The sequence below is a fragment of the Quercus lobata genome, chromosome 11 (genome assembly GCF_001633185.2).
Source record: "Quercus lobata isolate SW786 chromosome 11, ValleyOak3.0 Primary Assembly, whole genome shotgun sequence".
In the NCBI taxonomy this organism is placed as follows: Eukaryota; Viridiplantae; Streptophyta; class Magnoliopsida; order Fagales; family Fagaceae; genus Quercus; species Quercus lobata.
Window position 1 is genome coordinate 7,087,523 of NC_044914.1, and position 71,764 is coordinate 7,159,286.

At 33.7% G+C, this 71,764-nt stretch overlaps 5 protein-coding genes across 9 annotated transcripts in view; 3 read left to right on the forward strand and 2 right to left on the reverse strand.

Moving 5' to 3' along the window:
• The first annotated feature begins 1,742 nt into the window (after window positions 1-1,742).
• LOC115969546 (probable serine/threonine-protein kinase clkA) lies at window positions 1,743-6,250 on the forward strand. 3 transcript variants are annotated; one of them, XM_031089219.1, is made up of 11 exons: window positions 1,743-1,825; window positions 2,126-2,649; window positions 2,765-2,930; window positions 3,620-3,696; window positions 3,790-4,003; window positions 4,300-4,376; window positions 4,470-4,683; window positions 4,980-5,056; window positions 5,150-5,371; window positions 5,660-5,736; window positions 5,830-6,250. In XM_031089219.1, the coding sequence occupies exons 2-11, from the start codon at window positions 2,140-2,142 to the stop codon at window positions 6,041-6,043; spliced, it is 1,848 nt and encodes a 615-aa protein (XP_030945079.1). In that variant the 5' UTR covers window positions 1,743-1,825; window positions 2,126-2,139; the 3' UTR covers window positions 6,044-6,250. The 3 variants fall into 3 exon arrangements, with proteins under 3 accessions (XP_030945079.1, XP_030945080.1, XP_030945081.1); XM_031089220.1 differs by having other exon boundaries at window positions 5,150-5,363; window positions 5,830-6,029; XM_031089221.1 differs by lacking the exons at window positions 5,660-5,736; window positions 5,830-6,250 and having other exon boundaries at window positions 5,150-5,162; window positions 5,300-5,336.
• Window positions 6,251-8,266: 2,016 nt separating this feature from the next.
• Window positions 8,267-10,665, forward strand: LOC115966332 (YTH domain-containing protein ECT3-like). Its single transcript, XM_031085580.1, has 3 exons — window positions 8,267-8,320; window positions 8,643-8,855; window positions 9,691-10,665. Exons 1-3 carry the CDS (start codon window positions 8,267-8,269, stop codon window positions 10,105-10,107), a joined length of 684 nt encoding a protein of 227 aa, XP_030941440.1. The 3' UTR covers window positions 10,108-10,665.
• A 7,718-nt stretch (window positions 10,666-18,383) lies between these two features.
• On the reverse strand, window positions 18,384-31,674 carry LOC115968486 (glycogen synthase-like). Of its 2 annotated transcripts, XM_031087897.1 has the most exons (16): window positions 31,589-31,674; window positions 31,280-31,512; window positions 29,752-30,273; window positions 29,297-29,395; window positions 29,090-29,142; window positions 27,909-27,966; window positions 26,735-26,817; window positions 26,353-26,430; window positions 24,114-24,193; window positions 23,486-23,682; window positions 23,284-23,358; window positions 21,634-21,674; window positions 21,250-21,355; window positions 20,782-20,864; window positions 19,664-19,737; window positions 18,384-18,848 (listed from the first exon to the last, which is right to left on the reverse strand). In XM_031087897.1, the coding sequence occupies exons 2-16, from the start codon at window positions 31,448-31,450 to the stop codon at window positions 18,736-18,738; spliced, it is 1,833 nt and encodes a 610-aa protein (XP_030943757.1). In that variant the 5' UTR covers window positions 31,451-31,512; window positions 31,589-31,674; the 3' UTR covers window positions 18,384-18,735. The 2 variants fall into 2 exon arrangements, with proteins under 2 accessions (XP_030943757.1, XP_030943756.1); XM_031087896.1 differs by having other exon boundaries at window positions 31,280-31,622.
• A 2,205-nt stretch (window positions 31,675-33,879) lies between these two features.
• On the reverse strand, window positions 33,880-51,818 carry LOC115968900 (choline/ethanolaminephosphotransferase 1-like). Of its 2 annotated transcripts, none has more exons than XM_031088439.1 (20): window positions 51,702-51,818; window positions 51,361-51,501; window positions 50,414-50,423; window positions 50,247-50,297; window positions 48,393-48,470; window positions 45,792-45,867; window positions 45,666-45,688; window positions 45,486-45,586; window positions 44,909-45,003; window positions 44,571-44,639; window positions 43,445-43,514; window positions 40,128-40,191; window positions 40,004-40,044; window positions 39,829-39,913; window positions 37,993-38,055; window positions 35,719-35,777; window positions 35,559-35,611; window positions 35,208-35,280; window positions 34,388-34,429; window positions 33,880-34,202 (listed from the first exon to the last, which is right to left on the reverse strand). In XM_031088439.1, the coding sequence occupies exons 2-19, from the start codon at window positions 51,495-51,497 to the stop codon at window positions 34,408-34,410; spliced, it is 1,170 nt and encodes a 389-aa protein (XP_030944299.1). In that variant the 5' UTR covers window positions 51,498-51,501; window positions 51,702-51,818; the 3' UTR covers window positions 33,880-34,202; window positions 34,388-34,407. The 2 variants fall into 2 exon arrangements, with proteins under 2 accessions (XP_030944299.1, XP_030944298.1); XM_031088438.1 differs by having other exon boundaries at window positions 51,361-51,507.
• A 13,276-nt stretch (window positions 51,819-65,094) lies between these two features.
• Window positions 65,095-71,764, forward strand: part of LOC115968523 (TMV resistance protein N-like) — an 11,228-nt gene continuing 4,558 nt past the window's right edge. The window contains exons 1-4 of the mRNA XM_031087933.1: window positions 65,095-65,503; window positions 65,767-65,919; window positions 66,005-66,504; window positions 70,592-71,681. Coding sequence (XP_030943793.1) covers window positions 66,032-66,504; window positions 70,592-71,681 — 1,563 coding nt within the window. The 5' untranslated portion in view covers window positions 65,095-65,503; window positions 65,767-65,919; window positions 66,005-66,031. The remainder of the gene's footprint in view (window positions 65,504-65,766; window positions 65,920-66,004; window positions 66,505-70,591; window positions 71,682-71,764) is intronic.

The following is a 71,764-nucleotide window of genomic DNA, read 5'->3' on the forward strand; positions in this document are numbered from 1 at the left end:
AAATAGATAAAGTAATTTTTAATAGAGTTAAATTATTAAATTTTTAATTTCATTGCTGCATAGGCCTCGTCAATGGGTCGGGCCGGGCCGACCCGGCCCGCTTTTACTTGGCCCATGGGTCTAATGGGCTGGGCTTAATGGGCTGTTGACTAGTCAATGGGCTGGGTCGGGCCGGGCTGGATGGAAAAACCTAGCCCATGGCCCTACCCATGGGCAATGCCCACTTGGGCTTTAGCGGGCTGGGCTAGTGAGATGGGTTTAATGGGCTACCCATGGGCATTTTTAACAGGTCTTCAATGGGGTTATAAAAATTTAACCAAAATAATTATAATTATATATTATTACAAACTATCAAATTGAACAATTAAATCTACTAAAAAGATTCTATTAAAAAAAATACTAAGACATACCTCTTAAAAAGGTACTAAAATAGGATTAATTAACTTGTATTGATAAAAATAAATAAGTACATTGAAATTTTCATGAATATATTAGATTGAAAATAGTTGCATCACTACAAAATGTGTACATCCCAACTAGGTTGAACAATATTTGATTCTTCAAATATTTAAATATTTGAAGAATCAAATATCAATTCTTAAAGGAAATATTTAAGAATTTTTAAGGGAAATTTCCTTTAAGAATGCTTACCGTTTGAACAATATCAATTCTTGAAGAATCAAATATCAATTCTTAAAGGAAATATTTGAGGAATAAAATATCAATTCTTTAAGGAAATATATGAAGAATCAAATATCAACTCATTAAGGAAAGAATTTCTTCCAACCAACGGTAAGCCTTTTTTTTTTTTAAAGAAATTTCTACTATGATTGTAACTTGTAAGGAAAGAATTGGAATTTATCAAAGGAAAAAATGACTTTCTTTCCAAAGGCACAGAGGTAGGGCAATAGTTATAGGGCAATAGTTATCTTAGTAACTTTGTTTTAAAAATCAAAGTTACTAGACTAATACCAAAATATATATATTTATTATGCATATTGTATCACAATCATTCCAAGTATTTAGTGGTTAGGTGTGTGGTCTTAAAGTTTTTATAATGTCTAAAGTTCAATCCCTCACCCACCTAACCCCCAAATTATTTTGTTATAAATTTTGGACAACGGGTCGGACTAAGGGGCTGGGCTAATGGGCTAGGCTAACGGGCCGGCCCACCGGGCGCCCATGGGTAAAGAAACCAACCCATAGCCTGTCCCATTGGGCTACTGGGCTGCCCACGGGCTTCAATATTACCGGGCCGGGCCGCCCATTAGCCTGGTGGGCTAGCGGGCTACTGGGCCAGTCCATGGGTCATGGGCTATTTGATGACCCTTACTGCATATGGTCGCAGGTAGAAGCGTACAGGCAAAAACTTGCTTTTAAAGGCTATTGGTAAAGCGCCCAATAAGCGCGCTTAAGCACAGGCTCTGGGGCCTTCTTTTTCTCATATAAAGCGAGGTGCCTTTGTGAAGCTTGCTTTGAGCTCGCTTTTTAGTTAAGTACAAACAAAGGGCGCTTTTTGTAATTTAATTTTTAGAAGATCTAAATATAAAATATGGTTAATTTGGGGCTTTTATTTTCTCCTCTAAAGCGACGTGCCTCTGTGAAGCTCGCTTTGAGCGCGCCCTTTTTTTTTTTTTTCTCTTCCAAGAATAAAAAGTCAAAACCTACCTCTATGAAACCATTATATGTTCAAAATTTCCAACGGGTCTTCTTTCATTTTAAACTCTTCCATTCTTTTTCTCCAAAAAAAAAAAAAAAAAAAATCTCTTCCATTCCGAAACCCACAGGCTGACAGCTCTCGGCAGGGAAACGTGAACCTCAGCAGGTATGCCTTACTCCATCTTCTTCCTATCTAAACTTTTAGTTTTGCTCTTTCTGAAACCTAATCCTCAATCATCATCATCTTCTTCTTCTCTCCTCAAATTTTCCCCTCATTCTGAAACCCACGACTCCTCTCTTTCTTAGTAGTTAACGTCATTCATGAAAATAATAAAAACAATTGTATGAGTGTATGAAATTATTTATATGTGGTAATTGTTTAGCTACTTTAACTTAGCCTCATATTAAATTTTCTTAGACTTAATTAAGTGTTAAGTTACTAACTAATATTTGTAATTGGCCATAGGGCATTAGTGCGTTATGGCTACTGGAGACTCAAATTCAAGAAAAGATATTGCATGGAAGTATGCGTATCTAGCTGATCCAAACAAAAAAAATGATCTGACTTGCAATTTTTGTGCTAAAGTTGCAAAAGGAGGGGCTTATAGACTTAAGCAACACTTGGCTGGAGGTTTTACAGCTATTTCTAGTTGTCAAAATTGCCCTCAACCTGTGAAGGAAGAAGTTCGACGATATATGTTGAAAAAAAAAAGGGAGGGCAAAAAGCCAAAGGAGAATGATGCTTACAGCGAAGAGTTGAGAGAAAAGGCTTGTGTTGATATAGCAAGGTGGCTGTATGAAGCAGGAATTCCATTAAATGCTGTTAATTATGATAGTTTCAAAGTTGCAATTCAATTCATTGGACGATATGGAATTGGTACGAAGCCCCCAAGTTACGATGAAGTGAGAGTTCATAGTACTGAGATACTTGGCACATCAATTCTGGATGCAGGAGAGAGATCTGTTAAGCCAGATAAGCTGACAGAGCAAGTACTTGCTTGCAGTTTTTTCCCCCCTAAAATATTGTATATGCTTGTTTCTATATATTTTGGTGAGGTTAGGTAAATATGTTTCTTTAGCACTTCATTTTGTAATTTATTATCAGCCACTTTCACCCAAAGATGCAAGGACTGTTTCAGCGAATCCTTCTCCGGATGCAGTCATTGAAGGGCCGTCAAGGGATGTCACCAAACAACAAGAATCTACAGAAGCAGTTAATTTCCATCCACTCAATGCCAATGTTTCTCACGAGCAAAATGTATCATATGGTGGTTAGTTTCTAGATCTTATGCTGCTCTGACCAATTTAGAATGAAGCTTTAACTTGTGGTGGTGGGGTGCGATCTGCTGTTGTAAAATTGAGTACTGTGGAATATAAAAATGGTATTGTATTAATACCTATAGGAGGATTCATTCTAAAATTGAATTTGAAAACCTTTTCATCAATAGTGGTAGTCATTACAGTGTTTAGTCTAGGTTGTGTTATTTTTTTTAACATAAATCATTGATAATATTTATTACAACAACAGCAAACAACCAGAAACCCTTAGTCTCAAAACTTTGGGATTAGTTATGGATACCTAACAAGCTAATTGGGGTTGACTATATGTCTTCTTCACCTTTCTATTCTAACCAAAATTATACTCTCTGTTATTTCCTTAACTAACATGTCCTCACCTCTTTTCGTTCTATCGACTTGAATCAAATCACTCTTCCTCATTCGTGCATCAATTCTCTGCTTTGCACATGATTAAACCATCTCAAGCAACTCGCCTTCATCTTTTTTTAATAGGAGCTACACTTTCTTTTAATGAATTTCTTCATATTGTCTCCTATGTTATATTGTATTGCCAGTTATCCATCTTTACTTTTTGCATTTTAGCTGCGCTCATTTTATGATTAATATTATAAATCATTTTTAATATTAATTAATGTTCCTAAAATTTTCTCTCTTGATTCAGGTAATGCTAATAACAACGGTATTTCGGATGGCCATTCTCAGCATGCTATTACTGGAGCCATACATGTTGAGTCACAGGTGAGGATAAAACCCACACTCATGCATTTTATCAGATTTTAACATTTCAAACTAAGCTCACCATGTTTTTCTTCTTATTTTAACCTGTTTTAGGTCATCTGCAATGGTAACCCATCTGCTGTATTTAATTCCTTTAATCACTTCAATCCTCAAATGGTATATGGACAATATTCTTCAGTTGCTACACCACTGCCGCCTTTAACTAATGCTGATAACACTGGTATTTGGGATGGCCATTCTCAGCATGATGAGGAAAATGATGAGGGCTACAAAACTTGTGATGATGGTCCCTTGCTTGATGATGATGGTGATTATGTATATTAAGATTTCATTGCATATTTGCATCGATTACTTGAATCAAATCACTCTTCCTTACTGTTGCATTAATTGCTCTGCTTTGCACATAAATAAACCATCTCAAGCGACTTGTCCTCATTTTTTCTTTAATAGGAGCTACCCTATCTTCAAATGAAATTCTTCATTTTGTTTCCTATGTTTTATTGTATTGCCGCTTATCCGTCTTTACATTTGCATTTTAGCTGCGCTCATTTTATGATTAATATTATAAATCATTTTTAATATTAATTAATGTTCCTGATTCAGGTAATGCTAATAACACTGGTATTTGGGATGGCCATTCTCAGCATGCAATTACTGAAGCCATGCATGTTGAATCACAGGTGAGGATAAAACCCACACTCATGCATTTTATCAGATTTTAACATTTCAAACTAAGCTCACCATGTTTTTCTTCTTATTTTAACCTGTTTTAGGTCATCTGCAATGGTAACCCATCTGCTGTATTTAATTCCTTTAATCACTTCAATCCTCAAATGGTATATGGACAATATTCTTCAGTTGCTACACCACTGCCGCCTTTGACTAATGCTAATAACACTGGTATTTGGGATGGCCATTCTCAGCATGATGAGGAAAATGATGAGGGCTACAAAACTTGTGATGATGGTCCCTTGCTTGATGATGATGGTGATTATGTATATTAAGATTTCATTGCATATTTGCATTGATTACTTGAATCAAATCACTCTTCCTTATTGTTGCATTAATTGCTCTGCTTTGCACATAAATAAACCATCTCAAGCGACTTGTCCTCATTTTTTCTTTAATAGGAGCTACCCTATCTTCAAATGAAATTCTTCATTTTGTTTCCTATGTTTTATTGTATTGCCGCTTATCCGTCTTTACATTTGCATTTTAGCTGCGCTCATTTTATGATTAATATTATAAATCATTTTTAATATTAATTAATGTTCCTGATTCAGGTAATGCTAATAACACTGGTATTTGGGATGGCCATTCTCAGCATGCAATTACTGAAGCCATGCATGTTGAATCACAGGTGAGGATAAAACCCACACTCATGCATTTTATCAGATTTTAACATTTCAAACTAAGCTCACCATGTTTTTCTTCTTATTTTAACCTGTTTTAGGTCATCTGCAATGGTAACCCATCTGCTGTATTTAATTCCTTTAATCACTTCAATCCTCAAATGGTATATGGACAATATTCTTCAGTTGCTACACCACTGCCACCTTTGACTAATGCTAATAACACTGGTATTTGGGATGGCCATTCTCAGCATGATGAGGAAAATGATGAGGGCTACAAAACTTGTGATGATGGTCCCTTGCTTGATGATGATGGTGATTATGTATATTAAGATTTCATTGCATATTTGCATTGATTACTTGAATCAAATCACTCTTCCTTATTGTTGCATTAATTGCTCTGCTTTGCACATAAATAAACCATCTCAAGCGACTTGTCCTCATTTTTTCTTTAATAGGAGCTACCCTATCTTCAAATGAAATTCTTCATTTTGTTTCCTATGTTTTATTGTATTGCCGCTTATCCGTCTTTACATTTGCATTTTAGCTGCGCTCATTTTATGATTAATATTATAAATCATTTTTAATATTAATTAATGTTCCTGATTCAGGTAATGCTAATAACACTGGTATTTGGGATGGCCATTCTCAGCATGCAATTACTGAAGCCATGCATGTTGAATCACAGGTGAGGATAAAACCCACACTCATGCATTTTATCAGATTTTAACATTTCAAACTAAGCTCACCATGTTTTTCTTCTTATTTTAACCTGTTTTAGGTCATCTACAATGATAACCCATCTGCTGTATTTCATTCCTGTTATGACTTCAATCCTCAAATGGTATATGAACAATATTCTTCAGTTGCTACACCACTGCCAACTTTGTTATGATTCAGACGACCTCAGCAGACCACTAGGAAAGTCATTTTGTTATGATTCAGACGACCTCAGCAGGCCACTAGAAAATTATCGTTGCATCCATCCTTTATAAAACCACAGCAGACCAGCATGTGCGTGTAAGAGGACTTCGACTCTCCATGTGAATTTGAAATTAAATATTATGAAAAATAAGTATTATTAGGAGCAGTTTAGGAGTTTAAATAAATTAGTTGTTTATTAAGCCATCCCTATTATGTAAGAGGAGATAAGTGTAGATTGGTTGTTATCAGCAGTTGTTTTGTAATTGTAATTTGAATTTCTGATGCAACTATCGAATGCCCTGTTTTAAAAGGCAGAATGTATTAATGAATGTAAGCAGAAATTTATCTTAAATTCTCTTTCTTATTCCCCATTCAGGAGAGTGGTTATCTCGAATACAATCAACAACCCTTCATTTAATTCTACAAATGGTAGGGTTTTATCACATTTGGTGGAGGGAACCTTTCTGGAAATCTTGGTTCTAGTTCTCTAACTTCTCCAGTAACTTATCAACCAATGGGCATACTTGGATCGTATGAGCACAATGCTGGACGGATTTGTTTTAAGTTGATTTTGAAGATTGTCATTCCTTGATAGTATGAAAACTTTGGCACTAAAGGGCATGCTGCACTGGTTTATATCCCAGACGGGCCAGACCATAATGCTCCCAAAATGAGGTCTGACTCATTCTAAGATGGGGAAGATAACACCAATGAATGGCATAGTAACTAAGAAATATTGATGAACATTTTTTTAAAAATGTTCTTTTTTTGCAAAATTTAATTCAACTCACACACTCCATGAAAGGCTTGAATCTGTGACCTTGATATCCCCCCTGTTTAGTATTTAAAAATTTATATTGCAATGGTACAACCATATCTCTTATTTCAGAGGCCCTAGTGAGCAACTTAGGTTTGTCATTCCTTTTACTAATATTGTCTTATCTTTGATGAATCTAAGATTATTGAAAATATTCCCAAAATGATAATTATTAAGGAGTGGTTTGCTACTTTTGTTGAGTATTTGAACATATACCTCTTTTTTAAGAAAATTGTTAAAAGTAGGTGGTTAAATGATTAAATTTATTATATTCTAATAATTTAAACTTTTGGGATAATTGGTAATTTAACAAAAACTATTTGACATATATAAAAAATAAAATCACAAAATCACAAAATGATCTCTTCATTCAAAAATTAAATAATTATTTTATCTTTTTAAGTGAGTTTCCTGGGGATATCATCTTTTCAGGGTCATATGAGGATACCCACTGGAATCCAAAATAGCAGGGAATCCACTTTAAATTATTTTGCTCCTTGTGGGGACAAGAAATGGACTGCGCCTATTTACATGCTTCTTCATGGACATCAAATTCCCAACTATACACGCAGAACATTTTTGGATACGAACTATACTAAGGGGCTAAATTTTGACTGCAATTTGAGCTTTTGAAATTAAACATTGGGGTACTACTAGTCCATTTACATCTCTTAAGTAATTTTCCCTGGGCTTACTTGAATCATGTAGGCATGTACCGCTACTTAGACTCCTAGCTCAATCACATTAAAAAAAAAAAAAAAACTGTCCTTGCCATTTATTTGCTCCTCTGATTATGAGGATCAACGTAGACATTTTAAACTCATGTCTCTGACATTAATTTGTTATTTAATTCCAGATTTCTCAACAACCGAGACCGATGCAGCAAAATGGGTTGCGGCCATATAGTATACTCTACCCACACAGTAGTTCTAAACAAAAGTAAATTGCTATGAAAGAGAACTTCATCACAATTCATGTTCTAAGTAATTTATGTTTTGATCCTTTTTCTATTTGGTTTAAAAGCTTTTATGTACTCTCTCTCTTTCTATTTCTCTGTCTCTGTCTTTTTGGCTATCAAAAGTCCTACTCTTTCTTAAAAAAAGGTTATTTAGGAGTCCTAGTCTTTCTAGGAAAAGGGTTTCGCAATCGCAATACCCTATTTAAAGGCTTTTATTAGTCTATAATATAGATAGTGAGATTGAATTTAATAAAATTCCAACGGCTTATATTAAGCTTTGAGGGTGTGATTGTTGAGGGATTATCTTTCTTTGTTTCTTCTTCAATTTACTATTGCAACATCCAGTAGACATCAAGTGATCACTTTCAATTGTTTTGAAATGCAAGCTCCTTCCTGTTCATTCATCAGACCTAAAAACTGTTTACACAATGCTGATGGGAATACTCATTATTCACTACTGTCCTTTATGGTGGTAGATGAGAAGTGTTGTTATTATTATATGTTTTTGGCTGAAAGAAGATGACATGGGATGTGTTAGACGTATCACATATGACTGTTAAGTCAGTTGTGCATGTAATTACATTTCAAGAAAAATCTATGGGTTCATACACTCTGTGTTGAATTAATTTCAAACTTTAAATTCTTTTTGGAAATTTGTTCTGCTTTACTATTTCTTTCTACTATAATGCCTGGCTTAAGCAGTATTAGTAATTCATGGCAACATATCAAGGAAATAACTTGTTTCACTATTGTTTTTTTGGAACTGATAACTATTATCAAGTTAATTTAAGCCATTATTTCAGTCACTCTGCAGATTTTCTGCCACTATGTCTGAACTTGTCCTTTTTCCTTTATTTAATCAGTCGTCTTAGATTCTTGGTTAAAATTTTTGCAGGTTAATGCTAGTGAGCAATTTTGTGGGGTAGCTGAAATGGTTGGACCTGTAGATTTTGAAAAGGATGCAGATTACTGGCAGCAAGATAGATGGAGTGGACAGTTTTCAGTTCGGTGGCACATCATCAAAGATGTTCCCAATATTCGTTTCCGTCACATTCTACTTGAAAGCAATGATAACAAGCCTGTTATTCACAGCCGAGATTCTCAGGAGGTAGCAGTTAATTTTATATATAAATATGTATGTATGTATGTATATGTTCAGATATGCCTAAACATTGTTTAACTGAATGCCAATTGCCACATCTCCTGAGGAACACCATGCCTTCGTTGATGTTTCTTACTATAGTGCAGTTCTGTTTCTTGAATAAAATATCAAGTTTTCCATCTTTTGATGGATTTGTTACCTCAGGCCCTGGTCTGAGGAAAGGGCAAATCACGATTTCCAATCGTGATCCTAAGTGCTCTCACATTTACCTAGTGGAAATGTAGAAATCTAAGATTGAAGGGCATTATAGCATATTGTTACCTATCAAAAATAAAAAGGGCATTATAGTATATTGTGGGATGGAGGATAGTTGAATCGGTTACCGTGCTAGATTCTAAGAGCATACTTTTTTTTTTTTTTTTCTTATTTTGGATATATATATATATATATATTCATTTCTATAGTATCCCTAGCTGTCCACTTACATGTGTCCTCACAAATCACAAAGTTAAAGTTGGTCTTGTGTTTAACTGTTAATTCCTCACTTGCAAGTCACTCTAAAGAGTGAATATATATTTGTGTTCACTTGGCCTAATTATGGGTCTTAACTACTTTTGATGCTTATTTTATATGACATTAATTTTTTTCTAGTGGCCCTTTTCCTTTCCAATACTTTCACTATTCTTTTATAGTAATTCAACTGGTGTCAAACTTTAATCTCTATATTCCCAACAAATTCAATATTGAATTTTTCCATTTGGAGTAAACCTTTGGCTCAGTTGTTAAATAATAAAGCCACATCTGCCTAATATTTTCTCTATTGACACTGAAATATTTGCAGGTGGCACTGAAAGAGGGTATTGAGATGTTGAAAGTTTTCAAGGATTATGATACACGAACATCCATCCTAGATGATTTTGAATTTTATGATGAGCGGGAGAGAGTCTTGAGGGAAAGGAAGGCCAGACAGATAGCTTCTTCAACAGCAGATGTTTCTGATTCACCTGCTGATGAGTCTGTTAATCAAATGTCTGATAGTTTTGCTCAAGCCCTCAAATTGGATGAGAGGAACAACAAAGAAGTTCCTGCAACTGAACAAGGTGGTAGCTCAAGATCAGATGCTCCACTTTCACTTTCCCATGATTCCGTGAATCAAACGTCTAATAGCTTGTCTGATAGCTTTAGTCGAGTTGTGCGGTTGGAAGAGAGTAACAATGAAGTATTAGCATCAGAGAAAGGTGGTGGACACAAAAATTGAGTCAGTCAAAGATGGTAACAGTTGGTTTGAGTGCTAGCAGCATTTAGTTGGTGTGGCCAGAATCTTTGTCCTACACTCCTTGTACCTTTGGGATTTTATGAAATTTTGGCGCGCTGACAATATTTGAGATCAAATTTCAGGTATCTCAAACAGTGAAGCTGCAAACTGACCTTTATTTTTTGGTTTTTTTTTTTTTTGAGTCAATTGTTCAGAGAAGTTAGGAGGTAATCCAGGCATGCTCAGTTGGGAGGAAGGCTGTTTGATATCTGATGCCTTATTTTCCTTTGAGTTTTCTCACAATTGTTTCCTCTTAAGGTAGATGGGTATTGGTGTTGTGGAATTAGTTGAATGGTTGATGTTGTTGGAGCAGCTTCTGTATACTACGGCTGATGCCTTGTGGCTGTAACTTTACATTCTCTTACTAGTTAATTGTGGGCTGCTGTGGGTACTGGAAGGACAGTGAACCCCCTTTTAGGGAGGCAATTTAATAAAGGATTTCAGCAAAATGAAATTTTATAGAAATACGATAAGGAATTGCCTTGATTGTTCTTTTGTGAATGCGAGTATCTGTATGATAGGTGCTCTGTTTCTTCTAAATTATGCTACTAGACCATTTGCTATATTTTGGCAATGACCAGCTAAGACTCATGCAGATAAGTTACCATTGCAGCAACGTCTACAACTTTGCAGAAAGAAAATGGGTTTAATCTTCGCAATGATGTGTGAGTTGGGATCCATTTTGAGGAACATTGTTGCGCTTCGCATTTGTAATTCTTGTGGCATGGTTAATTGTGCATCTTTTGTGTTGAGCTTCGCATTTGTAATTCTTGTGGCATGGTTAATTGTGCATCTTTTGTTGTTGTCTATTTAATGTTTTCTGTTTAGTATTTCTTCTGCAGTTAGTTTTATATTTATTTCTGTGTTTTTTGGAAAGGGAAGTGTTTTTAAATTGAACTGCATTGAGCCACAATGGCTGAAAAAACTATAATGTTGAAAATTCTTTTGGTTTTAGACACTTGCTCGTTTCTCTATATCTTTAGACCAGATTGCTGATTCACTTAAAATCGTCTAATAAATGTTGTGGTTCAATATATTTGTCCCTTACCAGTTTGGTGCTTGCTTTCATGATTCTTTGTATGGATTTCAACCTTGCATACGACTATACGAGTAACTTTGGCAATTGTAATGACTGCTCTTAAAAGGTTTTAACCGCTGAAGCTGGTGTCATCTACATGTCGTTTGCCCTCTTGATTTGATGCTTTCTAGTTTGTACATCTTCTCATGTTTGTTTTAGTTACAATGGGAGAGAGGAGATTTGAATCTTAGATGTTTATGCTGAAAATACCATAAAGTGTTAAATAAGATAATGCCTCTTGGCATACATCTTACTCAGTTACTCTTGAATTATTGAGAGTTTGTTCTTGAAAAGCAAGGCTGCAGAGCTTGATACAAAAGTGGGCTTGATTCATATGTAGGAAGAGAGTTGTCATGTAAGAATGTTGACTCATGAGATCTGAAACAACATTTTTGCTATACTGAACCACTTTTGTTGAACTAGCTAGAATGGTACTTGGAAGTGTTCTGTGCCTTGCGGATGCCAGCATGCACTAAATTATAGAACTAGGGCTTTAACTCACCTACACTCACTGTCAGCACTCAGCAGAACTTCAAGCGGATTTGCTGTGTCCATTCATGTTGCTGCGATCAATTAACTGATTAAGTTTCAATAACTACTATGCAGTAAAATTAATAACCAAATAGAAGAAATTGTAAGAAGGGGTTGATAGCAAACAAGTGATTTGACAAAAACGTATCTACTCTTTAAGTGATATAAGTATATCGAATATGTTAATGGGTGTTGGATTGCACTCGTTAAGGAGGAATTGAGCGGATCCTATTACATTGAGAAGTAGCAAAAGTTAATAAAAGAATACCCATAAGTTTTGTTTGGATTGCGTCTGTGTCTTCACGCAAGCGTTTTTTTTTTTCAGTGCTTGGTGCACTGTTCATGGGACATGATGAACGGTGCATTTAGGCTTATGAACAGTAATTTTAAAAGTGAACAGTAACCGAAAAATAATTTTTATTATTTTCAGTAAAATAAGCAATATCTAAACGCACACTTAACTAAATGTTGTAAATTCCTAAAAAAACTGATCGATTACAATAAAAAAATTCAACATTAACTAATGCATTTCGACACTTGTTAACTAGATCTAAGTATACAGGGACCACAGTCACTATTCAAAAAGTTGGTTGAGTGGACATGTTCTTAGGGTTCTCACTCCATTGCCATAGAAGTGTGGTTTGTCTCGTAGCACTTAATGCTAGGAAGTAGGGCTAGTGAGGGCAATTAATGTTGATGTGATAGATTGGGAAACTTCTTTCGGATTAAGATTTGATACAATAGCTACCACCTCACATGAGATGTAAAAATTAATAAATGTAGTTTTTTTCTTAATTTTTTTTTACCATACTAGCTTTTATATCCCACATAGAAATCATAGTTGCATGGTGGAATAGCTAGCCTATTGCACCAATGCAAATCCATTTCTTTCATATGCTTCCCTAGAAAGTTGTATAAAATAAATAAATAAATAAAACATTTGCTATTTGGCCATCGTAACTGTTTAAACGTATCTTTTGTTAGTGGATTTATTACCTGCTCGAGTTAATGGGCTCTTTGTGGGCCAATGGCAACCCCTTTCTGGGCCATTGTGATTCATCCCCTACAAATGTCCCTAACTCCTGAGTAATGGAAACCATTATTGCTGGTCAGTTTGGCTCAACGAGATCAATGCCAATTAGTATGATTGCAAGTGTCAATTATGGAATGAAAGTGTGAACTGTCTATGTGAAGATGATGCCAGTTGCAACAAGAAGTTACAGGATTTGGATTTTTTTATAAGATGTTTTGTTATGATCTCCATTGATTGGTAAATTACACACTCTAATAAGATTTGAATTCACAACTCAACCTCCACTCATTGTTTTAGAAAAAGGAAATGTCATTTTAGTTATTAGAGCTCAATAACTTACTGTTGTGACTTGTGATTCCCTACTGTATAAGTCTATACAGGTTTAAAATTTTCTACATATTAGAAGTCCACTAATTCTTGACAAGAGAGCAAAATTTTAGTAAATTTCTTAAAATTTCAAACCCTCATTTCACAAGAAAGACAACAAGACCCTGATAGAAATCCTAAAGGGTAGGACCCTTTTTAGCACCCAGCTTTCATATATTTAGCTCGTAATATCATTACTTATGGTGTCAACTTATGGGAAATCTCATTTTACAACATTGCTAATCATAAGGGTCAATCTTTTGTTACAATGGTAAAAGTCTCAAGACTAAAATGAGAATGAGCAACTGCAGGCCGCAGCAGCTCATGTCTCGAGAGCAGTTCATGGTAAAATGCGGAATAGAAATCATAGCCAAGCCACCCTTCCCAGGTCCCCACCTAAATGATAACAATGGGTAAAAACAAAAGACTATCATGCATATCACATTAAAGAAGACATTTATAGAGTAAAAATTAGGAAGGTTCAATGCAGATGACTTTAAAGAAGACCTTTTATAGAGTAAAAATAAGGAAGATTCAATGCAGCAAGTGGATGAAATTGACATCTTGGCTTACCATATCACCTAATGTTGAATTGACCCAAACCAATGTTTAATTGACTTGATAGATCATAACATGGCAAGCAATATTTATATGGAAACAAAAATTTTTATCTAGTGCCACCAATGTTCCCGGATTCCCTCCCATTCCCTCTTATGCCAGATGTGTGACATGTAGCATTTATATTATTATTATTATTAAATGCCACGTCTTACATCTAAATAAATACGAGCCGCGAACTTGCGCATTGCGCGTGATAATTATTTTTATGATGGTTTTATTAATTTTTTTTTTTTTACAATTTAAACTAATCTAATAATGAGTAATGCATTTCGTAATTATATTTTTATTTATTATAGGAACAATCATAAATGTAATATAGGAACAATCCAAAACACCAAAAAACGTAAACTAAAAAAAATTAATAAAACTTAACAATGATTAATTGAACCAATATTAGGATAAAATTTTGTTTTTGATAATCTATTAAGGTTATTTTCTTTGTAGAAATTATAATTTCGGCCGCCCAAAACATATTATCAAATAAAAAATTATTAGCAAAATCTAAGAATTAAATTTCTATACATGCATTTTTATAAAATAATAATAATAATAATAATAATAATAATAATAATAATAATAAAATTGCAAAAGTTAAAATTTGTCACCTATCCGATTATTTTCTTTTGGCTAACCTTTGCTTTTTTTTTAAAATAAATGACATTATAGAGTACTTTTCATACAGCTATTAAGAGTACTTTGTTCACCACAAAGGATTAGAAAATAAACAAAAATTAGTAAAGTCTCATAGTTTAACGTCTAAATTGAGCACTATAAAAAATATGCTATGTAACAGAATAAATATTAAATTATCCAAATCATGCTATGTAATATAATAATATTATATTTTTATATGCTATATTTAATTCTTTAGAACGCAATAGGATAACATTTAACAATCAAAGAGAATAAAAAAAAAAAAAAAAAAAAAAAAAAAAAAAAAAACAACAACAATTTAAAAAACTAAACTAAATCACAATTTAAAAAACAAAACTAAATTGCATTAACCCAAAATAGAGTTTTAAAGAATATAAAAAATTATTAACCTAAAGTAGAGATGCAAGAAAAATAAAAAAATCCACCAAAAAATTTAGAGAGAGGGGGGGGGGGGAGGGAACCTTTTTTTTTTTTTTTGTGAGGGAAAATTATGCATAGAATAGAAGAGATAGTGATAAATTTATAGTAAGAGAGTATGAATAAGAAGAGACAAAAATAAAGGAAGATGAAGGGAAAGAGGAAGAATGATATAAATGTAGAGGATAATGGGGAGATGAAAAAGTAAGAGAGGAAGAAAGATTGAAGTAGTGGGGAGATGAAATGGTAAGGGAGAAAGAAAGGTTGGAGAAGTGTAAATATTAAAAAAATAAATGTTAAAAACAATTATAAGAAAATTGAAAAAAAAAAAAACTAAAGCTTGAAAGGCTTCAATGTTTTTTTTTTTTCCCCTTTAAGCTGAAAAGGCTCACACAAAACCCTAAAACTGAATTGAAAAGGCTTTGGATTGGGCTTGATAGTGGAACTAAATAAATAAGAGGTGGATTGAATTAATTATACAGATTTATTATAGGGTGATAGTGGAAGTAAATAAATACATACTGGGCTGGATTTATTACAGGGTAATAGTAGAAGTAAATAAATAAGTAGTGAGCTGCATTTATAGGGCAGAAAATTGTAAAAACTATTTTAAAATTGCAGAAAAAATTATATTTAAAAAAAGAAAAGAAAAAAAAGAATGACGTGGCAGCTGATGTGACTCAACGTGAGAGTAGCAACATTAAATGCTATACTTCAGCTTTTAGTAATATATAGATTAAGCTGAAAAGACTTACACAAAACCCTAAAATTGAACTGAAAAGGTTTTGGATTGAGCTTGATAGTGGAACTAAATAAATAAGAGGTGGATTGGATTAATTATACATATTTATTATAGGGTGATAGTGGAAGTAAATAAATAAATATTGGGCTGGATTTATTATAGGATAATAGTGGAAGTGAATAAATAAGTAGTGGGCTGCATTGATAGGGCTGAAAATTGTAAAATCTATTTTAAAATTATAGAAAAAATTATATTTTAAAAAAGAAAAGAAAAAAAAGAATGACGTGGCAGCTGATATGGCGCAACGTGAGAGCAGCAGCATTAAACGCTATGCTTCAGTTTTTAGTGATATATAGATATAGATTAAGCTAAAAATGCTCACACAAAACCCTAAAATTGAACTGAAAAGGTTTTGGATTGGGCTTGATAGTGGAACTAAATAAATAAGAGGTGGATTGGATTAATTATATAGATTTATTATAGGGTAATAGTGGAAGTAAATAAATAAATACTGGGCTGGATTTATTATAGGGTAATAGTGAAAGTAAATAAATAAGTAGTGGGCTGCATTTATAGGGCTGAAATTGTAAAAACCATTTTAAAATTGTAGGAAAAATTATATTTTAAAAAAGAAAAGGAAAAAAAAAAGAATGACGTGGCAACTGATGTGGCGCAACGTGAGAGCAGCAGTATTAAACACTATGCTTTAGCTTTTAGGAATATTATAGGGTGATAGTGGAAGTAAATAAATAAATACTGAGCTGGATTTATTATAGGGTAATGTGAAAGTAAATAAATAAGTAGTGGGCTACATTTATAGGGTTGAAAATTGTAAAAACCATTTTAAAATTGTAGGAAAAATTATATTTTAAAAAAGAAAAAAAAAAAAGAATGACGTGGCAGCTGATGTAGCGCAACGTGAGAGCAGCGATATTAAACACTATGCTTCAGCTTTTAGGAATATATAGATTGGATATTACTCACTCCATTGCCATAAAAGTATGGTTTGTCTCTTAGCACTTAATGCTGGGAAGTAGGGCTAGTGAGGGCAATTAATGTTGATGTGATAGATTAGGAAATTTCTTTCGTATTAAGATTTGATACAATAGCTACCACCTCACATGAGATGTAAAAATTGATAAATGTAGATTTTTTCTTAATTTTTTTTAACGTACTAGCTTTTATATCCCACGTAGAAATTATAGTTGCATGGTGAAATAGCTAGCCTATTGCACCAATGCAAATCCATTTCTTTCATATGCTTACCTAGAAAGTTGTATAAAATAAATAAATAAATAAATAAAACCTTTGCTATTTGGCCATCGTAACTGTTTAAACGTGTCTTTTGTTAGTGGATTTACTACCTGCTCGAGTTAATGGGCTCCTTGTGGGCTAATGGCAACCCCCTTCTGGGCCAGTGTGATTCATCCCCTACAAATGTCCTTGACTCCTGAGTAATGGAAACCATTATTGCTGGTCAGTTTGGCTCAATGAGATCAATGCCAATTAGTATGGTTGCAAGTGTCAATTATGGAATGAAAGTGTGAACTGTCTATGTGAAGATGATGCCAGTTGCAACAAGAAGTTACATGATTTGGATTTTTTTATAAGATGTTTTGTTATGATCTCTATTGATTGGTAAATTACACACACTAATAAGATTTGAATTCACAACTCAACCTCCACTCATTGTTTTAGAAAAAGGAAATGTCATTTTAGTTATTAGAGCTCAATAACTTACTGTTGTGACTTGTGATTCCCTACTGTATAAGTCTATACAGGTTTAAAATTTTCTACATATTAGAAGTCTACTAATTCTTGACAAGAGAGCAAAATTTTAGTAAACTTCTTAAAATTTCAAACCCTCAGTTCACAAGAAAGACAACAAGACCCTGATAGAAATCCTTAAGGGTAGGACCCTTGTTTAGCACCCAGCTTTCATATATTTAACTCGTAATATCATTACTGATGGTGTCAACTTATGGGAAATCTCATTTTACAACATTGCTAATCATAAGGTTCAATCTTTTGTTACAATTGTAAAAGTCCCAAGACTAAAATGAGAATGAGCAACTGCAGGCTGCAGCGGCTCATGTCTCGAGAGCAGTTCATGGTAAAATGCAGAATAGAAATCATATCCAAGCCACCCTTCCCAGGCACCCCACCTAAATGATAACAATGGGTAGTAACAAAAGACTATCATGCATATCACATTAAAGAAGACATTTATAGAGTAAAAATAAGGAAGGTTCAATACAGATGACTTTAAAGAAGACTTTTTATAGAGGAATAATGTTACAGACATAAACTATTTTACAGTATTTTTACAAACTGCTAATATGACAAACTCTTACTAGTTCGAATATAGGCCTATCATTAACATCATATTTTTACTTACAATAACTATTTGGAAAATACTAAAGCCACATCAACAGTTTGTAAAAATGTTATAAAATAGTTTGTATATGTAGCATTACTTTTTATAGAGTAAAAATAAGAAAGATTTAATGCAGCAAGTGGATGAAACTGACATCTTGGCTTACTATATCACCTAATGTTGAATTGACCCAAATCAATGTTTAATTGACTTGATAGATAATAACACGGCAGGCATGATTTATATGGAAACAAAAAATTTTATCTAGTGCCACCAAAGTTCCTGGATTCCCTCCAATTTCCTCCTATTTTTAGCCAGATGTGTGACATGTGACATTTATATTATTATTATTATTATTAAATGCCACGTCTTACATCTAAATAAAAATTGGAGGATCCTATCCAGCTAAAAGTGGCTCCATGCTACGGTAGTTGTGGAAATATTTGCACCTTATTGTAGGGAAAAAATGGAAACATCAATGTACCAGAGTCGATTTCAAAAATCATTCATGAGTATGCATATTTACATACACCACCACGTGGAATGATGCGAGTAGTTGACACTGGGGTGTCCATTACAAGTCAATGTAATTGTTTTATTGTGTGCTTCCTAGTCTCTCTTCCGTCTTTTCTGTCTTGTGCTTCATTCCATAACAAGAGCATTGCTCCATGCGGAACCTCTGGCAATAAACGCAAACAGGAGGAAAGTTGATTTCTTTATCTTTGATGTGGCATTCCTTTTGTTGAGTACCATCACAATCTCACTCTTACTGAGTTGTATACCTCAATGTATTTCCCAGCCGTGTTGTTCCAACTATTGTCTAACTCCATAACCTTCTGTACATTGCCATTCCATTCATCTGGTTCTGCATTCATCAACGTAAACAAAAAATTTGAGAAGAAAAAAGATAAGTTATCTTTGAAGTCTAAAAGTTCAGGCAGATATATTCTAGGTGGTAAAGCCTCAGATTTTTCATTTTCTTTTTTCTTATTTGATATTTTCTATTTTTTGTCTAGCATCATACCTCCCATTTCAAAGGTTAAAAGTCTCACATGTTGGGCAACACTTATTAAGGGGAAGTTTGGGCCACACATGAGGGAGAGTTAAAATAATGGTTAAATTATTAGAAATTTTTCCTTATAGTTTAAGTTTTTGGGATAAATGATAATTTAACAATCTCAAATAAAATAATTTCAACACCAAGGTTTTGCACGAGCCATTTCCCACCCTTCAGTTAACTTTTTTCTTCATTTTGAATAGTTCTGAAAACTATTTCACCCCTGATTTCACACCAAAAATATTTTTATACATATTAACAAATATTTTCCAACTATCAGCGGTGGTTGAATTTTGTGAAGGAATGTAATTGATACTAAATTGAAGAACTCCAGGGAGGTTGGTGACAAATTCATATTTTTGGTAATACCCTTGTGCCAAATTAGAGTCATATCACAAGCATTCAAAAGAAAACACCCTTGAAGATTTAAAAGACTAATATTAATTAGTCTGGCCATGGCCAATTGATCACACTACTGGCCCTCAAAACCTGGCAGTCTTAGCATTGATCCTTATTATAGGAGACTGAAGTAGCCTATGCAGCTCTTCAGCCTAAGAATTAGTCAGTTGTAAGAAAATCATTAGCCACGAGATGATATACAGCCTAACTTAGATTGAACATACTCTGTCTGTAGTGAGCCACTGCACGGTCTAGAGCTGAGTCCAAGGATCCTTCATCAATTCCTTCAAAAACAAACCTGAAATTTGAATAAATAAATGTGCGAGTAAATAAATACAAAATCAGTAAAGCACTTGCACCAGCAGAATTTGGGACATGTATAACCAAGCATATAAGGCTAATTGTTTTCATTCTCTTGACATAAACTAGTAATTGGACACATAATTGTTGATTCATTTACACAGTTAAAAAAAAGAGACAAATAATTCAATTCAACTAATTCATCCCAATTATTCAAGATCAAGAGTAATCCTTTCTAGCCATTTGTTCCCAAATTGTAAGAGCATAAAATCTGAAGAAGTTAAATCTTTTGCTAGAAAAGATCACAACCCCTCTAAAGGACACTTAAAATGACAGTAAAATTGCTTATAGTCCACATTGAACGATATAGAAAAAAAAAAAAAAACTTGCCTATGATATTTTTATTAACTTAGGATATTTTACCCTAACGCAAATTATTAATATTTATTCTAATAACTTCAGTACATTATTACAAATTTACCCCTAACATGTAACAACTCACATCACAACACACCCTCAAGCTAGGGCATATATATTTTATAATCTCAGCTTGTTACACGGAAAATCCAATCTAGCTAGGGTGCCAAATTTTTGTTACATTCGTAAAGTCTTCAGAGTAGCTACCTGATGCAAAAATGCATATCCAAGCCACCACTCCTAGGATCCCACTTAAATAAGAACAACAATGGGTAATAACTAATAACAACTTACTAGATCATGCATCACAGAATAGAGGACATTGATAAAGTGAAAACAAGGAAGGTTCAATGCAGCAAGTGAATGCAACTGAAATCATGGCTTACAAACTAATGTTGCCTTAATAGATCACAAAACGGTGGGCAAGATTACATGGAAACAAAATTTTTTAACTAAGTTTCTTTAAATCTAAAGAACAAAAGTAAAATACGCCAATGGTCTTTGGCCCAAATAGCATCTCCTAATTCCATAAGACAAGTGGAGAGCTAGGTCATGAGTTCTATCCCATATATTAACTTATCAATAAATAAAATAATTAATAAATGAACATATAAAAATAGAATACCCATTAGCCATTTCATGGTTTGATTGATCATCCATGTCAAAAACTGTATCTGCAAGACCACCAGTCTTTCTTACTACTGGAACCTGCAATAATCATTTAATCCAAATGAGATCTTCACCTTATGTCAGTCTTTCTTGAGAACCTATGTTATGCATACATAGAACACAGGAATATTATCTCCAAAAAAAAAAAAAAACACAGAATCTATGCAAATAACCACAAAATTTATTGTAGCAAACAAGTAAGCAAAATAATAGCATTATTGTGTTTAACTGGAGATGTAAACTTTTTTTTTTGAAGTTCAACTAATCATTGAATCATCACCGTCTTAAGTTCAGATTGTTTCTCCAAAGTTTGCCAGTTACATATGAGCACCAAAAGAGTATTTAAGATTGAACTTTATATATTGTTACTTTGAATGATCACAAGAAATTCGATAGCAGGATGTAATCATTTTATGGTACATACTGCTCCATAACGCATTCCAATCATTTGGGCAAGTCCACAAGGCTCAAACATGGAAGGAACTAACACTATGTCTGCTGCAGCATATAGCATGTGGGACAGTTCTTCACTGCATAGAAAGTATCACAAAAGAAACGTAAGTTCGGAGAGTAATTAGCAACAGTCGTGTACATGCTATTTCAGTAAAGAAACAGTGGTTTATATAAATTATATTGCTAGTGAAGGGACTTCAGTGATAACTAAAGAACAAATTTCTATTCAACCTACAAATAAGTAACGTTCACATGATACAAGAACAATAACAGAGTTCAGACAGCTCTAGAGATACAATCAAAGAAAGTCCAGGATTTGAGTAACTATTGTATTGTATATTCAAAGAAGATTTACCTAAACATCAATAGGATCCGGATGCTAGGACCTTGATTATGCTACAAAAAAGAGAGTACAATAAATGAATGTCCGTCAACTCATCTGTTTATTTGTAATCAAAAAGGAAAAGAGGAACAAAAAGATTGAGAAAAAAAAAATCCCACAAGCTCAACATTTTTTTTTTAAATATTGAACCTGTAAGTGTCACATAAACTTGCCTCAATTAATTGCAAAATTAGCTATATGATATATTTGTGACTTCAATGGTTCAATTTACAAAAATTTCAGAGAAACTCCTAACTCAAAACTCTTAAGTATCTAAAGTTGACAACACAAACAAATTCCAATACGCAATTCCACTAGGATTATTAAAAATTATACATTTATTAATAAAAGATAAAGTAATTAATAATTTATTGACATCTTAAGGCATAGTTTCTTGAGCAGTAGGTTCGTATAAAAAATACCTTCAGGATGACTAGAAAAATTAACAAATAATTGCAACACTAATTTTAGATAAAAAGACTTAATGAGAAAAAAAGAACACCATGAATATATATACCAAAAATATGATGAATTGGAACAAGTTAAATGCAGAAAAAATTGGCTAATAAAAAAGAAGGTAAATAATGAAAACTACTAAAAAAGAATGAGAACTAGACAGTGCTGGTTGTTTGGGGAAAGGTTTCCACATGCATTGGAGAATTTCTTGGATTTAGACTCAAGCTAAGAGGATATCTTCATCAACTAAGTTGGAAACTATCAGCCTCTCCTTCCAACCTGATAGACATGATTTTTATGGATACTCATTTACTGAATATTATAATTTCATTTTACTATGTACTGAAGTGAGTAATTGACTACAGAATCATAAATAATGAACAGGCACAGATGGTGAGGCAGAGAATGGGACACAAAGAGCTCGAGCCTCAGTTGAGGCCTACAACTCTACAAATAGGTGATGCAGAACGGAAAATGTAATAGAATAGATATCATTTTAGCTAGATACAAACCCTTAAAACATAAGGGAATCCTTGAATCTATAAGGAAGAAATTTGAAATCCAATAGACAAAAGAAAATAAGTTGACTAAAATTTTATTGATAATAGACTTCTGATTTTGTTTTACAATTTGGAGGTCAATTTAAAGGCTTCATAAAACTTATTTTCCAAGCAAATATATTAATTAATATCCTAAGGACTCAATTTTGACTAAAATATTCTTTAAAAAATCACTAAAACAAGGAAATACAACCATGTTCTAGAAATTTCAGAAAATTAATAATAATAATAATAATTTATTAAAAAAATAAAAAAAATGAACCCAATTTAATATGAATGTCAATCATATTCTACACGAAATTTTAAAATACCCAAAAACAACCTTGAAATTTAAGCATTTTGTAGATGACAGTTATTCATCTCGGATCATCTTGATATTTTGCAAGCACAAAGGGTAAGGAGGCAATGTAATCCAATAACGAATCTATCAAAAAACCTCACTCTCAATACAAAGCTATCAAATGGTGTAGCATAAAAAAGAATGACACACCAAGTGTAACCATACACACACACACACATATATCATGTTTCTTGGTATGACGTGTCATGTCTATACAAATTATGAATTCTAGCACAATATGTAAGACAAAAATCTCAAATCCAATACCAATTTTGCAAGCCCTTCAAATTCTCTTTCAACCCGACCATCTGATGTTTTCCCAAGTATGACCATTTGAGCACCCTAAAATAAAATCCATTGAAAAAGAAGGAAACCAGTTGAAATCAAATTGTGAACTTGGTTTAAATGATATGGTCAGGCAGTCACATTCAGAAAGTACAACATGAGACATGGAACATGAGACACTTACAAGTTCTTCAACACGCTTGATTGCATGAGAAATCAAATGAAGACCCTTTTGTGGGACTAGTCGAGTAATACAGACAACTAAAGGCACCTTGTGTGTCATATCCGGTACATGGTTACCATCTAGAATGCCATCTGAAGCCAAACCAAGCCCCCTTTGAACATAGTATTTGCATAACTTCTTGCCCTCAGGGTTTTGAGCTGTCAAAAGTAAAATAGAGAGAATTTAAAGGAAACCTACAGCACCTTGGGAATTCATTGTTAAATACAGATAATGAAAGAAAAACTGTTCACACATCAGGAAAAACAAGAACTGGTACTTTGATGAAATCATAGTTGCAACTAAACACTTTCCACCCTGAGATTGGCAGACAGTTGAGTGTACAAATTTTTTCCTGTCTTTAATTATTGTCGACCAGCATGTTATGATAATAGTAGCAGGGAGCCAACAATTCTCTGCACTGCACTTTGTCGAATCAGTTGCAATCTCACAAGTATGCAACTATATGACAAAATGAGGGGGGGAGTTTTTCCCATCTTAGACATTATTCTCTTCTTGCTAATGTGAAATCAAACAAAAATTTAAAAAAAAAAAAAAAATTTATTCAATTCACATAGAAATTAAAAGTTACCATTGAACTTAGCAGGCAAGAAGATGTCAGTAGCAGGGTTCCACATTGCAGCGTCTATCCCATTCACAATACCAAAGTATCTACATAATTACAGAATGCAAGATTGTTACAATGGAAAGAAAAGTATGTACTTTTTTCTATTTTTTGGTACGTAAGAACAGTAATAATTTCTGTTAAATTGAAAAGTCATGTACAAACTAAGGAAGAAGCAGTTAAACACATCATTGCTATTCATAAAGAATAAGTCCCCATTAAAATATTCCCTACAAGATTCACAAGCATATTGGTAACCCAAAGACTCAGACTAAACAAAGAACAATCAGGGAGAAATTTGAAGCAAGCAAGACTGCTACAAGGCAACTGAATATGCACGTGGTAAATAAGAAGCTAACAGCTCCAGCTTTAAAAAATTCATGTCAAATACTATTTTGGTGTTTGACACGGTATGCCAATTTCCATATAAATTGGGATATTTTTCTATTTAGATACATCTTGACATGGGAAAGGGGGTTCACAGGGTAGTGTTTTTATATAGTTTATAAATCCAACTAAAAATATCATATATAAAACAATGCTTGTGTAGAGATGTGTGGAATCTTCTATGCAAGCCTTGAAAAGCCCAATGAGTGGTCCCATCGTACAACCAGAAAAATGTTCCAAGTTGTATTTCAAATAACTACAAGATATCAGTAATATTGCATCGTCAGTTTATTCAAGAATACCTTGATCTAAATTGTAAAATATACTTCATGCAGACATGCCCTAACAAGATAGTAAGTATAAGTGCCTATTTCAAGCACGACCTATTTGTAGTTGAGAAACCAACTGAAAATTAAGTTAATACACCTGAAAAGGGACCATATACTGGTTAAATATTTCCAACTCTCTCCTTTTCTTTTAATTGCTAAGTCACAAGAGCACCTTATAGGTCTTGAACCTATAGCCTAATCCTCCACGCTCTACTTACAAAGGAAGGAGGTGCCAGATCTACCTTAAATTAGGTATACAACTAAATTGCACAAAATACACATTTTCTCAGCCTTCATAAGCCCAAAGAGAGGAGGGGGGCAGGAGAAGCCTTATGTTTTGTGCCTACAACCTGGTGTTGAGACATGTGAGCATATTCCTATAGATAACCTCAGTAGTTAGACAATATGTCATACGTATCATAGCATAAAAATCATTATAGAGTGCTCAAGCTTAGCATCTTTTCTCTCCCACTTTTTCAATAATCAAAGGATGATAACTCTCTTATGCTAGAGCAATGGAAGCAATTGATCTACAGATTTACCATTACTTTTACACAAGCTCTACGCTTAAATTGATCATTATTTATTTTTAGGTAATCATTCAAATCTTGATAGTACTCAATGTTACTACTAAAAGAGGAAAAATATAACAAAAGAATATTTTAATACATTATTAACGGCCTGTTAATGGAAATGGGGCCGTGTACAAGCACCCTACTCAGTTCACCAGAACCTCATCGCCACATGAACTCCTTTGCATTTCTCCTTCTGGTGATTTTTACCTCAATGCTTAATGTTCCCTCTCCTCCGTCCAAAAGTGAAGCCCTAGGATTCTACCCCTAATTAGTGCAGCGTTTCTGGGGTGAGGGTTATACATTGGCAAAGAAATGAAAAAGAGTGTATCTCCAAGAGCCATTTAATCTTCAATATTTCATCTCATCAACTCCCAAAGTTTACAGAAAATATATTGTACTTAAGTAAGATTTCTATGTTCCAGTATTTCTCCATATTTCTCCCTTAACAATAAACCTGAATTTGGCATCAATGAATAAAACAAAGTCATCAGCTGGGTTGAGGGGAATGGAAAGGAATAAAATAAAATCTGACAGACCTCTTCTAGAAATTGCCTGTTTTCTGTAATTTTTTTTGGTCCTTCAATTTCAAGGGCATTTGTGATATCTTTTGCTTCATGAAACTTCAAAGATTACTTCTTTAACACATACAAAGATTTGTAGTCATTTGAAACAATTTTCTGGCAAATGAGTAAGTTCCTGAAATGGAAACTGTCTACTTGAAGATATCAGAATTATTAATGTGAAAAATTATATGTAAAATCATCAAGTGATTACCTATAATGCGACTCTCGATAGCATTGAAGGTGGCCATTTAAGGATATTCCATACTTAACAGGAGATATATATAAAATTTTAATCCCATAACCCAAAGAAACATGTATTGATTATAACTAAAACATGCGGAGTGGAACTTACTTATCCCGATTCCTTATTAAGGTGCTAGCAAGCCATCCAGTGCATAGTGTTTCCTTGAGATATGTTGGAGAGACTGTGCTGAAAAATGAAGGAAAATCACTTGATAGACAATAATATGGATGTTGGAATGAGCTTTAATATATACATTTACTCACACACATCATGTTCTCTCAACAAAATTTACTAATTGTTTACTGAATATTCATCATGCATGCATCTGCGTGTATTTCCACTTGTCAATTTATTAAGGATGTAACTACTTGTGAGAATTTCTCATAAAAAATCTCACAAGTCATCCAGAGCACAGTGAGCCCTTGGGATATGTAAAAGAGAAAGCACCAGATATAAAGGAAGAATCACTAGATATATAAAGGTTACTTACACCACTGCATTGCTGTACACAATTCCACCTTTCAATAAGCTTAATCTCTCTGGATTGTGGCCAATAGTTCGATCGTCAACTGCCTGCATGTAAAGAGAGAACGCAAAGCTAGAAGTTTTAGTCACAAAAGAGGAACTGACTTGGAAATATGGCAACACTTAACAAAAGAATAATGAGTAGTACTGACCACTGATCTGAGTTCACAAAGGTTTTAGCAATGAAAGCAACTTTTCTAGCAGGAATGGAGGTGTATGACTAAAAGAACTCTCTTATCAGTTAAGAAAACTCATTCGCATTGAAAACTAGATCAATTCATGAGACTTCCTGACACACTTATTGTCCAATGAAATCAAATAGCATAACTTATTGTTAGGAAGATGATATCTTGGGGACACTCAAATTGAGGAATTAATATAATATATAGGGACACCACTTTGACCAAAATGCTTCAACCTATGGACACCAACACACATGAATATCCCAACACTTATTATTTTTGGCAAGCAAGCAAAATATTTTAGGAGGATTTCATTCACTACTCTATACAACTACATTTATAAATACATAATATAATATAATATTTGGGTCAGATTCAAGTTACACTTATTGCAACCCTTTTAATTTTACACCACTCAATTGAATTTGATTAAAATATCAATAATCCTACTATTGGATTACACATTTTCTTCATGCCATGCACGCCAATATTTTTGTCAACATATACTATTATCAGTTTGTATTGAGTTAGGGAAAAAATAGTAATATCATTGTAATCATCCCCATATATAAGTAATATTTATGTTTTGTTAGGGTAATTAACTTTGAATACCCTTAACACACTTTTTGAGATAACATATACTATCCAACCCATACACCCATTTTTCATACATATATTTTTAAGACCTAAGAAAACTAAAATTTGAACATTTTATGGATGAGACAATTCTTGCCTCTGATTATCTTAATATTTTGCATGCATAAAGGGTATGAAAGGACAATGTTATTCAATGATGGGTTTGTCAAAATACTCATCCAAAATGAAAGTCATTGAGTAACATTATTTTAACAAAAGTTATACTGTTATACTAGATGTAACTAGCACATAAACCTATTACACATATCATGAAAATATAAAAGAATGAGTCATGAAAGTTCCAGGATATAATGAAGACACCTTTTCTATGGTTGCATATATAAATCCATCCAGACCACTCTTGCTGAGTTGCTCTTGGCTGCAAAGGTAAACAAAGTCATGCCAATAAGAAGTTTTGACAGACTTAAAAAGAACTCAAAAGATTGTTTCAAGACTAGTTTCATTTATAATTCATAATGTTGAATTTGCTAGGGGAATTAGCATCAATCTCATAACATTTTTAAGCATATACAGTTGCAAAGGTCAAAATTTTTTTAATTTATTTTTAAATGAAATTATGGATGTCAATATGTGGAGCTAATCATGTGTTATTGTTATATAAGAATTTTTTAGCAGTGATATCAAATATTCAAGTTTGATGACTAGAGAGTAAAGATACGCAGTTGTGAATTAGAATCATATTTGTACACAATAATTGAGGTTCTAAAATATAACCCAGAACCTGGCCCCATTAATCAAAAGTTTTGTAGAGAGAAGTATTGACTTTAAATGTTTGCTTGTCCACTTTTAAATTCTAATATAACCTCATGGCATTTCAAATTAAAGAAGAATCTGAGTTAAACATATCCATAACCTTATAAAAGGTAAGGAAATTTAAAGATCTTCCCTACAATATGTTTAAAAAAAAAAAAAAAAAACTTATAAATGACTGGATATCTACAGACAATTTCCCTTCACTCTATTAAAAGATGTGCAGATAAAAGTGTTTAGCTTAACAACATATGATCATTTGGTCCTCAGGAGTACATATTTTACATTTCAGTCAAAATAGATAACATAAGTACAGCTTTATCTCACCCTTCTTGACACTCCACCACTGCACTAGGACAGCTCTGGCATGGATACATGCAAGTTAGACTTGCATAAGTATCATGTAGGCTTTGAAGGATTTATTTATCATGTACTGACGCACAAAATGCTGCTCTCCATATACATTCACAAATATAAAACCATGCATTCACGACTGAAAAAGCTATGTCCCATATAATAGCAGACATCTCATATTCCTGTTTGTAGCGCATAGATTTTCTAAAGAAGAAGGGTATAACAACCAAAAAATTTCTTGTACAACTGCTCTCTTTCAATAAGTGACATATGATCGTGTAATGGGGTTAAACAAGCAATTGCAAGTTCATAAAATAAGAGATGGCAGAACTTGCAGAGAGTTGATAACTCCAAGAACAAGAAAACAAAAAACTTACGTACACTCCCCATAATGCTCCATGTTGTGGATTGTCAACACTAATCTTGGCTTCTATAAAGTAAATATATTAACATTAATATCAAATATATATATGAAAGAAAGGTAGGGAAAAAGATAAAAAGAAAGAAACTATTTAACGACATTGTTATCTGTCACAAACTTCAAATAGAAAATGCAACATAGTAGAAATAACAGAAGTAAAAACCTTGAGTGAAAGAGAATGGTACATATCCCAGTAAAGCAGGGGTAAAGCTCCAGTCTGCCATTCATGGACATGAATGATATCAGGTTGTGCTCCAGTCACCTGCTATGATGCATTATCTTGTTAGAATTGGAAGAACATGGTTTGAGATGTCACCAACTTAACAAAATTCTCTATTGCACATTTTTCAAACTAGATGGGTAAAACAAGTAATTATCATCTCTAGCACAGAGTCAGTTAGGAAAATAGAATCGAGAAGAAAAATTCCATTTACATTTCATTCACAGTTATGACAGTTTACGCAGCTTTTAGCTTTAACACATTTTCTTCAATGTCTAAAGACACTCAAATATAAGATACTAATCCCTTTATTGTTTCTACATCAGCAGGCCAACTTGAGCTTTTAAATTAAAAAGCAGAATCAAATTAGAAGATACACCAAGTACTCATGCACAAACCTGCATCCATTCAAGGCTAGCACGACTAAAGAACAAATATGCCTCCAGCTCATTGTATGAACCCCCATATACATTTTGCCCTTTGAAGAACTGGTTGGATGGTTCAATGAATATTACTGAGATGCCTGAAACTACCCCATGATATGCATTAGTTTGGATCCAATTTCCATCATGATAAGAGTTATATGTAGTGACCAATTTCAAGTCTTTGATCTGCTGCTTCTGAATACATTCGTAGAAAGGGAGCATTATGTCCACTGTATGGCCACGCGATAAACATGCACGAGCAAGTCCAGTTACAACATCACCCAGACCACCAACTTTGGCTATTGGTGCCATTTCAGCTGTAATATGAATTATGTGCATGGGATCAGAATCCTTCTTTATGTCAACAGGAACTTCTGGGTTCACGCCCCAAGAAGGGAAGTTCTTTTTCCAAAAAGGGATTTCATCACTAGGAGAAGGCCAAACAAGTTCTCCAATAGCAAAATCTGTTGAACTTTGGCTTTTTTCAGCAGCTACCTGCAATTAGGAGGAGAAATAATAGAATTGAAAGACCATGAAAAGTTTTAGTCAATACTATCTATGATCTGTATATACTAAATTCAATTAATGAACATAGCCCAAAAAAATACAGATGAAATTTTGATTAAGGTAAAAGGCTTAAGCACATATAGGTTGTATGTATATAAAGATGCCCCCAGCCACCAACAGTTGTTCACTTCATAAGACTAAGAGAATCAACAAACCCCACAAAGAATAAACAAGTCTCAAGTTGAAATAATATGTGAGTACGTAATGTAATGCTCCAAGGGCATCACCTTCCATAACAGAAAGTTAAAGAGTTCTAATGTCCACAAATGCTCTATTGTTCTACTCAGTCTCCTCATACCACACAAAGAGGCACCACTTTTAAAGCTTACTCTGGCCTACCTTTCCCAACTAACAACAACAGCCAAGCTTAGTCTCAAATTTCTTGGGGTTGGCTATGGATCATCAATAAATTAGTCAGGGTTAGGGTTAGCCACATGTATTCAAAATCATGCTCTCTATTACTTTCTTAATTGGTAAGTCATTTTTTTACTAATTTTACTAATGTTATTTTTGGTTTTCCTCTACCTTTACCGATCAGTGCACTCAAATTTCCCAATGAATCCAGCAAAGTCCTACAACTAACCCACTGCCAAATCTTCAATGAATTTGGAATTTCAACAAAATTCTAAATTGAGTCTTTGCAATTTCAGGGTTTTGTTTCTATTGCATAGCCAGGACTGTAATGTTCTTCTGTCTATATCAACTAACCAAACCATATTTAATGATATTCTCTTCTAAATTTCTATCAACCAACCCAAATTTGAACCTCAAAACATTGCATAGTGATGGTGCATCCAAATCATTCTGACCCCACTAATCCAACACTAGTTAACATTTAAATAAAAAAGATATTTTTTTCCTTCCATAAAAAAAAGAGACAAGACTAGTTTTTGCGTAATTCACATAAAGGAAGTGACTAAGGCATAGAGAAAACCTCTGATGATAGATGGGTCTGAGCAGAATGAATAGCTTGAATCTTAAATTTGGAATAGCAAAACTTGAACTTGGTGTGGTTGCTCAATTGCTGCTTCCTCTTTCCTACCACTGCACTCCTGGGACTCAACAAGATTGGAGAACAAAACTTGCACACAGTTGCACACTCCATGTGTCACACTCTCCACTCTTCACTCTTTACTTACTATCAGTGATCACTCTCCAAGTAAAAAGCTGCAATAAGAACAACACAATTTCAGACAAAACTCTCAGCTAAAATTATAAAACTTAAATACCCGTTAGTGAATACCAGCGTCTGAGCTTGGATCATGTGCTGAAGAGAATGATTATTAATTATGACGATGGTTGACTTCTGTGCGGATTATTATTATTATTTATTTATTTATGGAAATTAGCTATTTAAAATAGTTGTACTTTGAATCGATGGTGTATCTTTTATATTAAACTGTTTTTTTTTTTTTTTTTTTTTTTTTTTTTTTTTTTTTCTAGGATCTCGCAAGTTTCTAATTCTTTTTAGGTTGTGTTTGAATACTTGAATTTAGATTAGGATTTGAATATGATTTTTAAAGTGATGAATTTGAAATACTTTAATTCCAAATCTATAGGTATTTTTTTTTTGAGCAACAAATCTATAGGTATTGAAGTATGTCTTATGGATTTTTAAAATTCCATAAGCTTAGAAGTTATTTCGAATTCAATAATTTTAAACGGATTTTAAGGTTTAACATCATTGGTAGATTTATCAAATCTAGATCATTTATCCTTTGTAAAAAAATCCAAATAAGGTAATTAGATTTTAATTATCCAAATTCGAATTTATGCGTCTAAATCCTATCATCCAAACACACCATTAGAATCACAAATTTTACGTCAAAATTTAGACTATAAGCAGATATTTATCATTTTCACATAAACCTACCAATCTCCGTCACACTATTTTTTTTCTATTACTTATAGTATGCCGCATCATATCAGAATTTTGTCAAAAGTTATAGCGCAACTAAGGATTAAAATTTTGGTGTAGTTTATCTATAACAATTTCTTACATACAGTGGAAAATGAAATGAGAGTTTTGCAGCAACTAGCGAGGCCAAAATTTTGTTTCTAGTGAGTCATCATTGTTCTGCTTTTATTTGGGGAATGGTAAATAACAATTTATAGAGGACATCAAACATGGTGTGAGTTTGATATTAGCTTAAAAAGAACTATTTATTATTATTTAGATTATTTTTACTATTATTCATAAGTTCTATTACGCTTTTGATATTATTCATGAGCTTTTTAACTTTACTTATAGTACTTTGGAAAAAAAAAAAAAATTTCAATTCCAAGCAAATAAATTGTTCCCGACTTATGGTAGAAAACAAAACAAAAACTGACCTGTCAAAGTTTGGCTGGATCGATGTATAATATTAGAGATTGACAATGTAGTTTTGGTTTGCACTTTCACCGCTGAGTAAGCCAAATCATTAGATACTCCCTGATTCTGCATTTCGCTAGTAATGATTGCCTCACCTGCTGAGGATGCTCATTAAGGTCACCCTCGATTTTTGACCGCAGATGACCACAGGTGCATCACAGGAAGTCCTAGTGTAGGAGAAGTTATGCCTTGCAAGTTGCAACTGGTATGTGTTACCTGTGTCTCACAGCTGGTGAGTCCCACTTGGGACCCACCAATTGTGAGACACAGGTAACATATACCTGTTGCAGGGTATATTTTTCCTTAGTGTAAACACACAATTTATTTTAGAATGAGAAAAATAATTTAAGTTATGAATTAAAATTAAAATTAATAATAATATACCATATATAATTTATTGTAAAAATATTATAGACATAATATTTTTTATTTTATCACTTTTTTTCATTTTATCGCATGTCGTTTTAACGTAATAACCCTTTAAGAACTTTTTATTATTATTATTATTTGATTACTTTTTAAAACATTCAATATCATATTAACTACATTTTATTAATATATTATTTTTTTATCAACCAAGAGAGAGAAATGAGAAATGATCAAAAAATAAAATACATAACTAAATTTATCCATTTATTGTAGCTATTTTACAAATTTACACGTCATTAATTGATGTGAGTGATTTGGGTAAAATTAAGTTCCTTTTCTATTTTGCTACGCCTCATCTGGTTTTGCTGTTTCAAGTCTGCACCCGGTTTTGCAAATTGATCACCAAGTTCCGTAGTAGTAGTAGTAGTTTTTTTTTTTTTTTTTTTTTTTTTTGTAAATGCCTTTTCCTTATTTTGTGGCTTTTACCAGTAATGTGGATTTGGATCCGGAGCTATTGCACAATGTAATTACCACTTCCCTACACCAGATTATACTTCCTTATTTACAAAAGTAGGAGAATTTTGTTCACTTTTAAACCTTGCATTAGATGAACTGTATGACTACTTTAGGTTAATAATAATAATAAGTAAAAACGTTTTATTATTGTTCTTATCATTATTATAGAACTAATACACACACATCCCAAAATGGTATGCCAAAATAGAAGGTACTAAAATATTCCGTCACAAACTGGAATTGGCACCGAAACAGAATTCAGAACATTACTAAAATTATCAAATTACATATTTAATAAAATAAAAAAAGAGACATTGCATGGGTTATGGGTTACTACTAACCAGTGTTATACATGATTCTGAAAGGAAAAAAACACACACACGCTAGTGTTATACATTTGCTTGTATTATATGAAACGAGTTTACAAATCTAAATAAATTAAAAGAAAAAAAAAAAAATTCTATTGCAAAGGTAAGGATGATCAAATTGGAGCTCGAACACTAAAACCCATTGACAACTATGTCATCAATGTTCTATTAAAAAAAAAAAAAAAACCCACCAAAACTTCAGCATAGCTGCATCATTCTGCAACTCACAGCTGGAAGGCAAAAGGAAGGTCGAAATGAGCAGAAGAGAACATGCAAATACAAAAGCACCAAACACAATCAGCACTACAAAATGTTTGGTATAAATGCTAGGAAGCAGAGACCCAGCTATTGATCATAAAATTGAAATCTGTATGGGGGAAAAAAGTAGGGCAAGTCTCAAGAAAGATGGGTGAACCTGGGAAACACTGGCAGAGTTCAAGCTTCTTTCCTAGTTATCCTGTAATTGACAAAGAAAAACATATGCAAAGGTCATACTCTATGTAAAGCTATTATTACAGGGAAATATCTGAAACCTTAATACTGCAGTATTCATTATATTGTGCTATTATAAATTACAATTAAATTGCTAACAAAGTGACATGTAAAATGGTTGTTTTTATAAAAATAAAGATTCAACGTAGTTGAACGTACTTTGTGTTCATTTACATGAAGAGTAGTGCTACAATCTACAAGTACTACAAGTTTTACTGCATTGGGCTTACAAACTAATGGGTCACCAATCATAAAAAGACAATTCAAAGATTCATTTATGAGGTGGTTGAAGCCCATCAATCACATTTATTGTCACATCAATTTGTAAGCTTTATACAGTAAAGCTTGTAGTACCTTTAGCATTTTCCTTACAAGAAACCAAGGAAATATTGGAGGAAACAAATACTAGCATCTCGGTTAGTAATGACTCGCGAGTAAGTATATTAACATCCTAAATAAAACAGCCAGCTGGAGTTAACTAAAACCTTTTTTTGGACTAACACAAGTGTCATACCCACCAAATAAAAATATAGAAAACGAAATTTATACACATTTCATACCACAGTAGCAAACATATTATAAATTTCGATATAATTTGAACAAACAAGTTAAATATGCTCAATTTGGCAAAGTCACAACTGATTTTAAAGTCAAAAAACCCACATCCAATCTAAACCTGATTTGAACCAAGTCGGGCAAAAAGGAAATGTGAAGTTTTACAAGGTTTTTGATGGTAGTCTCACCTGAAGCAATAAATTCCCAACGCAGTTGTGATTTCATGAATGACGGATGTGGCAAAGTGCAAATACAGTACCACTGAGTTCAGTAAAAGAAGATGTCAGGCACAGAACAGAAAGATCATAAAATCACAATATTACATCTCTAATCAATAGTAAAATCAAGACAATATTCCCAAGTAGCCACTGCAGCAGTAAAGATCTAAATATGTTTTCTTTCCATATACTAAGCTCCACCTAGACCTATTTCAAGCAAATAATTGGATATAGGAGTTTGTAAAATGTGAAAAAATAAGTAATTTACGACAGTTGACCAAATGCATTTTTTTTTTTTTAAAAGGGTAAAAGTCACCATACCTGAGAATGCACAGTAAAGAAGAAGGACCAGCCTCTCATCAACTAAAGGGACTCTGCCACAAAAGATGAACAGAGGTTCATGAGTGAAATAGAACCACAAGCATTGAGAATAGAATGGTAAGTCCATTATTCAGCACACGAAAATCAAATTACAACATACCCATCATTTAGTCTGGCTGTGAGTACATTTGCAATGGCGAAAGGGAGATATAGTAGTGACTGCACAAAATAATAGAGATTGTGAATTGCAATAGCTTTTTTGAGGTTGAAATTCAACCCAAGGAGTCTAGAGTCTAGACACATGACATCACCCACAATCCCATACCTAAGAAGCACAGACACAGACACAATGCAACAGTTCTTGAAAATTTAGAACAAGTCATGGCAGGAAAGAGCAATTAATTAATAAAAATTATATATATTTATATATTATTGGACATATATTACATATGCTCTAGGTTTTAAAAATAAATAACCATTGAAATGCAAATAAATGATATGACTTACTAACCCTCAAACAATGGTCTTAACAATAAATGATAATCACATTACAATTATAAGTTTATAACCACTAAACAGTAAGCAGTAAACATATACAATAAACATCACTAAACAGTAAAAATAATAAACAATAACCAAAATTTTCTAATTTTATAACCATTAAAATAAGTGTTTAAACCCCATTGGACCCGTTTCCATCACTCAGAATTTTACAACACTCTAGTAAAAAAAAAAAATCCCACAAAAGGAGCACAACAGGGGCAGGCAAGAGGAGCTAACAGTTGCAGCAAAGCTTCTAGAAATCAGATAAAGCTGCCAGATGGGTTACCAATCTGACAGTGAGGGTTGCCAAGGAGGTGCAAATGGGCTGTTTGGTCCCCTATCTAATTGTGAAAGAGCATATCGATGGCTAATGGTGCAATGCAGATTGAGAAAGAGAGAATTTTTTTTTTTTTTTAAATTTTATTTTAAGCCGTGTAGTCTATAAATCTATAATCATTATTGTGTCAAGAAAGCAAATCGGTGATCTTTTTTAATTTTTTTGTTCAGCCGTGTCACGCTTGTGTCCCCTCCATGTTCGAAATTAAAAATAAATAATAAAAAATTATTATTTTGGGCCAGATACCTTAAGGGTATGTTTAGTTGGGGTGAAAACAAGAAAGATGGAAAATAGGAAGAGGAAAATAGGGTGGAAAATAGCATTTTTCACTATTTGGTTCAAGAGAGACAGAAAATGGAGAGGAAAATTTTCCCTCCAAACCCACATTTTTTTATCCTCCCAATTTGGGAGGAAAATAGGAAGGAAAAAGTGCTGAATGATGTACTTTACACAAATATCCTCACTTTATTCATCTCACCTACCCCTCACCTTATTCATCTCACATGTGAATGATTATTATTATTTTTTTCCATTATTCCCAGAGGTCTTCACACAGCATGTATATAATATAACTAAACAATAGACACAAAAAGTGCAAGCCAATAATTGTTTTTTTTTTTTTTTAAAAAAATTGTCTTCCCAGGCAGTAAGCAGGAGCCATAAATTTTAAATTATTATAATAATAAAATAATTAATATAAATTTACATGTATTTGTGTTAATTTTTATATTATTTAATGAGTGTAAATATATCTATTTCTTATATATTATATAATAAGGACATAATAGTCAATTTATATAAACTACATTTTCCATCCTCCCCTTTTTCTCTCCAACCAAACAAAAAAGTTTTCCACCCTCCCACTTTTCCACCCCTCCAACCAAACACACATGAGAGAAAACCAAATATTTTCTATCCTCCCACTAATTTTCCATCCTCCCATTTTTCCACTCCTTCAACCAAATGGACCCTAAAGACATGCATACAGCCATGTCCCAGGCATGCTTGTGTCTTGCATGACATGCAGACCTTTTTGTTATGTCTGTTCTTCCTACTTGGCAGTCAATAACATGACAGAAACTGACATGCCCTTTTTAATTCTCAATTTCTAGTTTCCAGCAGAAGGCTGGGCAAAGAAGCAACACTTATCTCATGTCAAGCTCTAAAGCAATAAAGCTGACTGATGTTAGAGGAAATGTCAACCCTAACAACCGGTAGAGTAATACCAATTTCCCATTTTTTATTTTTCATGAAAATGGGACCTTATGTGCACCACTGAAAAGTAAAGGAAAACCTGACTTATCTTTGAATAAAATATTTAGCTAAAAAAGTATACTATTTTGAGTTTTCATTCTCGGCTTACGTTAAACTTTTTTTTTTTTTGATAAGTAGGCTTACTTTAAACATTTGAGTAGTTCAAAAACCAGTTATGGTGAAAAGAGACAGATAGGCAACATATTCAGAAACAACGCAGCCAAAAAAAAGCCATAACCATAACCAAATTCTAGATTACCAACTAATTTCAAAGTGGTTTGGTATGAGAAAGCAACATACTATGCACATATTAGTTTTCAAGCCCTTTGGTTCATCACACAAATGAGCGAGGATCATCCTTCCCTGCGAAAACAGATGTAATTCAGCAACAATTCAATGATAAAAAATTTGATTGTCTAAAACAGTAGTGCTCAGGGGAAAAAATTAAAAACTTATACAGCAAAAGGTAGCTATAAGAAAGAAAAAATCAAACATTGAGCAGACATTACAACACCAGATAACAAGGCTAGAACGTAAATGACCATGTATATGTGTGAATTATTTATTTATCCTATATTTTGATATTGTCAATCACATGCTATGGCTTCCAGAGGAAAATCTACAGGACAGCCCAAAATACAAGCCAGAGATACATTGTACCATGTTAGAATGCCACAAACCATAAAAACAAGCTTGATCTTTAAACCACAACTAATTACGGCACCTTGCAGGGTCAATTATACACCATTAGGGTTCTAAAACCCATTTGACTATATTAAGCTCTTTCTACAGTTTATTACCAAAAATTTAGTATGAGAAAGATAAAAGGTTAACATAATCACATATCATGTAACCACAGCAATTCTCTAAGGACTTCATTTCTTTTTGATAAGTACTCTAAAGACTTTATCTCTAACCAATAACAAAACACCAGGTATCTTGTGCAAGTCAACCTACAGTTCTTTGGCAATCTATACAACTGATTACTGAATGTCGTAGTGACTACCATAGCAACTAAAGAAAAACATGCAATTACATGGATATAAAAATTATCAATTTGCAAATTAAGCAGTAACCAACCTGCAAAAAAGTCATCTACAAAGTTGCACCAAAACTACAACTTTATATTGGCACACAAAGGCTACCAAAATTACCATTGCACCATTAAAAATTTTAATTATCATATTTCTAGAAAAATACAGCACAAGATGGTACACATTCTTGATGTAGCATCAATTCTTAGTTGTTTTGGAATCTAAATAGCTGCTATCATATGATCATCTGTTGGTACACGTTCTTGATGCAGCATCAGTTCCTAGCTTTTTGGAACCTAAATCACTGCTTTCATATGATCATGTGCCACCCATAGCTACACAAATAAGATATAAAATGGAAAATATTGAAATCAAGTTGCACTATGATGCAGCTACTACCATAACCACAAAACCTTGATCACCAGCTTTCAAACAGGGATCAACTAAACCTTGACTACCTAAATCAAAGCAGGATCCTCTTAGTTCCTCTCAGCTTTCAAATGGGGATCAACAAACATTGCCAAATTTACAAAAAGCTCAAATATATCACTTATTTATAGCAGATTTATTTGTTAAGCCAAAGATACAGCACCAGAAAACATGTTCAAGTCAAATCCTGATTCTGTCCAAATCTATACCATCAATTTAATTTCCTATGTTGTCCATCATGCAACAACAAAGGAAGTGCAATCTGGGTACAAGAGCACTCGCATTTTCTTTTTATGGGGTTAAATGGGTGAAGCCTAAGACAGTTGTAAACTTCTGGTTTGTTGGCAAAGGAAGTGCAATCTGGGTATAAGAGTGAAATCTGGAAGGTTATTGCATTCTTTACGTGTTGCTCTAGTATACTTCCTGCATGATAATGTTCTCATCTCTATAAATTGATCTTTTAATTATTAAACAGAAAATTCCAATTTATCTTAGCCCGTCACAAATAAGTAAAATATATTTGTTAGTGACCACAGAACAGCAAAACTGAAAATCAAAAAAATTTAAAGAATGCATACTAACAGCAATTTTAATCAAATCAATTCAAGTCAGAGAAGGAAAAATAGAAAATTCCAATGAATGGGGTAGTCACACTAAAACTCAAATATCTTACCACAAGAAAACCAAAGGCGAGTCCAGTTCCCAATACAACTAAATGCGGATAGTTCCCCATTATGTCAGATGGAGACAAAGAGTCCCTGCATTTAAAATAATGCCAGTATGTAAACCCATAAGCCTGTTTTAAGGAAAAACATGTAGAAATAACATATAACAGGTTTGAATCATACCAAACTAGCACTCCTCCCAATAGTACAGCAAAAGGGTAAAGCTGATGAGAAACAACAATAAAATAATATCACATCTCCTATGAGCAACGAAAAAAGATACGTATCCAATAGGTAGCAGTATTACCATTGCTAATGCCAGAAGCATGCTTCCTTTTCTTGCTTGAACTACCTTATAAACATTCTGTATGCTGCAAATAAACACGAAACAAGGGAGATCTTAGCTGCCCTTTAGCAAACAACATCATTAAGTAAAACATGTGAGCTGACAGTAATGTTATAGGTAAAAGCATCAAATTCACCTTTTTTTTTTATCTTTTTTTATAATTTAGATTATAAGACTTTTATTGAAAAAAATTGAACATCATGTTCACGATGGTGAACACTCTAAACAAGAAACAAATATAATATAATCAAGAACTAAAGGAAATAGAGACTAAGAATTCAGATAAAGAAATACAATTCATACACCCCCAAATATGAGCCCAATGAAACAGAGTACCAAAGAGGAGAGATTTTAGATGATCCAATGTTCTCTCCTTGTCTTCAAAAATGCGGGTATTGCGTTCGTGACAAACTAACCACATTAAACATGTCAGGACCATATTCCAAATGGTTGAAAGATGCTTTCCAAACCAGTTTCTCCAGATGAAGAAAAAAGAGCTGATTGACCTCGACATTACCCGCTGGATCCTAAACACCGCAAAAGCTTCACACCATAAGGCGTGAGAAAACTTACAATGAAGAAGAGATGATCCACTAATTCCCCATCACAGTAGCATAAACAACACCTACTAACTAGAGACTGACCTCTCTTAACAAAATTATCAATGGTGAGTATCCCATCATTAGCTATTGTCCATGAGAAGAAAGACACCCGTTTAGGCACCTTTGCACTCCAAATGCACTCCCAAGGAAAAACACCAATGTCAGGACCAGATAACAGCTTATAAAAAGAGGGCACATCAAATACCCCAGACGTAGTCAATCTCCAGACTAGGTGATCATCCCCCTCACCCCTTGGCATAGAGGAATAAATAAACTTAAAAAAGGAATAAACAGTGGCTGCCTCCCAATCCTGAGGACCATGACGGAAAAGTAAATTCCAACTCCTACCCCTTTTTGAAATAGATACTACCAAGTCAGAGACCCATGCTTCCTTAGATAGAGAGCAAGCAAACATAGCATAAAAGAGTTCCTTCGAAGATCATGCCAAAAACTAACACAGCTACCCTCCCCCACATTATACAAAATCTGACTAAAGAACTTATCTATTCCTTCCTTAATACTCCTCCACATCCCACGACCATGAAAACCTCTTACCCCTCTAGCGCACTAGCCTCCTCTCGCCTCACCATATTTGGCTGCTATAACTTGACGCCATAATCTATTACTTTCTTTCCCAAAATGCCACAACCACTTCCTAAGCAATGCCTTGTTAAACAACCCAATCCTCTTGATCCCCAAACCACCACACTCAATTGGCAAACAAACCTTATCTCAAGCAACTAAAGGATATTTAAAAACATCCTTTGAGGCCCCCCAAAGGAAATTCCTTTGAATCCTTTCTATTCTAGCTGCCATAGCCTGAGGTATAGTAAACAAAGATAAAAAGTAGGTGGGAAGGCTTGTGAGAGTACTTTTTAACAAAGTAAGCCTGCCACCTTTCGACAAATAAAGTCATTTCCAACTAGACAGCCTCTTCTCCATCTTTTCTATAATAGGATTCCATATCGACGAATCCTTTTAATGTGCCCCAAGAGGCATGCCCAAATATCTCATAGGCAGAGTACCCACCTTGCAACAAAGGATATGAGCCAAAGCATTCAAATTCCCAACATACAAGCCCGCAACTGATTGAAGTAAAGCGCATATTTTCAGATAAAAACATATAATAAGTTAATAACCTATAATAAAAATATTTATGATATATACCAAAAAAAAAAAAAAAAAAAAAATTATAAGCTCAAAATAATAACATAGTTTTCCTATCAGCTCAAAAGGATGATGCACTTGTACAAAGTTTCTTAAGTTCAAATTTTAACTATATCGTTGAAATTTCTTAAAATTTTATATATTAAATTTGAAAACAATTGACAATATATAATATGATAATAATATATCATATAAAGTTTACGCATAACATTTTTTAGAATCCTCTTATGCTATATAAAAGTACATGATTGATGATAGTTATTATTTCTCTTATGCTTTATAAAAGTACATAACTTTGATAGTTACTATCAAAATGAAGTACATGAAGTACATAATTCAATCTAAATATGTCCAAAAGGCAAAGACCAAGAAGCACAATAACAATAAATTCCTTGTTCGTGTCTTTTTAATATAATATATATTTGATTTTTTTTTTTTTTTTGGTAGTGTATGCTTAGTGTTATTTTTTTTTTTAATCTTTTTCATATTTGTAGTGCAACACCTTAAGAATCATGTTTGTGTAATAAATCAATGGTTCATGTTATTTGCTTCAAGATCAAGCACTTAATTTTAAAGATTCTTATCTTTTTTAACAATAAAATAAAAGAGTGCACCTAAACATGCTTTGTGCTTCAAAAAGAAACAGAAAAGTGCTTCTAAGTCACGCTACATTAAGGGAGCTTCGCTTCAGCAAAATGAAGCGCTTAAACCTCGGGGCTGAGAGCTTTAATCTCTGAGCATGCCTAAGCCCACAACACAAGACACAATAACAGAAATCCTTTGAACTCTTGAACATCAACACTAATGGATACAGATACACATGCACAATTATTTTATTTTAAAAATTGTGTAAATTCACACTTGGTTGCAATATGTCTTGAAGACCTTGCACATATACACGGATATGCATACACATCCCATTGTGGGACAACTACACAGCAATTTGATATCATGGAAATGTTATTCCAATATCCATAGGTCAACATAACAGAAAGAAAGGAAAAACCAAAAAAAAAAAAAAAAGAAGTGCTGAAACTTTAATCTATTTAAGCTTCCCTCAAGTCACTAGCCCTGCCTTCAACACCCACCTCAACATGGTTAAGGTAACGACTTTGGGCATGGCTAGCTCCCACAGTGTGACGGGCAGTGTGTATTTAAACAGTATAAATGATGATCTCTGTCATTTCACATCTAATCAGTAGGTCGCTGAAACTTTAACCTTTAGTCACTTGCTAGCTTAAGATCCACACCATTTCCATTTGTGCCTTCTCTTTGCCCTTGTCTTTGTTTCAATTCTCTCTTTATTTTTTTTTCAAAAAATAAGTCAAGGTTAAATTAATATCATGTGCCTTCTTGTTTCTTTGTTCTTCCTATATCATAGAATGGGAAAGCACTTGAAGTTGCATATGAAACAATCCATCTAAAATGGTTTACATCATACGTTGAAGAAGTCATATAAGATGCATCAAAACTCAGAAAATCATGCAATTTAGGGTATGGAGTACATACTTGAAAGTGATTGTTGGTATAACAGCAAAAGCAATCATCAGAAACAACGCAGCTCTGGATGTGGGAATTTCTGGAGAAAATAAATAAATAAAACTGAAAACATTACATTTCAAACCATTGCAGAAGGGATTCAGGAATTTATTCACAATTATCAAGCAGGGAAGAAAAAGTAGCGCAATGTAAAAGTGAGAAGGTGAAAAACAGGTAAACAGGAAGTATAAATTGCTAATTTAAGCAGTGGTTGAGCCTGAAAGATAGGTAAGTATTATCAACTGAACATTATGAAATGCCTAGTACAAACTCTTTCTACAGAAGTACCACTTAAGTTATGGTGTCTTAAACAGAAAAAATAAATTCTGACTTACCAGCAAACAGCAGCCATATCAAAGAAGGAACATATGAAAGAAAAATGCAGGATGGAAACAGTACACAATTGGGAAGGACACCAAGAAAAGTAATAAAATGAAAATGATGTTGAATTCGTGTGCATATATTACCACATTAGGATCCATAGATGAAATACTCAAATCCTAAAAGCATTGAAATAAATGCCTTAATGAAAAGGTAGAATGTGCCATACCAACAAAGATGACCCTTCAACTACACAGAACCAATGTCAATAGAAGAGGTAAAAATGGAATGGAATGTAATGCATTTTCTCTACAGTTTACAGTGAAGGCCACATGAGAAAAATAAAATTAAATATTTTGGCCAACATATACTAATTACAGCACTTAGCAAGATAAAACCACCTAAATGACATTGCTTACAGGCATAGGGTAATTATGTATAAAAACTTCAAATATTACCCCTGAATCACATTCCCCCATGACCTCACCAAAAACTTTAAGAACACTGCTGTAATCTAAAAGACTTACAGATCATTTAATTCAGAGTCACTAAGAATGAGATGGCTAAAGGAGGACACAATCAAATACAAACAGAAACAGCATTCTGTGAACAAGCCCCAAATAAGATCTCTCATAATAAAAACATTCTGCTGGGTCTAAATATTGTTAAACCATTAAAATATATTATGCATAACATTGAGCATAGTTTTCATATGGTTTTTCCAGATCCAAAATAATGTGTTGTAGGTTGTTGGCCTTAAAAAGAATAGTCTTACCATGAAGAAATGGTACCCAACTTAAGAAGGGTATAGACTTTCCAAACTGTTGAGCCCACCATTCAGCACCTGGAGAAGTTAAGAACTCCTAAGTATAAATCAAATGATTCACAGGCTCTATTTCTTAGCAGAGAAGTCTGAGATCTTCCAAACTTTCATGAAGCTTGGAAGCTTAATAAAGAACAAAATATATAAAGGCAACCCATAAAGAAAATTATATTGTATTGGATTTTACATGAAGTTTCAGAATATTGATTGAAAGTGCACAAAAGCACATTAAAGAGGGGAGGGGGAGGGGGTGTGGAGGGGTTGAAGGCACATTGGTGGCAGGAGCATACCTACAATAGCTGTGAAGAAATGAACGAAATATATCAACATAAGACCCTCAGTAGGTCCATTGATCGCCGGAAGAATAAGGGTATTGGTGAAATAGCTGTATCAAATCAAATATCAATACTGCTGATAAAAGATCCAACAATCAGTGGAATACTGGAATGTACATATTTGAACAATGACAAAACCTTTCCTGGAAAGCATAGTTCTAAATAATAATTTCAATAATTCAATTTTCAAAAGAAAAGACGGATGCATTGAAGTCAAGAAACACAAACAGATTGGTAATCATCATACAGGGACAAAGATTTAATAACAACAACAAGGATTTTAATATATTCACCCCCCCCCCCAAAAAAAAAAAAAACCCTCCAAAGCCCGCAGCTATGACCCCCAGAACATGGGAGCATGGAAGAAAATTATTAATTTATAGCATTCAAATGTATACAACAATGTTTTTCTTCTTATTGATAGAAATGTAAGAAAGAAAATACTATTGTAGTTAGCAGATCCATAAAGATGGGAACTAACATAATGGATAACATGCATAAATAATGAAAGGGTATCAATAAGACAACTTACCTTTCCCATGTTGCGCCATAAAATGGAACAGCTGAAATTACCCAGAACCAGAAAGTATCTCTTCCACACATAGCAGTGCTCCCAAAAGCCAATGCTTCTAACTATATTTAAGAAAGAAAATGATAAAGGTGATGGATTTCCAAGGGCTACAAAATGACAACCAAATATGATGATACATACCGCACAAGCAATAGCATCGCATCCTGCAATATATTGAGAAAGGCAAGAATGTTATTTATCAATATTAACACCTAAACTATGGAAAAAATGGAAAGAAAGACAAAATACATGACAATGGTATATCACCATGGTCAAAAAGCTCCCCTAATGGACTGGAGGAATTTGTCCGTCTTGCTTGCTTCCCATCAACAGCATCAAAGGTCTAAATAAAAGTAGTGAACGGTTAGAAAGAAAAGTGGTAAAAAGAATAATTAAAAAAAGGAAGGGGAAAGAGAAGGGCATGCCAATATGAGAATATTGATAAATAATCAGTATAAAAGACATTGCAAAGGGCATGGCAGAAATTCTATCTACTGATCAGGAATTGAGATTTAGAATGAGGGAAAAAAATTAAGTTGCAATAAAATTTCTATCTGCAGAGACCAAGGGAGCATGGATATGGCAAACTCTCCATAATGTTCACACGAGAGACTTATTGGATGCAGTTACCCCGAGGGCACAGCTGCATGCATGTCCAGGACATTTCAAGCAATTTTTAAAAAAGATTTAAAATACAGGATGGACATACTGGGTACAATCTGAACACAGGAGGTTAAAAAATTGGGGCGGAAAAAAGGATATTAATATGTATCTAGTGAATACTTAGGAAAATCCACCTCTCTCTCTCTCTCTCTCTCTCTCATAGTTATCTTCCACTTCTGCATTGTCTTATTCCTTTGGTTCATCTCGCCTCTCTGTTCTTTTTTAATTTCCCAGATGTTGCTTCTCATAACAGCTTGATCCTACTCCAGCTCTTAGGACTGCATTGGTCCTTTGACAATCATTAGAAAATATGCTCAACTTAAATAATTTATTAATTAGAAGCCAAAACACCTTGAAAATGGTTGCATTTTAGAAGCCCAAAAAAGATTGAAACTCACTTTTAATAGTTGATTGTTATTTTTTAAAACCTAAAACTATCATCAAATATACTTAAAAAATTATATTAACTAATTAATTTCCGTCTCCCCACTGTATCATATACTAGTGTTTCTGAATTTGCCAATAATTGTGTCCATATTATAGTTAACAGCAGCATACTAAAATTTCCACAATTACTACATATTTCAAACCATTCAATATAAAATAATACCTAATGGAGACTAAAGCCATACAACACAATCCCCAACATTCAACTTGTTTAAAAACTAGGGGTGTTCAAAAACCCAATCGACCCATCAAAACCATACCACCTAACTCAACTCAAGAGCATCTGCTCGATTTAAACAGGGCATTTGGTTGAATTTGGGTTTTGAGATGAAAACACAACCGAATCAGTTCAGATGTCAGTTTTCATTCATCTAAATGAACCCAACCTAACCAATACAAACCCTATCAATACACATGGCATTATGTGATTGACTGCATAGATTTCCCCTTCCTTTTATTGACATGCATCCCCTATCCTCTCCCTTCCTCTCTCTCTCTCTCCCCCAGTCTATCCGTCTTCCTCAGTATCTCTCTCTCATAGCCTCTGCCTCAACAAAGGAAAATTTTGATTTGGAGACAATAAGGATGGCATGTCCAAGGTGGAGATCAATTTGGAAAGGTATTTATTAAACCACCCCACCCCCCCCCCCCCAAAAAACACACACATTGGTCTCCTAGACAAAGCCACCGCCACAGCCCCTCCTACGACATCATTAGTTGATTCTCAGACAATGATGACCAAAACAAACGGGTACACTTCAGTTGGCTTCTCAAGTGGTCTTGGTTGGCATCAGTTTCCAATGCCGTTAAGTGTTAACTAGACATCTTCAGTTTGGGTGATTAAAATCCACAAGCCAATTCTCGACTTCAAGGTTGGCCAAATGTATTCTTTTCCGCCATTCTTTTTTCTCCTAAGTCACTCTTTATTACTTTATAATTGACTAGTCCATTTTTACTACTACTACTAATTTTATTATTGGTCTTCCTCTACCTTTTTTCATTTCCTCAACTTTCAACTCACTCTCTCATCGGTGCATTAATCACTCCTTTGAACATTACTAAACCACCTCAAGCAACGCTCCCTCATCTTTTTATCAACAAGGGTCGTCCCCATCTTTAAGAAAAATTCCTAATTTCGAACCCTATCATTCCTTGTATTTCCAATTAAAATTTTCAGTTCAGCATTTTATGAATATGTTCCTTCTTATCAGCCCAACAATCAATATCATAGAGAATAGCTTGTCTTATAAAAATTTTCCTTTAAACTTAATAGGTCTTCTACAATCACATAATAATCCTGATGCACTTGTCCACTTCATCCACCTTGCTCTTATCCAATGATTCACATACTCTTCAATCTCTCATCTCTATGAATTATTAATTCAAGATATCAAAAACTCTCGCTCTTTGAAATCTCTTCACCATCAATCCTTACAACCCCTTCATCTATGTATCTACTTTTACTAAACTTACATTTGATGTACTATGTTTTGGTCCTACTTAATTGAAAGTCGTTAGATTCTAGAGCATCTTGATAAAGTAAGAACAACATAACAATTACAATAAATTGAAAGCAAAACAACTGCACAACCATAAAACTAAAATTATACATGAAAGTAAAAGACATAAGATTAATGAAATATTGGATAAGTAATTTAACTTTATTAATCTATTCGGGTGTCACAAAGAAGCGTGCCTATATAAATAAAACACAAAAACATGATTGGACTACACAGCTTGAATAAAATCTATATAGACCTGATAGAGAAAAAGAAGCAATCCATGGGCAAAATGAACCCATCTTGGAGGAGCCGAATCTAAGCGAGGCGAGTATATCTGAAACAAAAATATTTATATAAAGGAGTCAGAGAAGTTTGAAGGAACACTAAACAATCTTGCTTCTCTTTATAAAGTTGGAAACATCTGAAAGAACAATCAGTGTGTTTGTAAACAATATATTTCAAGCAACTCATCGTCTAACAAATTATATACCAAATTTTCTGTCAAATTACCGGAGAGCCAATTTAGGGCACAAAGCACATAAATGGAGGCTGCCACATGACTATTCAAGACAATTGGGCATTGGAAAATTCTTTACAAAGAACTTTGATGCATGACAAACCAAAACAATGCAACAGGAAAATTAAAGAACATGAATAATAAAGATGGGTCTTGTTAACGAGGGTCCTAAGAGCATAGGTTAAAGACTAATAAATGCTCAATTATGAGCTGTAATGCACTCTTTTTAAAAAATAAGTGTGCTAATGATTCATTGGCTTACATGCACAAATTCATTGTGGTTATATGTGCTTTTTTGGATATATGTGTAAAGTTTGACTTTATTTTTTGAAAAATTTATAAATTTTTTTTTAATAAAGCATTAAATGGATCTTAACCACTACCCTTAGGACATTCGTTAACAAAAGCCAATAAAGATTGAGGACCTGGGGGTCAACACCTAGACCTGCTTTGAAAACCTATAGAAGTCAACATGTAGTGACGCAAAACGGAAAACATGAAAGGACTAGATCTCATTCTAGCTAGACACAAACTCTTAAATCCATAAGGGTCTCCTTGAATCCACAAGGAAGAACTCTAGAATCCACCACAAATAAAGAAAAACTCAATTTTACTTCAAGCTGATTGCTATTTTCGTTTTACAGGCTCCAAGCCAATTTAAGACTCCAAAAAACTTATTTTAAAAGAAAAATATTCCTAAACATATCCTAATTGAAAGAGTGCCATAATAAGATTCTACTTTGACTGGGAAACTCTTAAAAACACATGAAATCAAGGAAATAAAGCTTTATTGCCTAAAATTAGGAAAATTGCATAAATTTTTTTTTTTTTTTTTTGATAAGTGGAAAATTGCATAAAAATTTACAAATGATAAAATTGAAAACCCCATATATTGTCCTACATCATCTAGGTTTCGTTGAAGTTGACACCAAATCATTGGGACAATTTCAATAGAAATTTTATTCATCAAAATAATCCCCCCTTCATAGGAGTAGATTCTTGTGCTTATATAGACTACCAAACCCTAATTCTAACTAACATACGAAAACCTAATCCTAACCGACTGGGGAAATCCTTTTTTTTTTTTTTTTTTGATAAATGACTTGGGAAATCCCAATTAGTGAATTACAAACCTAATTAACTACTAATTAAATACAATTATCTCCAAAGTTAAATAAAAATAAATTTCAACATGTAACTCTTTGAGCTTCCCGCTTCAGTATTTCAACAAAAAATTTATTCCAAGTAACATAGAGATTCAGTTATTACATAACATGATACAAAACCCATGCATTTAGGGCACAAAGCACACCAACACTTGATTGTACCCACGTCATGATGTGATATCACTTGAGGGTTCATCAAAATGTATCGATTTAATGATTTCTAATTGTATGGAGGTTTACTGTAATTTTTTAAAAGTCAAGTAAAGTGCAGTAAACCTAGCCACGGGAGGTAAATTTAATTTGCACAAATTTTTAACTTCTTGAAAAACAATAATAGCCTTTTGTTCTCAGAATATTAGAATTATAAACAGGAGAATCTAACAAATATGAAAGTTAAAAACATGATAATAGAGAAACGCCCACTCACATAGCCAAGCAGTGCAGAAACGACTAAGAACATGAATCCGATAAGTGTTATCTGACAAAACATAAAGATTTTTCCATCAGTGAATTGAACAGGCATGAGCGTATTACATCAAAGTAAAAGTTACAAACGAATGCAACGATACAAAGAGAAAAAGAAGATTACTATACCATGTTTGGACTGGCCAATGATCCCGAAATGCAATGCAACCCCAAAGATCAAAGAAAAAGAGAAAAGAAGTCAGCATATCTAATCTCAATAAAAAATACTGGAAAATCTTATTACACACTCCCTTTTGAAATCGTGTTTTAAAAACACAATTTTAACTAAAAAATTGTGTTTTAAAAGGTTAATGTTTGTTGCACACATCCGTATACACAGCCTTGAAAATTGTGTGTTCAAGAGACGATTTCAGTTATAATTTCGAAAAAGTGAAATCACGTCTTGAAAACATGATTTCACAATTGAACTAAAATCATGTATTCAGCTAAGGTAGCACACACACAGAGGTGTGTAATCAACAGCACTCGTTTTTAAAAACACGATTCCCGTCTACGTGGCAATGCGTATACAGTGAGTGTGTGTGTAATAAGAAACTCGTTTTAAAAACACGATTTCCATCCCTGTCGAAATGTGTATACAGTGAGTGTGTGTGTAATAAGGAACTCATTTTAAAAACACGATTTCAGTCCATGTGGCAATGTACACTCAGTTTGTGTAATAAGGAATTGGTTTTAAAAACATGATTTCAGTTAATGTGGCAATGTGTATACAGTGAGAGTGTGTAATAAAAAGAAACTCATTTTAAAAACACGATCTCAGTACATGTGGCAATGTGTATTCGGTGAGAGTCAGTCCACGTGGCAAAGTGTGTAATAAGGAACTCATTTCAAAAACACGATTTCAGTCCATGTGACAATGTGTATACGGTGGTGAGTATGTAAACTATTATCACTCCTCTTGAAATGGCGTTTTGAAAACATGATTTCATAATTTTAACTGAAATCACGTTTTTCAAAAACGCGATTTCAGTCCATGTGGCAATGTTTGTACAGCGAGTGTGTAGAAAAATGAACAAAAAAAATATAGTGTAGAAAAAGAAGAAGAAGAGACATACGGCATCCAAAGGGGGAAGAAATGAACGAAGCGAGACCAAAAGGGTTGAAGCACATATTTGGCGACGTACGAGTGATCCACGCCGCTGTACTTGTACCTGTGAAGCGCCGCAACGCCGTGTGCCCCTATGTATCCCATTCCGCTAAACCTAAACACGTAAATGCAATTAGCACCACTATTTCTATTTGGATCATAATTTATTTGTACCAATTTTATATTATCTATATATGCATGCAACGGAATCAGACTATGCGTTTGATTCTGACGTATTGGTTTCTTCTTTCAATCAATATCAAATCATATTTAATGCTCAAATTTTAATAAAATAAAATAAAAAATTACCAGTTGCGGTGGTTCGGGCAGTCCGACTGTGGCGGTGGCGGTGGCTGGTGGCGGACTATTCTCTCCCTTGCTCTTGCTCTTGCTCTCTGCCTTTCTCTCTCTCTGCAGAATTTGGCTTTTTTTTTTTTTTCTTTTTTTTTTCCCCTAAAAATGCTTGAATGAGTGCTTTATTTTTGGATCGAATAAAGTAGTGCTTTATGACGAAAGAGCCAGATGTGGTGATTTTTGCCAAAATCTATAATGTCAAAATTTTAGTCAAATCATTTCCGTTTTCTTTTTTCTTTTTTTCTTTAATAAATGAAAACATTTCCAAGATATACAAAAACGAAAAACCAACTAATTTAAGGCATTATTCAAGTAGTTTTATATATTTAGTAATTTAATTTCAAATTTTGACTCTGTTTGAAACAAAATAACAAACAAAAGTATTTACTTTCTCACGTTATTGTAATTTAAATTAATTTGGTTTTGCTTATTTTATAAATCTATTTTTGTGTGTGAGAAAGAGAGATTAAGATCTTATGTCATTAATATTATATAAAATTGTTTTTTTTTTGGATAAAATATTATAGAAAACTGTTAATCGTTCAAGAAAGTTTTATATAAGTATAAAGAAAATGTTTAATACATGTTTTTATTATTATTATTATTATTATTATTATACTCGTGTTACACGGTATATAAATATAATGTATGTATTAGTTATGCTAACTCATAGAAAGAGAGGAGGATGACAAAAAGGAAACCCAACCCTAGTAAACCTTGGATGCGTGTGGTTTGTTGTGATGTTACATTACACTGTAATATTACATTATTGTAATTGTGGGGGCCGGTTAGCCACTAAAATTATTAAAGTCAAGTTAATTGGGCCTGTGGCCCATCCAATGATGCAAATCTGTCTGAGGAGGCTCATATCAGGTCGTAAGGGTAATCAAACGAAAGGAAGAGTGAATATCACAAAATGTGAGTTCAATATTCGTCCGAGGACAAAATCCTTCTCGGCATTATGAGTCCGAGGACGATCAGAACACTACCTTGTTACAAACGTACTTTGGAGCTACGTCACCACTAAAGGTGGGATAAGGGACCAAGGGTAAGAAAGAGAAGGCAAACAAATATCTATAACAACAGCTACCTCCACATTAATTGCCTCTCAACTAACTCTCTGACCGCATTAATGTGGAGGTGATGTCTGAACAGTGATGAAGCAGCCTTACAGCTGCTAGTAGGAGGTTCCAGAAGGTGTGAGATGGGACAGAAAGATATCCCCTGAACCCAATCTACATATGTGTGGTGAAGATGACATGAAGAAGGTAGTATATAACATGAAAGGAAAGCATGTAGAAAAAGATCGGAACATAAGAAAAGACACAAAGAACACTCAGGAAGAAAAAGCTTAGAAACCAAAGAACTGCAGTTGTTTCAAAGAAAAACTAATTGTTATATCGGTACTAATCCATCTATAAACGGGAGATTGGATCGTTTTACCTTTAAAAAGTTAACCTAGTTCTTGAACACCCATACTCTACAAATTTATTGTTTGGGCCCTTAACGTATAAACCCAAGACCAATTTGGGATCGTTACAAATTGAGTCCTTACAGTAATCTTATATTAATGTAATTTTATATTAACATAATCTCAATATAATAGTACAACATTACATTTTGTTAGCCAAGTTCAAGCTGGTTCATTAAAACATTCATGGCCATTACAAAGAAAATTGCAAACCATTTATTTTGATCGACTCCCTTGAACAAGTGAGTATAGCAGTGAAAACTACCGTGTATCCTTAATTGGTATGATGGTCATTTCACAAGTATAAATGCTTGTGGGGTATGTAAGCTCAAGAGTCAGGGTTTAAGTCTCTAGCAGAAAGTTTCACATACATATACATTTAGATTAGGTTAGAGTATAATTTATATATTGTATATAAAAAAGAATAAATAAATAAATAAATAAAAGAGTATAGCAACAAATGACTAATCTCTCTCTTGATCCTTTCTCTCTTTGAGGTTTTTTAGCAATGAAATTAGCGTACCTTTAAGGCTCTAGTAGTGAGCACCATCCTGTTGGAGGTTTACTATCAAATGATGGAACCAAGGTTTTGAATTCCGTTTCGGAGGCATTCGGATTGGCTACGGAAAGAAATATTTCGGTATTACTGTATTCCACTACATAGTTTTAGGATTAAGCACCATATATATATATATATATATATATAAATATATGTAAATCTTGTGTTATTATTATTGGTATCATTATTGTGAGAGAAATATATGCGAAGAGACTTTCATAGTAACTTATTCAAATTAAATTAATATCCTAGAGTGAAGTGCTAAATAAAATAAAAAAACAAAAGAATTGAAGAATTATCAGTTATACTAAAGAATTTCCTTAAAAAAAAAAAGGTTATATTAAAGATAAATGTTATATTACTTATATCTATAATATTTTCACAACAAATCTTATGTGGTAAGTTATTATTTGTTGTTACGAGTGAGAAAAAAAGTAATTGAAGTTGTGGATTCAAATTAGAACTAATAACAATTGAGATTAAATTCTATAAAGATGGGGTGTAAAACCTATGTTTTACACCATCCAATAAGTGATTGCCACATCAGTATTTTACTTAAAATTTATTAAAATTCAATACATCCTACCACACTTAATAACATCTCGATAGATTCCCAATTTGGTTGGATTTATATACGGGTATTAGAATTGATTGAGTGTGATTGTGTTTATTCTTAAATATGTGCTAAGATGATGTGGCATGTTGGGATTGGAGGAGTAAAACATGGGTTTTACACCACGTCCTTATAGAATTTAATCTCATTCTATATTATTTTAGATTATATAACCTTAAGCTTTACCTTATGGAGACATATGTACAAGTTTTCAATTCTTTTTGTGTGGATATTTTCTCACAGCTGCGGAGTAAGGTATATGCACTATATGTTATCTTATGTTTTCTCTTATGGTGTCATGTTTCTTTGTTTATTAATTAAAGATTATGTTGGAAGCCTATATTATTTGCACCTTCAAAGTGTTCGACAATGTTTGAACCAAATTTTTCATCAATTAGGAAGAATTGGATAAAAAAAACTTAGAAAAGCTTTCCATCCTTACTGAAATTGTCTCGCAATAATGACTTTTTTTTGTTTTGTTTTTATAATTTGTAGGTTCTGAATGTTTTGATTTTTAATTTTATTGTCTTTTGAAAGTTTGACCATTTAAATTTTTGGGTTCAACTTTTTGCAATATTTGAAACAGTTTAGCAAATTTCAACTATTATAATTATGGATTATTCTCTTGAAGGTAACCTATCTTTCTCTTATATTTCTCTATTTGGTAGTCATATATATTTTGTTTTGTTTCAATAATTTCTAGGCAGTGCCAGTAAATTTTCTGATTTTTTTTCCCTTTTCGAACGTTTTAACATCAGAACTTTTTAGTTTTTTTTTTTTTCAATATCTAAATTTGGCTTATTCATCAAATTGTAACTCAAAAAGATAGGAGCAATTCACGCAATAATATAGCTTCATAATCAATTTAAAATTTTATAAAATTATTTTAGTCTATTATAAATAAGTAAGTTTCTGTGCGTTACACGGGTTTCCGACTAGTATAGTAATAAACTCAAAACAGTACATTGATATTAATTAGCACCCAAGATATCCGTATAACCTCCAGTACAATATCGACTTCTTTGATTTAATTCCGATTAGAAAATGCCCTGTTAAATAAAGGAATGGGCTGTGTTTTTTTTTCTGCGTGTTTGTGTCCACGACTACATCATTCTCTGTTTTGAGTCAAGTCAACACTTCTTTCTGATTAGTGTTTAGTGGAAGCTCGCGCAAGTTCTTTTAGGATTACCACTTTTTATACCACAATTTTGCCTTAATTATGAAGTGGAAGATTGTAATTTCCGCGTATCATTTTTACAAATATTTATTATTTTTTCTTTATCATTTGTAATCGTCAAAATTATGATATGACTGTGGCATAAAAAGTTGTGAGCCTAAATTTCAAAATTGGTGCCTCACTGCCTCTATGATTATTGCTCTCTTTAGTCTTTAAGCCTGGCAAAAGGGACAAACTTACCGACACATGCAAATCATTAGGGTTTGTTTGGTCATAGAGTTCAAAAATTGTTATTTAAAAATATATGAAAACTATGGTTTAAAAAGTGTTGTTAAAAAACGTGTTTTAGTGTTTATAAAACAAAAAAAAAAAAATGTTTGGTATCATTGTTTAAATAACATGTTTAAGTGTTCAAAAAATATAAATATGTGTTTGGTATGTGGGTATATGATTTAAAAAAAAGCTGACATCCTATACAAAATAAAATTTTTTATTTGATGAGGGCAGAAAGGTCTGATGAGAAGAAGAGAACTGAATACGGATATGTCACATCAGGTGGTCCCCATGGTGTTTGAAGGTATTTACAGTACTGCCACTTCCTATCAAAAAAATGTTATTTGTTGTTTGAAAAGAGGCCACGGGTGATTTCAAAAAGTATCATTTAAAAACCATATTTCCAACAACAATTTTCAAGTATCACTGAACACAAATATGTTGCCAAACGCGTTTTTCTATTTTTGAACACTAGTGTTTAAACTCAGTGACCAAACGGCCACTTATTCTCCCACTTTCTTTATATCCTTTTTTTTCAGGAAAAAAAAAATATCCTTCTTTTTCAGGAACAAAAAAAAAAAAAAAAAAAAAACTGCTAAGAGTTATGTGCTGTACGCCAATTATTGCTATCCTATCGGTGCCCAATTATTGCTATCCTATCTGTGCGCAACTGTCATGTGAGAGGGTGAAATTGTATTTTCAACACATGATTTGACCATTTTAACTAAATTGTTTTTTTTTTTTAGAGAATTTACACCGCTCTTGATGATTTAAAATATCAATTAATTTTTGATGTAAATGGGAATTGAACCCTAAATTTCTTATACAACTATCAGAGATTTTATCAGTTGAACTAATTAGAATCCACAATTAAATTGTATTTTTATTTTCACTTTTAGTGCTGTATGATAATCTTTAGTCTATGCTTTATTAATTATTGGCTCATGTTATGGCTCTCATGATTTTATTCTTGATGGTCTTTCCTAATTAGTGTTATAATTTGATGATAAAAAGTTGTCATTAAGAGTGAACGTCATAAATTGAAATTCTCTAAAAAAAAATTGTTTGCTTAGTATATTTTTCATATACATTTAAATGTTGTTGTTGTTTCTTATTTGAGGTATAAATGTGCATTAACATCGAATTACGGACTTTTTTTTACTTGTATTAAAATATGAGTATGCTTGCTATTGCAAAAGCATGATGCATCCCATGTTCAATACTTGGACCCTGACAAACAGCTCCTCCACCTTTGGCCCTCAACAAAGCAGATCTTTTAAACACTCCAAAAAATTAAGATTGCAAGCCTTGCCCCTTCAATTGTTGATCCACCTAAATTCCTCCAAGACCCCTTGCTCAGAATTGATTTGCATACCCCACCAAATGGGTTTGATAATGCTCAGGTTTGGTATCAGATTAGAGAATGTGATTCTGATAATGCTCCTATTGTTTCTTTGTTTGTAAATTCATGAAAATTGTTGTTTTTATGGTTATATAGAGTTCCACAAATATGTTGAGAATAGGAGTTTTCCATTGCATGCTAAACAACATGATTATTTCTCAACAATTGCATACTTCCAGCCAAACAGTGGAGAATATGTCAATTCCCTCGAAACAGTTTACATTGCAAACTTTTTTTGAGAGAAAATATTTTACATTGAGAAGTCTAATGTTGGCAGTAGCAAAACTTTTAATTTGGAGCTTTTACACTAAAGTTCTAAGTCATTGTCTGTATCTCTGGCTTTATCAAAACGTAACCTCCAATCTCTCACAAAACTCCTAAACTCAGTCTCAAGCTACAAAACTCTCAAAATCAAGACCAAAACTTTAAATCTACCTCATGAACAAAAAATAAAAATAAAACAAAAAAAATCCGAACATAATTTCACCTAACCCAAAAAAAAGTACCATAAAGTCTTCTAAATGCTTAATGATTATGCTAATATAAATGGTAACTAATACATAAATTAATAAAAAAAACAGCTAAGTTTAATTCTCTCTTCTTCTCAAAAAAAAAAAAAAAAGTTTAATTCTCTCTCCCCAGTAGGAGCTTCTCCCTGAGAGCCCAGTCTCTCCTCTCTCCCTCGACGCACGATTAGCGTCAGTCGCTATCGTGCGCACGAGCTTTTCGCTGCCTTTCTCGTGAGCTTTGCTTCGGGAAGTGGCTGTTTCTTGCCTCCCTGTGGCCCATTGCTGTGGTGTGGGTCGGATTGCCTCCTGTGTGCTCTCCTTTCTCTCTCGGCGTAAGATATGACTTAGTCGCTATCGTGCGCGCGAGTTCTTCTCTGCCATTCTCGCGAGATTTGTTTCGGGAAGTGGCTGATCTTGATCCTCTATGGTTCCTTGCTGATGTGCGGGTTGGATTGGCCCCTGCGTGAGTTGGCTTTTTTCCAGATGTAGGTGGGTTCTTTGAGTCCATGCTTCAAGGATTCTGTCTATATTTGAGAAAGGCCAATTTGTAAGTTCTATTTGCTTTTATCTATTTATTTTGTTATTAGAATTTTGCTGGTTTGCTGGTTGTGATCATGTCGTGTAGTATGTGGTGTGGAAGTTGTGCGGTTGAAGTGAATGGGGGTTACTCATCCTGTAGAGCTTAGACTTGATTGGGGTTTTATATCAACTTGGGTCTGGTATTTAGCTGAATGTGGCGAACCCATGAGAGCCCTCGCTTGGAATTGTCGGGGTGCTTGTAGAAGTCCGACTATCCGAACTATAAGTGAGCTAATCCGTGAGTCATGCCCGGATCTAGTCTTCCTATCTGAAACAAAATTAAAGTCAGATGGTATAGATAAGATTAAAACTAAGCTGAATTTTTTTGATTCATACTGTGTGGATGCGATGGGCAAAGCAGGGGGTTTAGCCCTATTTTGGAGGATGGGAGTGGATTTGGAGGTGGTGTTCTCTGATGGCAATGTTATAGCTGCATTAATTTACTCAGACCCGATTAGATCTCCTTGGCTATTATTCTGCATTTATGGTCCTCCGCGAAGAGCCAAAAGGAAGAGATTTTGGGTCAAAATTGAAGAGATGGTGAAAGCATTTTCAGGGCCATGGGCTGTGTTTGGAGACTTCAATAGCATTAAAGAGTCAGGGGAAAAAAAAGGAGGATCCAATGTTTCTGAGAGTTCAGTAAACAGTCTTAGAAGCTTCATGAACAACATTGGGGCTATTGATCTGGGTTTTTCTGGGCCAGCATTCACATGGACAAATAGAAGAGAGGGGCTAGCTAATATCAAGGAAAGACTTGACCAATGTTTTTGTGATCAGGAATGGCAATCAATCTTCCCAAAAGCTGGAATTAGACACTTAAGTAATTCAAATTCAGATCACAACCCTATTCTTATGGATACATATATGGAAGATACAACTCCAGATCGACCTTTCTGATTTGAAGCAATGTGGACCAAGGAGGAATCAAGTAAAGAGGTAGTGGAGAATGCTTGGCAAACATCTGTAGAGGGTTCACAAGGTTACAGACTTGCTAGAAAGCTGGATGCCACCAGAAGGGACTTGAAAAGGTGGAATAAAAATTGCTTTGGGAATTCAAGAGAAAGAATTAAGGAGCTAGAGGCAAAAATTGCTCGGCTACAAGTCTCAAACCCTACAAGGGAAAATCTTGAGCTAGAGGCATCACTAAATTTGGAACTTGATGATTGGCTGGAAAGAGAGGATCTAAAGTGGAAGCAGAAATCAAGAGAGTTATGGACTAAGGAGGGTGATAGGAACACTAGATTCTTCCATCTTTCCACATTGGTGAGGAGAAGAAGGAATCGTATAAATGAAATCAAGTTGGAAGATGGAACATGGATAAATACAAGGGAGGAAATCCAAAACTATTTCAATGAAAATTTTAAATCCTTGTATCAATCTGAGTTCAATGATGTCCCTGAAGATTTAGAGAATTTAATTGAGCCATGTATTTCAGTGGAAGAGAATGAGGAGTTATGCAGAGTTCCTTCCAGAGAAGAAATTCGGAAGGTAATTTTCGAAATGAAGTCTCTCAAGGCACCCGGACCTGATGGTTTTTCGGCTTTGTTCTATAAACATTATTGGGAAACTGTGGGTGACCAGATTATTTTAGCTACACAAAGTTTTTTTCGAAGTGGAAGGATTCTGAGTGAACTAAATGAAACATTCATTGCTCTCATTCCCAAGAAGAAGGGCTCGTGCAACTTCGGTCAGTTTCGCCTTATCAGCCTTTGCAATGTTTGCTATAAGGTGATATCTAAAATCATTGTGAGCAGATTAAGGCCTCTTTTATCTCGCATGATTGACCCAGCTCAAGTGGCATTTGTCCCTAATAGATGGATCACTGAGAATGTAGTAATCGCCCAAGAAGTTGTGCATAGCTTCAAGAAAACAAAGAAGAAGAAGGGTTTTTTGGGCATTAAAATTGACTTTCAAAAGGCTTACGACCGAATGGAATGGAAGTTCTTATCTCTGACTCTCAAAGCATTTGGGTTTGGCAACAAGTTTACAAACTTGATCCATCAATGTTTGTCCACTGTGCATTACTCGGTGCTTCTTAATGGTGGTAAATGCCCAAGCTTCACCCCATATAGGGGCCTTAGACAGGGAGATCCGCTTTCACCATATTTGTTTATTTTGGGAAGCGAAGTGCTAATGAGGCTTATTAGTAGAGAAGTGGATCATGGGCAGCTTACTGCATTAAAAGTGTTTAGTAGTGCTCCCCCCATCTCAAAATTGTGCTATGCAGATGATGTTATTTTATTTTCCAAGGCCAAGATGTCTGAACTATCTTCACTCAAGGCTTGCCTAGAGAAATATTGCTCATGGTCAGGCAAAAAGTTAATGTAGAGAAATCTGGATTTTTTCCATCTAAAGGGGTAAGCCAGCAATTCTTAAATCAAATAAAAGCTTGTTGGGGTATCAATAGGCTCCCACCCAATACGAAATACCTGGGAGTTCCACTTTTCTTCACTTCTAGTAGATGCAAGGATCTTCTTCCAGTGAAGGAGAGATTAGAAAATAAATTGAGCGGTTGGAAAAGTAAGAACCTATCATGGTCAGGAAGAGCCACCCTTATCAAGTCAGTTGCTCAGACCATTCCAGCCTATCATATGTCAACCATCCAATTCCCAAAAGCTCTTTGTGAGCAATTGGATGGGGTGATAAGACGGTTCTGGTGGAACCCAAAATCAAGAGAGGGACAATATTTGACCCCAATGGCGTGGTCATCCTTATGTTGGCCTCAGAAGGAAGGTGGTTTGGGATTTAGGAAGGCGTGGGACTTCAACCAAGCCCTTCTCTCCAAATTGGCTTGGTGGACACTGTCGGAAAAAAAATGTCTTTGTGTTACGATATTAAGAGCAAAGTATAAGGTTCGATCCAATTGGTTGTTCAATCAAACTGCGGGTAGCTCATCTCCCACTTGGAGAAGCATTGAAGGTACAAAACATATTATAGCTCAAAGTGCTTGCTTTCAAGTTGGTAGTGGGAACTCTATTAGAACCTAGCTGGATCCGTGGATTCCTGATTTACCTTCTTTCATCCCTCGCCCAAAGGAAGGCTCTAATCCAGACATTGCACTGATTGTATCTCAACTCATTAATCCAAGTCTTAAGGGGTGGGACTACCATAAGCTCAGAAACTTATTTGATGAACAAACTGTCAAAGCTATTCAAAGAATTCCTATTTCCTTCCACCCACAGCTAACAAGTGGATATGGACTGCCACTTCTAATGGGCAAATGTCAGTGAAATCAGCTTATTGGCTTGGCCGGAGAGAGAACCCGCCTACTAGTCAAGATGTGTCAAGGGGAGAAATTTGGAAAACCAAGATTCATGAGAGACTAAAAATGCATTTATGGAGGATTGCAACAAATTGTCTCCCTACTAAATCCTTGTTGGCTAGATATATTAATATTGGAGATACGACTTGCTCATTTTGTGGCTTGGAAGAAGAGACTTGTCTCCATCTATTTGTTATGTGCCCATTGACTAAAGCCATTTGGTTTAACAGCCATTGGGGGTTCAAGTTTGATGGTTTGGGTCTCTCTTCCTCCTCCCAATTCATTCAAACCTTAATATCTCCTCCGAATGCAGTTGGGTTGAATTCATCTATTAAGGCAGAATTTTTACTACATGGTGCAGTGATATGTGATGTGGTATGGAAGTTAAGAAACCAAGTTCAATTTGAGGGAATTTCTCCTAATTTGGAGGGGATGTTGTTAAAGATATCCAGATCTGTTGCTGAGTTCAGGAAGGTCCTTGAGTCCCCGTTGGGGTCTTCAAGAAGTAGGATCCAATCAGTTTGGTCTAAACCAGATAGGGACACTATTAAGGTCAATGTTGATGCTGCCTGCAACACTGAGAAGTCATCCATTGCGGCTATTAGGGATGACAATTTTTCCCCACCCCGCTTAACCCGCCCCTACCCGCTTCGCCCCGCGCGGGTTTTCCCCGCCCCGCAAAGGCAATGGGGCGGGGATGAGGCAAGATTTTAGCCCCGCACCACGGGGCGGGGCGGGGATGGGTTTAGGTTTTTTAAACCCGCCCCGCCCCTCCCCGTCCCCACCCCACCCCGCCCCGCGTTACTAAAGGTTATAATTATAAAATTTTCATACTCTAAAACCCTATTATTTAAACAAACATATTAATATTAGCATATTTTATTCTATCTAATGTGATTCTCTGCCTTTATTTTGTTGTGTTATACTATGAGATTTTTATTTATTTATTTATTTTAATGATTGTCTTGTTAAACACTTGGATATATTATTCAATTATTTCTAAAAATTGATTTGATTTGATGGGATAAATTTAGTTGTAATTTCAAGTATATTTTTATTAATGAAATAGGTTTCATTAAAAAAATTGTACTAGTTGTAGGGCAAATTAACAAAAAGTAGAGTTTTACGGGGTGGGGAGGGACTTCGTGGGGCCCCAAGGGGCGGGGATGGGGTGAGAATGTATTCCCCGTCATGCGGGGCGGGGCGGGGATGGGGTAAGACAAAACCATACGTGACGGGGACGAAGACCCCATTCTTTGGCCCCGCCCCGCCCCGCCCCATTGCCATCCCTAGCGGCTATAGCTAGAGATTGGAGAGGGGAAGTGGTGTTTGCTTGCTCTAAAAGAGTAAACACCACACTCCCTCTCCAAGCAGAGGCAGAAGCTATAATCTGGGCTCTCAACTTGGCAGCAAACTTGGATATTGACTCCATTTTCATTAAGAGTGACTCGAAGACCTGCATTGATGCGCTGAAGTGTCCTAACCAAGAAGCTCCTTGGAGAATAAAAACCATCTACAATGATGTTTTAGCTTTAAAATTGAATTTCTCTAATTGTAGTTTCAGTTGGGTAGCTAGAGAAGCAAATGTTGCTGCTCATGTATTAGCCAAGTGGTCTTTGTCAAACAACTATTTTGGCTTTTTTGATGTGGGGTTGGGGCCTCCGTGCTTTGTTTCTGTTATTAGAGCTAAGGCTCTTTCCTTGGCTGTGTAGTTTTTGTTGTTGGTTTAATAAATATGTTGGTTCATAAAAAAAAAAAAAATACATAAATTAATATGCTTGTTGTGCAAAAAAAAAAAAAAGCTTATTGTGCAAATTCATTTTAAAATATATATATATATAAAAATAATTAAATAAACATACATTACTCCAAGTGCAAGCAAGTTTTTTTTTTAGAAAATGGTGCTCATGATAGTGGAAGTTTGTGCCAAGGACAAGTGGTTGTTTCACAGTAGTTGCTAGTTCCAAGTTCTGACTTGGGAGAGAGGGAGAGAAAAAGAGATCATAAAACATTACAACTTTATTTTTGATAGTGTTGAACATAAAACATTAAGGAGGTGTTTGGTGAGTGTTTCTAAACAATAATTTTCAATTTTTAAATAATATTTTACGTATTTTCATATATTTTTTCACCCACACGTATTTTCACAAAAATTTTTAAACAACAATTTTCAATTTTAAACACATGTACCAAATGGGTCCTAAAACTTTAAAAGTGAAAACAACAACAATTCCTGTGTGAAAAGGTTTTATTGAACTTTGGAAAATGAGTTGATAGGAAATTAGGAAACTTCCAGGAAGTTACCTAGTAATAAATATAGTCTTAAAACCTTGTTTACTTACTAGAATACAACAATTGATTCATTTCCTTTTATACGTCTATAATATTTTCAAAACAAATCATAAGTAGTAAATTGTTATGAGATTAAATTCTATAAGGACGTGGTGTAAAACCCATGTTTTACCCCTCCAATCCCAACATGCCACATCATCTTAGCACATATTTAAGAATAAACACAATCACACTCAATCAATTCTAATACCCATATATAAATCCAACCAAATTGGGAATCTATCGAGATGTTATTAAGTGTGGTAGGATGTATTGAATTTTAATAAATTTTAAGTAAAATACTGATGTGACAATCACTTATTGGATGGTATAAAACATAGGTTTTACACCCCATCCTTATAGAATTTAATCTCATATAGAATATAGCATTTTTGAACCACACAAAAAGTTAGCAAACTTACTACAATACTTGTAGTTATACTATATATTGTAAAGTACTACTCCATACAAAACAAAAGCAAAAAAAAAACTAATTCACAAAAAAGAGAAAAAGCAATAGCAAGCGTACCAAAGAAATTAAAGCTTAGGGTTTTCTCTCTTAGTGAAGACGGACAGAGGAGATTGTTTTAGGGTTTTCAAAGATTTTGTCTCTTATATATATATATATATATATAAAAGACTCCTGTTAGAACTCTCTCACTATTTAGTTTTAAAAATTAAAATTTTTTTAAATTAAAATGATGATGTGGAAAATTGTAGGAGTTTCAAAGGTTTCGATTTTATATATATATATAAATTATTTATATATATATATATATATAAGGACATACTTATTATTTATTTAGAATTAGAATTATTTATAAATCTATATAAGAATCCTTAAATTTATAATAGCATATTTCTCTAAATAAATTACTTATTTTTTATATGATTATTACTTGCTCAAATATCAACCCATTAATATAACTTGAATACTAGATTGTAATAATAAAAAGTTAAAAAGATGATATTAATTATTTAAAAAAAAACATAAAATTGTTAATTAAATGTGAGCGGCAGTCAGCCTAAAAGTCAAGTACATTTGAAATTTGAACTTTTAGAGTTCACGTGGGGTGTCAGAACTCACACAACCCCCCCCCCCCCCCCCCCCCCCCCCCCCCACACACACACACAACTAAAACAGAAGGCACGAGAAGAGAGGTTCGGTTAAAACTGAAGAAGAAGAAGAAGAAGAAGAAAAAAGAGAAGCGGCTGGATAAAATCAGAAGGAGGAAGGCTGGGGGAATGGCCGACAACATGGGAAAACAACCAGTGAGGACGGTATCGTGAGCTTTCTACTGCTAATTTTTTCCATTTTCTTCAAGCTTTTACTTTTTAGTACCGCCCGTTTCCATTTTTCGGCCGAGATGTCCGATATTCGGCAGTACGTCCGGAATAGTCCGGTATTTTAAGCGGTACAAATCATGGATATTTCTGTGCCGGTTCACTGCCGGTACGATAAATTCCGGCCGTACCGGCCGGTACGATACGGAATTGACCCCACTGTAATTAAATCCAGCTTTATTTCAAGAGGGTTTCGAGCATTACAATCACTACTACTTAGATTTCAATTTCAAATCTGTTAGTCATCATTTCTGCAACATATTCATCAGTTTTGTTTATTTCCTTTCACTTCGTCCTTGAAATTAAAATTCCACATCAAATTGTTTTTTCTTACTAATTTACTTTCCTTTATATATATTTTTCTCTAGTTTTAATTTAATGTACTTCTTAAATTTATATTATAGTTTAAAATTTACAAGTATATTTACATCAGTTTACATGAGCACTCAAGAACCTCATTGTCGTCGTCGTCATCATCTTCTTCTTCATCACCTTGGCAGAGTTTTAGAAAAAGTTTTGCAGGCCTTGTACATGCTGCTTGGATAAGGATTTGCGTTTGGCTAAGGAAAATCAATTTTGTTAGAGCTCTTTGAAAAAAGAAGAATCAAACTTTGCTATCATCATTCTCTCAAAAAAACTATGCATCTTTAACAGTAAGTTTTTTCTCTTCAGTTTTACTTGAATGTACCTTTTTCTAATTTTTATAATAGTTTAAGATTTTCTATTATATTTTTAAAGGTTTCCAAGAGCAGACAAGGAGCCTCAATGTCATCGCCATCTTCTTCTATGACATCTCAGTGGAAATACGATGTGTTTCTTAGTTTTAGCGGTGTAGACACCCGTAACAAGTTTACGAGCCATCTGTTTGCTGCTTTGGAAAGGAAGGGCATTTTGACCTTTATTGACAATAGACTTGAGAGAGGAAAACCTATTTCATCAGAGCTCTTGAAAACAATAGAAGAATCTAGGTTTGCTATTATCATTTTCTCTATTAACTATGCATCTTCGAGTTGGTGCTTAGATGAACTTGCAGCGATCCTTAGATGCATGAAAGAGACAGGATTGACAATTTTTCCCATTTTTTATGAGGTGGATCCATCTGATGTACAAAAACAGACAGGAGCTTTTGGACAAGCTATTACTAAACATGAAGATGAAGAGAACATAGAAGAGGTGCAAAAATGGAGAGAAGCTTTGAAAGAAGTGGCCACTCTTGCTGGTTGGCATTTTCAAGATGGGTAATTTTCATGACAAATTTATTTCTATTGATATATAAGCTATAGTAATTCTTTCATATGCCATATAAATAGCTACTATTGTAATGTATCATGATATGAATGGGTTGAAATATTACATATACTAAATTCTGTTGTATTTTGGGAGGTGTTGATACTTGATACTATTACAAATAGTCAGTGACCTTCTTATTCTTTTTTTTAAAGAAGAGCACCTTTGAAATGATTAAGATTGGCCTAGTTGATTAAAGAAGAACATAACTTTTTATGAATAATAAATCTATTGATATTAAACTCTAATTTGTGTGTGTTTGTAAAAAAGAAAAAGAAAAAAAAGGTAATTATCCCACATAAATCTAATAATATTATTTATCATCTTCAATATATGTAATTTTGTTAGAAGAATTACAAGTTACATTTTGCTCGTTGCCCATTTCATAATTTAGACTATAAATTTTCCATTATATATATTTTTTTTCTTACGAACAAATTTATTCCTCAATTTACTTTCTCATCTTCTTCTTCTTCTTCTTCCAATATGTATTGATTGTATTCCAAACAAGTAAAAATATAATGAATATGCCATAAAATCATTTGGAGAAGTTTTTATTTTTTTTTTACAAGATAGAATTTATATTCTAGCTTAATCTAAGTATATATATATATATATATATATGTGAAGTTTCCTCCTAGAGACTTGAACCCCGGTCCTTACCCCCACACTTCACAAGCACTTAAGCTTGTGAAGTGATCATTGCGCCAAGGGTGTGTGGTGGTCATTTGGAGAAATTTCTATCGATATTGAATTGGTCAATAAATCTGCTTTGTAATTAATGGAAACAGCCAACAATGTTCTCCATATTGAATTGGGAATTAAAAGCACAATCTGAAGAAAATCGCAAAATTTTGAAGTAAAATAAATAAAATAAAATTTGCATATGTACAACCCATCAAAATTCTTGAGAATTAAGAACAATTTGAACCAAATTCTTAAGAATCAAAGCAAACCAATATAATAAATTGCATCAAACCTAATTGGTCTAGCCAATTTCACACTCAATTGGTGAGTCCTAAACCAAACAAAATCAATCCAAAATCACATTAAATAATAAAAAAAATCCCAATAACCATTAACTCATAATCTAAAATCTCTCTCTCTCTCTCTCTCTCTCTCAACAAACTCAAAGTCGAACCTCAAGACTAAATCAACTCGACATTGGTCTACCTCCAGAACATGACGAGGTGTACAAGGTCTTCAACTACTTTGATGCCAACGAGAGTGACAGAATCTTGGTGTTGGAGTAGAGCGCCTTCCTCAACTCCCTCAGATCTTGTCAAAAATTGGAGAGAGTATTATTACAAGACTAACTCCTCTTATATACATGAGGAAAATCAAGAAAATATCACTAAATTTAACTAATTGAAACTAACAAACTAATTAATTGTAACTACAAAAACACTTGTAGAAAATATGGAAAATGTGTAATACAATTGCTGATCTAAAATACAATTTCTAAGGGGGCAAAAATTGGAAGAATGGGATGTTGTTGGATTTGTGAAGGTTGTTTTTGTCAAGCTAGTACCATAAAATTGCTCATATGTATCACTAGTGTGAAAAACCTCTAAATTGGACAGAATTCTAATGGTTTTATTCTAGTCCAAACTTTAAGAGGCACAACCATAAATTACCATATATATATAAATATATATAAACTGTTTGTTTGAAATAAAATATTTTCTAATTTTTTTTTTTTCAAGTATGTGTTTGCATGTAAAATGTTGTCAAACTTATAAAATATTTTTCATTTACCATTTATCTTTTTTAAGAAGTTGTAAAATGTTTTATCTTTAAAAACTTGGTAAAACATTTTACATAAACACATAGTGACTCCCCCTCCCTCATTTGGTAGCTAGGTCATTAGTCCGGTAGCCAAAGCCGCCGTGCTGACAACCTATGCCAGCGGTCCGATAGCCAAATACAATGTTCCAGCAACCTATGCCAGTAATTTGATAACTAGAGACGTAATTCTAGCAGTAGTCGCCATCGGTTTGATCATCAAACCTTTGGCATCAACAAATTTAGTGGCTAAGCCATCGATTTTTATCTTTACTTGAAAAATTTTACATGTCATACCAAACACTTAAAAATATTTTAGGTCAAAACAAACGGAATGTAGCTTGCATTGATAAGATAAGTTTACAAACAAACTTCTCTGGTCAAAGTCAACATATAAAAATATGGTTGACAAGCAATACTAAGAAAATTGATTACAAAAACGCTATGACCACAACTAAAATCACAACCTTGCCACAACTTGTCCTCGTGGCGAGGTGTGAATGGTGAAGTTGTGGACCCACCACTCATAACTAGCCACATGGAAATTTTTTGACAAAAGTGATGGGTTATGATGTGATCCTAGCATTATTGAATTAATTATATGATGAGGAGGCAATCAATGATTAAATCAAGAGGTTTCAGTTGAGCTACAAAAAGCTCAAATGGACACTTCATTCAACAATTCCATTAAACTATCCCTTAAGAATTTTAGTCAATTGAACTCAAATTTTGGAGACGTTTTAACACTTTTATAACTCAAAGTGATGCTTTAAGGAGCCAAATTTGTCTTCTTCCAAGTTATAGATTGTATTAAGTTCAAAGTGGACATGTAAGTTGTTTTCAGAAATATGTAGTTTTGGCTCATCATTGTTTGGGTTAAATAAAATCCTTGAAGCGCATTTAACCGTTTTATTCATAAACCAATTGCTTACATAATTTTATTTAGTAGAAAAATGTTTACATAATTTTGAAGAAGTAGAACGGGTAGTAGTTTATAATTGATATTAATCCACCAATATATAAATTAAAGAATACCTTCACTTAAAAGAAGTAAAAACAAAACCTAATTGCAGTATTCGAATTTTTTTTTTTCCCTCTTCAACAATGAAAATCGCATGCCTTAATTTGGGCTCGACTCAGGAGGAAGAAGATAGGTTTTGTGTTGGCACAAAGGCTTAAATATTCTAATTCTTTTTCTTGTTTTTTTTAGTGATCATTACATTCTCTTCACTCATTTTACATGCAATTAGAAAACATTTTCAGCTTTTTGGCTGTCTACTCTGCTAAATTTGTGTAAGCCATTGATAGTAATATTTTGGAAGAAAATTGTTCCAACTTTCTCAAAGTATGGTAAATTTAAATAGTGGATTGTATCCTAAATTTAAATAATGAGATCCAACATTTATCTTAAACGAAGGAGTAAAAAGTTAATTATTATATTCCAGGAGTATTGCATAATTTCCCTTGGAACAAAATTCATCAGTGTTCTACTTTATGCGCCAATTATATTATACCATGTGTTCTTGTGCCCACGTATCCTTTTTAAGCTTTGGTTACTTTAGAAAGTAAAAAATAGATAGGCAACAAGATGTAGTTGGTATAGTATAAAGTAGAACACTTAATAGGATGTTAGAGCAAATCATCCTAAGTATGAACCTGGTACAATTGGCAATTTAGGATGAAAGATTTTTATTCTTTTGTTCTCAGTCAATCTTAAAAGGTCATGGACTTTTATATTTAGCATGTTTAACTTTAAACATTCCAATGAAGTTACTCTCAGCGATCAAGCATGAAACAAGACACCTAATTTTTTTTTTTTTTGGTCAATCAATGTATCTCTAACCCAAATTGATTTTGGATTTAGCGGGCTAATATCATTGCTAAGCTAAGAAATGGTAGTGGTTGAACACTACTTACTTTCTCTTCCTCTTTTGCTAATTTTCATATTTTTTGGTTCTATGATTAGGAAGACCCACATGTCTTGCGCAAGAACGATAATTGTATGCTTTATAAGTAATTAATTAACAAAACTATATGGATCTGTTATAAATAAATACAACAAAAACTATAGCTCCCAATCTGTTCATCTGACTTATACATTTCTTCTCTGGGTAGTTTTATCCACGTTGCTTTGTGCTAATAAACTCATATTTGCTTGCCAAAGAGTATCACTACCTAATATTCTTCTTCCTCCCCCATGGGTTTATGATAGATTTGTACCATCACGTAATTGTTGTTCTATCTTCTCCACAGGAATGAGGCAGAACTTATCAAGCAAGTCGTGGAAGTGATTTCACATAAGTTAAATTCAAAATTCTTAGGCTTTACCAAAGACTTGGTAGGAATAAAGTCTTCAGTGGAGAAATTGTTCACTTCGTGTTTTGGTCTTATGAACAAGGTTCGTATGATAGGGATTTATGGCATGGGGGGGCTGGGAAAGACAACTCTTGCTGGAGCTGTTTATGATAAGTTCTCCAATTGTTTTGAAGGTTCTAGCTTTATTGCTAACGTTAGGGAAGTTTCAGAAAAAGGTGATTTGATTTCACTACAACAACAACTTCTTGAAGATATTTTGGGGGAAAAAAATAGCAAGATATGGAATATTTATCATGGAGTCGAAATGATCAAGAATAGGCTACGAGGTAAAAAAGTTCTACTAGTTCTTGATGATGTCAATCAATTGGACCAATTAGAAAAGTTGGCAGGAGAGGATGGTTGGTTTGGATTTGGTAGTTGGATCATTATAACAACTAGAAATAAACATTTGTTGGTCCAACATGGTGTGTATAACATATATAAGCCCAATGTATTGAATAGAGAGGATGCTTTAAAACTTTTTTGTTTGAAAGCCTTTAAAAATGAAAACCCCAAAGAAGATTATAAGCAACTCTCCCAGGATATTGTACACTATGCTGGTGGCCTTCCATTAGCTCTTGCTACTTTGGGTTCCTTTTTCATGGGAAGAACAATGGAAGAATGGAAAAGTGCATTAGTTGATTTAAAACAAATTCCTCAAGGAAAAATATTTGATACTCTTAAAGTAAGTTATGATAGACTAGAGGAAAGGTGGAAGGATATATTTTTGGATATTGCATGTTTCTTTAGAGGAAAGACGGAAGGTCGAGTAATAGAGTTATTAAAGTATCGTGGTTTTGAGGCAAGAATCGGTATAAAAGTTCTGATGGAAAGATCTCTCATAACCATAGAAAATAATAGATTATGGATGCATGATCTATTACAAGAAATGGGCATAAAAATTGTCCAAGAATTACATAAAAAGCCTAGAAAGCGTAGCAGATTGTGGTCTTTTGAAGATTTGCTTCATGTATTGAAGAAAGATACGGTAAGAACAATGACAAAGCTAGAATTCAATTTCAGCAACCAAGATTAAGTAGGTATAATAATAACATAATTTTGTTCTTAATT

Bases quoted from the DNA above. Each gene is read 5' to 3' on its own strand.
- LOC115969546 (XM_031089219.1), top strand. From the start codon at position 2,140: ATGGCTACTGGAGACTCAAATTCAAGAAAAGATATTGCATGGAAGTAT. The intron at 2,650-2,764 runs GTACTTGCTTGC...ATTTATTATCAG, and splicing joins CAGATAAGCTGACAGAGCAA to CCACTTTCACCCAAAGATGC. The intron at 3,697-3,789 runs GTGAGGATAAAA...AACCTGTTTTAG, and splicing joins CCATACATGTTGAGTCACAG to GTCATCTGCAATGGTAACCC.
- LOC115966332 (XM_031085580.1), top strand. From the start codon at position 8,267: ATGACATGGGATGTGTTAGACGTATCACATATGACTGTTAAGTCAGTT. The intron at 8,321-8,642 runs GTAATTACATTT...AAATTTTTGCAG, and splicing joins CTGTTAAGTCAGTTGTGCAT to GTTAATGCTAGTGAGCAATT. The intron at 8,856-9,690 runs GTAGCAGTTAAT...AAATATTTGCAG, and splicing joins ACAGCCGAGATTCTCAGGAG to GTGGCACTGAAAGAGGGTAT.
- LOC115968486 (XM_031087897.1), bottom strand. From the start codon at position 31,450: ATGGAGTGTGCAACTGTGTGCAAGTTTTGTTCTCCAATCTTGTTGAGT. The intron at 27,967-29,089 runs GTAAGTTTTTTG...TTACCTTTGCAG, and splicing joins GAGCATTATGGGGAGTGTAC to CCAAGAGCAACTCAGCAAGA. The intron at 26,431-26,734 runs GTAAGTAACCTT...TTCATTTTTCAG, and splicing joins GTGTACAGCAATGCAGTGGT to CACAGTCTCTCCAACATATC.
- LOC115968900 (XM_031088439.1), bottom strand. From the start codon at position 51,497: ATGGGATACATAGGGGCACACGGCGTTGCGGCGCTTCACAGGTACAAG. The intron at 45,689-45,791 runs GTGATATACCAT...AATATATTGCAG, and splicing joins AGGGGAGCTTTTTGACCATG to GATGCGATGCTATTGCTTGT. The intron at 40,192-43,444 runs GTATGTACTCCA...GTTTATTTGCAG, and splicing joins ATACCAACAATCACTTTCAA to CATACAGAATGTTTATAAGG.